At 35.6% G+C, this 72,089-nt stretch overlaps 1 protein-coding gene and 1 long non-coding RNA gene across 4 annotated transcripts; both read left to right on the top strand.

Annotated features, from left to right (window-relative positions):
- The first annotated feature begins 884 nt into the window (after nucleotides 1-884).
- On the top strand, nucleotides 885-12,652 carry LOC129928315 (uncharacterized). The gene is made up of 3 exons (XR_008779908.1): nucleotides 885-1,023; nucleotides 8,285-8,378; nucleotides 12,054-12,652. It is a non-coding gene; the product is annotated as an uncharacterized LOC129928315 (long non-coding RNA).
- A 15,404-nt stretch (nucleotides 12,653-28,056) lies between these two features.
- Nucleotides 28,057-68,115, top strand: LOC129928426 (uncharacterized). 3 transcript variants are annotated; one of them, XM_056042770.1, is made up of 8 exons: nucleotides 28,060-28,230; nucleotides 44,658-44,773; nucleotides 50,942-51,103; nucleotides 54,292-54,581; nucleotides 56,676-56,780; nucleotides 58,105-58,263; nucleotides 64,534-64,748; nucleotides 65,850-68,115. In XM_056042770.1, coding segments are annotated over exons 1-8 (1,194 nt in total). In that variant the 5' UTR covers nucleotides 28,060-28,228; the 3' UTR covers nucleotides 65,995-68,115. The 3 variants fall into 3 exon arrangements, with proteins under 3 accessions (XP_055898747.1, XP_055898746.1, XP_055898745.1); XM_056042772.1 differs by lacking the exon at nucleotides 64,534-64,748 and having other exon boundaries at nucleotides 28,057-28,230; nucleotides 65,850-65,990; XM_056042771.1 differs by lacking the exon at nucleotides 44,658-44,773 and having other exon boundaries at nucleotides 28,059-28,230.
- The last annotated feature ends 3,974 nt before the right edge of the window (nucleotides 68,116-72,089 follow it).

Here is a 72,089-nt window from a genome sequence, read left to right as displayed (position 1 = left end):
CCACAGGAGAAGAACCACCAGCTCGCTTGTGTGGGCTCCTTCGAGGCGGAGAGTCCGGCCCCCTACCTGCGCGGCGGGATTCTACAGGCAGGCGCCACATCTATTAGAATCGTTTCTGAACTCCAACATAGATGAGGTTGCGTGTCAATGTGTTATGCGCCAGGAGGCCCATTGACTCCGACATCAGCCTGCTTTTCTTTCTGGGTGTGCTCCCATAGCCTTTGATCATCCAAGTTCATCTGCAAGGCAGCAGGTGTTTATTTTCGGAGTTTTCTCTCCTAGATGAACTGCTATCCCTAGCTAACGAGCTTCATCTACCCGGGCTTAGAGTTAGAGCGCCCTATACTCGCTTTTTGCAATCTTTTCCCTGGATTTCTGAGATGTTTTTAGTAAATATTTTAACCACTGAAATACTTCACCTCATCCTCCATGACTGCAAACCAGTTGGTCCGCGGCTGTTTATTTGCTATTCACAGCTAACCCTTATATCTAAGGGTCTTTCCCCTATCCGCCACCTGGGGACGCGCTTGGTTGAAGGTGGCAGCTCCCCCAAGGGAGTCAAGTCTGATTTGTAGACTTTGTTATGGTATTTGACTATCGTCCATGGCGTTGGGGTGAGGGCTTTGCGAGCCCTGATTGACTTTGGCACTGAGATTAAGGTGTGCTATAGTTCTTTTGAATAGAATGTATAGCTTGTAGTTGCCTTATGTAAATGCAATTGATTTGTATTTATCATTCATGTCATAGTATTGTTATAACTCTGCCATGCGCACTGCCATTCAAGATAGTGCAGAAGGTGCGCACTGCCAGAAACTAGACCTAAAAGGATGTTTACATGAGGAAGAAGAACGATTTCCGCCCAAATCTAGAGCCGATATGAAGATGCTGTGCTCAAGGCTGATGTCCTATGTGTTGGTCATGTCCTCTTGTAAATAAACACATAAATCTCGTTGGGTTGCCTCCCTTATGTTATTACAATACATGCATTAAATTGTTGAACGTACACTCTAGTTGTTAGCTCATGTAAGTTAACTTATCGTTAACAGTAATATTGTTCGTCTTGAACCAAGTGTTGTTCAGTTGAATTACATCTATTCCATGTTCAGTAAGCCATAGTTCCACATGCTGTTACTCTTTGCTTTGGTTTATATTGTCGAGGTGGTTGAACCTGGGAGTTCAATGAACTTATGTCTACCCCTAAATCTACGGGCTGGAAACGCACCTGACACTAACCCACTGGCGGATCCAGAACTTTGGAGTGGGGGGGGGGGGGCGATTTTTTTCCAAACCCTAACCCTAACGCCCAGTAAACCTTAACCCTATGCATAAACGTGCGTACAGCATATATATATATATATATATATATATATATATATATATATATATATATATATATATATATATATATATATATATATATATATATATATATATATATATATATATATATATATATATATATATATATATATATATATATATATATATATATATATATGTATTCGATATATGAGAATAAAAGAAGACTGTTTCTCAATCTTCGGCGAAAAAAAAACAAAAAAAAAACAGTCATGTTGAGGCCTTTCTCTTGCAAGCTTGGGGGTCTGGTAGAGCACTGTAAGCTTCTCAGTGGGGTTCGGGGCGAAGCCCCGACACCCAAAAGCGTTTTCTTGCATTTTTCACTGCAGAAACTCATTCTCCTGACATCTACAGCTCATTATTTATCAGTGGGGTTCGGGTGCGATGCCCCGACGCCAAAAGCGTTTTCTTGCACTTTTCACGGCTGAAACGCATTCTCCTGACATCTACAGCTCATTACTTATTAGTGAGGTTCGGGGCGAAGCCCCGACGCTAAAAGCGTTTTCATGCATTTTTCACTGCAGAAACGCATTCTCCTGACATCTACAGCTCATTATTTGTCAGTGGGGTTCGGAGCGACGCCCCGACGCCTAAAGCGTTTTCTTGCATTTTTCACTGCAGAAACGCATTCTCCTGACATCTACAGCTTATTATTCATCAGTGAGGTTCGGGGCGAAGCCTCGACGCTAAAAGCGTTTTCTGGCATTCTTCACTGCACTAACGCATTCTCCTGACCTACAGCTCATTATTCATTCTATTATAAAGGACCTTTTCAATAATGTGGAAAAATATTCTATTATGAATTTATAGTCCCTTAATACATTGCAAATACAACTGATTTGTTCTTTGAAAAGATAAGATACCCCACATATTTAGATTAAGGCTTTGAGGATCGCCGCCGAAAAAAATTCGATTAATAATGATCAATAGAATTCAAGCATAAATTGTGAGTTATAGTCCTAAATTTATTTAACTAGAAAAATATGAGATAGATTAAAGGTTGGAAAAGTCGACTAGGAAAAGATTATCTGGCTTTTGAACTCATCTCAACCGTGACTGTTATATTGAAAAATTTCGTTTGAATTATAACTTTTCCAAAGCAAAGTCTTTCTTAAAATAGTTATGATAAATTCATATGAAATTACACAATCTATGTCTGGAAAGGGGAAGGGCGGTAAAATAAAAACGATTAATCCTCCCTCCTTTTTATAATTTCTGCTAATGATTGCATTTTGCATTAAAGAATAGGGGTTGGGCGACTCGATATAAAAATTTACTTTATAGCATATATAAATTATATTAGTGACAGATTTTTTTAATTTTGTAATTTCTTACTATACAAAAAGAAAAAGTATTGGTTTGTCCGATGGGGGGAAGGTGATTGCATGTATCGCACTTCCACCTGTTTATATTATATAGATATTCGACTAATTTTGTTCACATACTATGATTTCTCCATAAAAGTAGGACCGCCCCCCCCCACTCAAAGGGTTTAGATGGGAAGGGCAGTGGAGGTATTTTCTCTTCCACTTCCAATTGGCCAACAGGTGAACGACATAATATAAAGACCGGTTAAAATACCAATAACAAGTTTTAATCATATAGATATTTAATTGATTCTGTTAGTAAGCTGTGATTTCCACAAATAAATAGGACCGCCCCCCCACTCGAAAGTTTATGGTGGGGGGGGGGGCGGATTGATACCATCGCCCCCCCCGACCCTACCAAATTTGGCCAAAATACTAGAAAAGGGGGGGGGCGAAATAATATAAAAATAGGTTGAAATATTATTAACATAAGTAATAAATTCGTATACAAATTGTGTGAAATCTATACTAAAATTCGTCCGCCTCCCCCTTCGGGGGGGGGGGTCGGCCGAGTGGGGGGGGGCGATCGCCTCTACCGCCCCCCCCCCTCCCTGGATCCGCCAGTGCAAAAACCTCACGAGGTCATAAAAACTGTAGGTCTACTAGGACAGAAATGAGCTGCCTTAGATGTTTACCCACCCGAAAATGTATTCTTCTTCTATCCTCTTGAAGCCTTTTTTTTTTCCCTTTTTGATACGGACCATTATTTTTTCTTTAAAAAGTGGCGCACAAGACTGTAGTATTGTTGGCGCCTTTAGGCTGAGTTTTGAGTTATCCGGGCATAGAATTTGTATTAGAAGAAAAGTTGGTTAAAAATCATAGTCAAAGCGCTCTTCGTTCGTTGAGTTCTTTGTGCTAATTGCTCTGACTACTTCGTTACGGTTTTGTGACTGCCGGGAATTTCTGTTAACATTTCAACCACAATACAGGTACGGATTTGAATTAGTCTTGAACAGTGGCGACACAAGGGTGGGTGTCATCCGTTGCGGTCAACTTAGGGTGTCACCCCCCCCCCCCAAAAAAAAAAAAAATAATTCATGTTTTTGTTTGTTTGTCTGTTAAGCCATAATACACATACTTTATAACTAACTACATAAATTGATTGTTAAACAGCTATAAAATGAGTGTTAATTAAATTTTTTAATACAGTTTGTACAATTTATCTATAGTTCAATTGTGCAACAATGTAATCTTAAGTAAATTACAATGTTTTATTTTCATTTCTGGATTTCAAACTTGAAAACGTATCAATTACCAAAAATAATTTCTTTAAATATTTCGTTTTTAATGAATCTTCCCGTTATAAAAATGTCGAACATGTTTTGGTAAGGAAAAAGTTTAATTAGCCACCACTTTGTCAATAGTTGAAAGGTAGGTCTACTCTTATGTACTCTTAAGCAAAGATAGGCAAAACAAAAGACTTCTGGCAATAGGTCTTAAGCTTAACCTCTAAGGGCAATAAATTTAGAACGAAAAAATTATTTCCATTGTACCAAAAATTTTAGGCAAGACGCTTGTCTGGAAAAGAATGTTGACCACATAGATTAAGTGAATGTTATACACATCTATTGTAGGCGCGGTGGCTGAGCGATAGAGTGCTTGACTTCCGAACCGTGGGTCCCAGGTTCGAATCCTGGTGAAGGCTGGGATTTTTAATTTCGGGATCTTTGGGAGCCTCTGAGTCCACCCAGCTCTAATGGGTACCTGACATTAGTTGGGGAAAAGTAAAGGCGGTTGGTCGTTGTGCTGGCCACATGACACCCTCGTTAACTGTAGACCACAGATATATATGATATTGTCATCGTCTGCCCTATAGACCACAAGGGTAACTTTTATATATATGTAATAAACAGCTTTTCTGTTGGTTGGTAAAATTTCCTGTACTCCTTTATGGCTCCATACATCGATGCTGCATTTTTTATATCAGTGAGCTTGACATATCAGAAATTCAAGCTCACTCCTTTCTAGACATTTTAAGATATTAAGTTGATCTCACCAGCTTTTTTTCTCACTTCAAATCTTATAAGTTATGAATCTGATCAGTGTGCACTATGTCAGACAAAATACAAAGATGCTTAGAGTAATTCTGTCTCTTATCTTTTACATGATTTTCTAAAACATTAAAAAACTTTTCAACATTATAGATACACTTTCGGTTATGGGTTTTTATCTACACAACAGTTACAACATCTTATGGAAATTCTATATTCAATAAAGACTTGCTGTTAATATGGCCACGAAATGTCAAATATTCTGATTTTATAGAAACAGTCCGTGCAATTTTTCTTTTCATTGTTTTTCATCTTTACATCAATCATAGCAACGACTTCCTTGTCTATTGTATTAGTAGCCGGATGCCCTTGTTTTCTGATTTTCCAATCCTGATGAAAACTCTTCATATGTCTTTTGATATTCCAATTTCGGACTTTATATACACCACTTATAAATTAACTAATTTGTATTTCATTTGTATAGAATTAGTTGAAAATAGTTGACAACAAAAATACACATAACTTCTTACTATTAAGTGACTAAATCATCCTCAACAGGAAGCATAAGCATCATTATTTTAACAACTGGCTTATTTTTCCCTTTTCTCGGGATACTTTTATGCGCAATTAATGGGATATTGAAGTCTTAATCATTCAACTGATTCATTGTAACATTTCCATTTTGGCTAGAGTTTCTTTTACATTCAACTTCTGAAATTTTATCGTCGTCTTCAGAAATCTCAATTCTCACTTTTTTACTTTCCTATTCTACAACATTTACATATGCCTGGAGAAGGTCGTCCTTTGTTAAACAATGACTATTTGGTTGGCAGCCTGATATTACTATGCAAGCTACTATTTCAATAGATTCGATAAAAACCTTGTTAAAAATCAAAGCAGTGTTTATTTAAACGCAGACAGATAGAGAGTAAGGTTACTCATCTGCTTTTAACATAAAGTATGATGTAACGTTTTTGGACTATTTGTAAAATTTCATTTCAAAAATTTAAATATGTTTAGTCGAACTATTTTAAAAATATATAGAGATCTATTTATCAAATGTGAATAACATGTTCCAATATTTAGTCAATAACACTAAATTTTTTAAAAATTGTCAGTTATTCCAAAAGCGCAATTTTTTTTTTCACTTGGGTGTCTCCCCCCAAGGGGTGTCATCTGGTTGGGGGTTGTATTGAAATATCTCCTCAACCAACAGCTCCCTCCATGCCGCGAAAGCCCTGCAGGTGCTCGGCGCGTTAACCGCGGGAAGATTGTGCCGTCTTACGGTTGAATTCCCCCGAACAAATACAACAGTTGACCTAAGACCTAAGAAGTACGCGATTGTCTCGCTGCTAGCTGGTTCAGTCCCCATGCTACTTATAACAACCATAGACCATAGACCCGCGTTGACAAGTTTTGAAAAGAAACTTGGAACTTGAGGGAAAAAATTTTAGTATATGGCTTAATAATACCGAATAGCCCTTTACGTTTTACCTGTCAGGTGACTTTGAATGGTGTGCTGTTAATGAGAAATCAATGTCTCCGAAGAGTTCAGTTTTATCACATGTACTCTTTTCTATATGTCATTGATCTAACGTGATTTGATTCTAACGGACGCTCTGGGCAAGCTATAAGCATGAAAGTTTCGCTTTGTAAAAGCTGTTTCAAAAATTATAAAGATGGCTGATGAGGAGCCATTAATAATGAAGCTTGAGCGACCTTATCCAGTAATCTAGGATTCACTAAACACTTCGTGTTCTTACTTAGAGAATGTTTGGTCTTTGTCACAGTTCAAGCGTGACCTTTAGGTGCCATTTTTCATGGGATGGGTTCTAGTATTTCTAGTTTACTGAGGGCGCTTGAGGGCGGCTAGAGGGCGGCTAGAGGGCGGCTAGAACGAGAGGTGAATAATATGTGTATATTCAAGTTGCATGATAATAGAGAAGGGATTGGTTATCAATCTTTGCAAGTTATATTTGATGATCAATTACAATTATATTTTGTGTCCAACTATTTACCATTTTACCTTGTATCACTCTCTTTCTGTTTGTTCCATTCGCCTGTCTCTCCCTCTCTACAAACATGCATGTATATAGTATATGTCTGTTATTTCATCCATTGTATAATTTTCGTAATTAAATTTAGACAAAAATTAGCTTTCATATAATTAAAAAACAAGGTTACCAAAGACAGTTTGTGTGGAAACACAAACTCAAAATCGGCCCCCGAAGTGGTCCACCCAGGCAGGCTTCAATATTTTCAGAAAGAACATCCGAATGAAATTATATCAAAGACAAATGAGGGATAAGAATGGAGAAAGAAGGTTGACAGATCTTGTGTAGTGCCCCAAGGGTCCAGCAGATCAAAGGATAGGTGCAAGTGAATGCAAAAAAAGATGTGAACCTGGCCTAACTAGTTCCCCTTTCAGACCTTGTGGTCTATAGGGCAGATGATGTAAAGTTCATCTGTTTTTGTGGCCTACGGTTAACGAGGGTGTCATGTAGCCAGCACAACGACCAACCGCCTTTACTTTTCCCCAACTAATGTCAGGTACCCATTAGAGCTGAGTGGACTCAGAGGCGCCCATAGATTCCAAAGTTGAAAATCCCAGTCTTCATGAGGATTCGAACCCGGGACCCCCAGTTTGGAAGCCAACTGCTTTACCGCTCAGCCAGCGCGCCTAAGGCCCTAACTGAAGTTTGATTATTGACCTAATTGTTTTGAAAATGCTCAATCTCTTATCGAAAAAAAAAAATTTAATAATGTCCGCAATAATAAAAGTTCAGGAATATGAAGTTTACAAGATTACTATTCGTTTTAAACTAGGTCTAACTTATAATGCATACGAATTAGCTTTTTCTCTTTAAAAAACTGCTTGCATAACTGATTTTAAAAATTAGATTTTTCGCTTTCGGAAAAAAAAGTAGCCGTTGCATCAGAACTTCGATTGGTCTAAAATATTGTGATGTCGGATTTTCAATATCTTTTCTAGTTTACGAGATCTAAACGGGACGGACAGACGGACAGGCATTTCACACAAAACTAATAGCGTCTTTTCCCCTTTCGGGGGCTTCTAAAATTGACTGACACTTACATAGTTTTTTAATTGATCTAATGCGACTTCTAATGAGACAAATTTGACCATTAAAAGCGCCTCTTTAGCGGTTGCTTTAAAGCAGCGGTTCTCAACCTTTTTAGCTCGGCGACCCCTTTTTACAATACCTAACTCTGCAGCGACCCCCGCCCCTCCCCCCCCCCACACAAAGCCGCAAAACAAAAGTAATTTGTCCTTATGTTATAAAATGGAAATCTCCTAAAAGTCTCTGATATGCATTAATCACAAAACTGTAGGGAATGTTTTCTTCAAATATATAATTCTCATTAGTAAATTACAAATAAATGAATTTTGATTTTTATTAATTGCATCTATTCTATTTCTTATTTGCCATATACATGTTGCATATTTATATGAAAAGTCTGACTCATCACATGCAGTGATCGGGTCTATAATTAACTATTTCACTACAATATTATTGTAACTGTGTGTATGTTTTTATTCTGTACCAGATTAGGGATTCCCGAGACAATTTTTGTAAGGTCACAACTACTGTCATCTTCTGCATCAAGTCTACTTCTTTATTTAGACTTCATGACTAAAAAGGTGAACAATCAAGTTTCGTAAAAATAATTATTTGAGAATGGAGAAAACATCGTGATACAGACAAATAGGGATTGACTGCAATCTCTTGATCCAGAGTTGTGTTAGTGACATTAACGATAAATCATTTTTAGCTACATCCCTATTAATGAGTTCAATTAACTCTTTCTCTCTACGGAACATCTTTAAGTTTGACTGTGAATGGACTTCTGGCAAGTGTAAAAGGTTTGTCAGGTAGATTTGGAAAGTAGGAAGAAATTTCTTCCCCAAGCATGCGCAAATGTTCTTTGACTGAAATTATTATTTTATCTGTTTGTCAAGTTCATTGTCAATTTTCTTATAGTGAGCAGAAAAGATTGGCAACATGTAAAAATTATTTTCGTGTATTTGTGTTTGCTAATTTAAACTTTCACTTGGAAGGATCAGAGTGTTTCAGACAAATCGAGCCATGTTACATTTGATCAATGCAGTTATGCTTTTAATTACTTGCGATTCTTGTGGTAGTGTCTTTGTTACTAATTTTTGTCGATGAATCACACAGTGAGTTCCAATAACTTTTGATGACACATTCTGTACCAAACTTTGAAATGCTGACCTACATACTTGGAAACTTGAAGCACCATCTGTGTTGACAAAGTTAACATTTTTCAAAAAGATTTATTTTTTTACAAAAATCACATGCTTTTGTAATCTTTCCCCGTGGTTTGCAAATTTTCCTTTCAGACCTTGTGATCTATGGGGGCAGATGGTGTAAAGGCCATCTGTTTCTGTGGCCAACGGTTAACGATGATGTCATGTGGCTAGCACAACGACCAACCGCCTTTACTTTTCCCAAACTAATTTTATATTAGAGCTTGGTGAACTCAGAGGCGCCCTAAAGATCCCGAAATTAAAAATATCAGTGTTCACCGATTCGAGCCCTGGACCCCTCGGTTCGGAAGTCAAGCACCTTACCACTCAGCCACCGCGCCTCCAGAATGCTATATATTTTCTTGAAATTCAAGACATTAACACAAATCAGTGGATCTAACACTTTGTATTTGTGTGTCTTCTCTCCCTTATTCTCAGAACATACACAAGCCTCATTTCCTATGCAATGCGCTCATGTAAATTTTGGTTGGCTTTCAAAGACTCATGACCCGTACAGTAAATAGTCAGCTCCACTAACTCCCTGAAAACATTTTGGTCGCTTTATTCAGCGCCAGTATTCGCGTGTTTGCTTAAGGGATTACTGAATAGACTTTCATTGAAAATTTCGATTTTTGAATTTTGTTAAAATTAAACACTTCAATTTGTATATTATACAGGGGCACACGCAAAAAAATGCATTAAAAATTCATTTTGAACTCAAAAACGTGTTTTATTATTGACATAGGGTAAACACGATTTTATATTTTTGAAAAAAAAATTCACTCTATTTGCACGGAAAAAAGACTTAGTTACTATTAACCTACATATTCATATTTGATATCTAATAAAAGCTTATTTCCTGCTGAATACATACGCGATGCGAAGTCGCTATTCTAAAAAAATCTACGTGACGTTACATTCTTGTGAAGTACGTCAGGGTTTTTTTTTTCCCCTCATACCTCCATTGTTCCTGTGCTAGTTTCTTACATCGCGCATGCGCAGAATCACGCTTCCTGTCTAAACTGGACGGCAGCCATTGTTGATTGATACTTTGATATTCTTGTTTCTCACTTACATCAGTACTCTGTTTCATTTTATCAACATTCCGAAATGATTTATTTTTGGAAAAAAGAAGAGATATGCAAAGCCAAGAGAGCTTAATGCTCACATAAACCAAAATTCAAGTTAATTTGTATTGTTTTTAACTTCTAGATCTAAAGATCGTTTCTTTACTTGTACTACTCTTACTCTAGACTCTTATCTGTGGCTTTTTACGTCTCGAGAGACGATCTTTTCCCTTTCCAACTTCTTGTGTGACTAAAGAGGCCAATCCTTGATACGCAGCTGCAATCGCAAGTTGGGCATATGTAATCACCAGGCGCCGTTGCATTTTCACCCTTCTTTCTGCTTCTGTTCTGTATGGCATCTGCGATCCGAGACCCTTCCTTTATGCTCTCTCTCCATGTGGATCTATCCAGTGCTACTTTTTCCCAGCTGCTAGTGTCGATTTTGAAGAGCTTTATTTTGCGTTTGCATACATCCGTATACCGTAAATGTGGGCGACCAGCGGCTTTCCTGCCTTCTATTAGATCGCCATACAGAATGTCTTGTGGAAGTCGACCTACTGGCATTCTATGAACGTGGCCAAGCCAGTCAAGGCATCTGCTGATGATAACAGAGCGGATGTTCTGGCACCCTGCTCTTCGTAGCATTTCCTCATAGGTTATTTTATCGTGCCACCTTATTTTAAAGATCCGAAAGACATTTAGTTTTTTTTCCTGCCATGAGTAGGTTGACCATGTTTCACTTCCGTACAGCAAGGTGCTCAACACACAGGTCCGGTAGACTAAGGCTTTAGTATTGTTAGTCAGCAAAATGTTGTCCCAAACTCTTTTTTGTAACCGAGACATGGTGCCCATTGCTTTGGCTATCCTATTGTTGATGTCTTTATCCATAAGTGTATTGTTGGATATGATGGAGCCGAGATAGCAAAAGTGATCCACAATTTCTAGTGGTTGGCCATTTATGTTTACTTGAGGTGCAGTGTTTGTGTTCTGGACTAGTATCTTAGTCTTGCTTTCACTAATTTTTAAGCCTAATTTCTGGCAAGCAGCAGATAGTTTGTCAACCAGGGACTGAAGCTGAATATCAGAATCAGCCACAATAGCTGCTTTATCAGCATACAGGAGTTCCCTGATAAGTATCTTCCTAACCTTGTTTTTTTGCCCGAAGCCTTGATACATTAAATAGTTTTCCAGAGGATCTTGTATGGAGAAACACACCTTCGTTTATGTCGCTGTACGCATAATGCAGTAGACAGGAGAAGAATATGCCAAACAGAGTAGGTGCGAGCACACATCCCTGCTTGACACCACTGCTAACCTCAAAAGATGCTGATTGGGCTCCATTCAGTTTGACATTTCGTTTCCTCATGAAATCACTCAATGAACTTCAGTAGTTTTGGAGGGAAACCTATTTTCCTTAGGAGTTTGAAAAGGCCACTTCTGCTGACCATGTGAAAGGCTTTAGTCAGATAAACAAAAACGATGTAAAGGGGTCTGTCTCTCTCTGAATTTCTCCTGCAGTAGTCGTAGAGAGGATATCATGTCTATAGTGGATCTACTACTCCTAAAATCACACTGAGACTCTACTAGTCTAGATTTAGACCACGTTGTGATTGCAGAATAATAAACGTTTTAATAAAGAAAATATATACATCTATTTTACTAATCTGGACTTAGATCTAGATCTAATCATTATAACAAATTACTAATGCGTATAGCTGTTTTGCTTTTTGTTTGAATGTTTTTTGTTATATAGAGATTCATTATCTAGCAAGTGAAGTCTAGTGAGACTCTTAGATCTAGTCTTAGAGGCTAGATGATACAATTATTTTTTATGCAACATTTTCGTTAACGTATGTAGTATTATATATAGATCTATATTATTTCCAAAGAAAGTTACTAAGAAATATAATGACTAGATCTTTTTTTTTTTCAAAAAAATTTTTGTAAAAAATTATGTTTCATATTTTTTTTTCTGTTGCAGTGTTGACATAGACTCACAACCCATAGAGACAGATGGATCATGTTGTTTACACGTTTGGAAATGATGATCAGTCTACTGGAAATTTCAATGATTCAGCCAACTGCAACTGAGAGAAAATTAGGCTACAAACAAAATGTTGCGCCACTAGCAACTGATGAACTTCTTTATCTTCTCCTAGTTCATCTTTATGCTGCATAAACTGTTTAAAAAGCACTCTATCTTTGACATCTAAGAGACAAAGAGGCTTTGCAAATCCCTTTGAAGTTTATTGTACTCAGTGCGACAAAGTTGTTTGGTAGGATTAGACGTCACAAAAAGCTGCAAATGCTTTTTTTTTTCACGTCAACCCAAAAAGAAGTGTTCTTGCATGTAAAGAGAGTGGTATTAACTTTGCTAAATCGTCCTCCTTTTGTGGAGGTATATCAATTAATCAGCATTTGTACCTGAAAACATTTTTGAATTTATCAAAAAAAAAAAAAAAAAAATAAGCACTTCTTGAAGCAGCAGCAAAAAGCATGAATAAAGCAGCTGATTTTGTCAAAACCATAGTAAGTAGACCTTTTCATGATAGGGCTAGTTTAACAGGCAGTACTTTGATAACTCTCTCTTTTGATGGCACCTGGTGTCGTTCGCGCGTAAAGTTTTCTTTGTATTTAATATTGGTGTTTTAGCGAATAGGAACTAGTTTCTTTTAGGTCGAGAATAGTGTGTGTGTGTGTGTTTACGTCATCCTTAGTTCCAGCAAGAGACAGAGAGTTTTTTTTTGCTAGCTGGGTAGCTGTTTTTTTTTGTTTCCCCGTTATAAGGGGTGTTAGGCTTTGGGCTATGGAAATGTGTGTCGCCTTTCCGCCCTTGGAGTTGTATAGTAACTATCGATGTTGAGGTGTAGGGAGTTGATGTTCTGTAGTCTTAGAGATCTGAGTGGGACAGACGGACAAACAGACATATAGCACGAACCTACTACCGGGACGGCTAATAATGAACACAAATCTTGTTGAAATTCAATGTTGCTTTCTTGTATTCTAATTTATAGTGTGAAATATTATAAAGACTGATGCGACAGAGATTGCACGTACATGGTGTGTGGTTGATAAAGATCGAAGACCTACGACTAGAGAGCACAGAGGATATGGTTACATTACCTTCTCTTCGTTGCTTAGTTCTTTGTTTGTAAAATGTTTTACATGTTTCGGATGTTCCTTCTCTCTTTTAGGCCATTCAACTGAATGCCACAACTCGTAAATCTCCACCATAAGACTAGTTTTTAGCTATTTTCTGCACTGATTTTCCATACCAACTGCTCTAGCTGCAGCATCCAGTTTTAAATTAAGATATTCTACTTGGTCTGAATTTTCTCCAATAAGGTCTATATCATATGCAAACCAGAGATTGGAAATAGACCGCCCATTTATGGTCATGCTAGGAGTAAGTCCTTTTAGAGTTTCCATCATAATATGCTCTAGAAATAGGCTAAAGGAGGCGGGGGGAGAATGCATCCTTGCCGCACTCCCAAGGATGTCCTAAAACTTAATCCTTTAATAACAATAAATAGATGTTCATATACAAAATGTACTAAGGTAAGGGGAGATAAGCCTTGTGTAGTGCATTCGTCAATATGAAATGTAACTTTTATTCATAGCTTGGTGTAAATACCTTTTAGGCTAAGTGTGTACTATAAAACTTTTTTTTTCTGGTAGAAATAGAGGTGGAGATTATTATGTTTAAAACACAAGAAGAAGCACTGGTAGCCAGGGAAGAAGTGGGACTGTAATGACTATAATGATAGGCGACTTAATATTGAACGCCAGAGAGTAAAAAGTCAAATCATGTCAAATCATAGTCTCCTCGTGGGGTGGAGAAATGATGTCACTTAACTGTTGGAGACGGTGTACTTGGTTATTGAGGTCTGTGCATATTTATGCTGTCATCTGACTTATATATGGCGTGATAAGTTTCTACTTTCAACAAGAAAGACTTGGGTAGCCAAAGTCACTCGGGTTGTCTAGTGAGAGAAAGAAAAGTCTGAAGTGAAATAGATACACTGACACAAGTGTAAGCTGGTGTTCAGCCTCGGTACGTGACGTTCTGATGCAGCGATTTTGGCGCGACCGTTTTGGCGCATCTATTTTGTCGCAAGGGACTTTGGCGCGAGATATTCTGGTTCTATTTTAATTTAAAAACACGTAACTTTCAAATAAAGTTTGTTTTTTTCACAGTACAATATTATTGTATGTATAGTATGAGCTCTATGATCTATCCCCATCCACCGAATTGTATTTTGACAAAGGTTTTGATTATTTCATAAATATATAATAAGTTTGATTCCTAACTGAGACAATAGTAGTGACATGCTTCCCTCTCAAGATTTGAATAGGCTCTGCTAGACTACAAAATTTGAATAGACTCTGCTAGACCACAAAATTTGAATAGGCTCTGCTAGACCACAAAATTTGAATAGACTCTGCTGGACTACAAAATTTTAATAGACTCTGCTAGACCACAAAATTTGAATAGACTCTGCTAGACCACAAAATTTGAATAGACTCTGCTAGACTACAAGATTTGAATAGGTTCTACTAGACTACAAAATTTGAATAGACTCTGCTAGACCACAAATTTTGAATAGACTCTGCTAGACCACAAAATTTGAATAGACTCTGCTAGACCACAAAATTTGAATAGGTTCTACTAGACCACAAAATTTGAATAGGCTCTGCTAGACCACAAAATTTGAATAGGTTCTACTAGACCACAAAATTTGAATAAGCTCTGCTAGACTACAAAATTTGAATAGGTTCTATTAGACCACAAAATTTGAATAAGCTCTGCTAGACTACAAGATTTGAATAGGTTCTACTAGACTACAAAATTTGAATAGACTCTGCTAGACCACAAATTTTGAATAGACTCTGCTAGACCACAAAATTTGAATAGACTCTGCTAGACCACAAAATTTGAATAGGTTCTACTAGACCACAAAATTTGAATAGACTCTGCTAGACCACAAAATTTGAATAGGTTCTACTAGACCACAAAATTTGAATAGGCTCTGCTAGACTACAAGATTTGAATAGACACTTTGAGTTTAAAATGTTTGAGAATGATAAGCTGGAATGATGAAATTATCGGCATTTGTTTTGTTTTTTCCAGATCATCATTCTAATGTTTAATGTCAGCGGCTTCATCGTTATCTTCACCATTATCTTCGTCAAGTAATATCATCAGCCATATTCACTTAATAGAAACAACTTTCAAGCAAGAGCAGTAGCCCTGATGTAAGGGCAGTAGACCTAAAATAAGAGCAGTAAACCTGAACTAAAAGCAGTAGACCTAAAATAAGAGCAGTAGCCCTGATGTAAGGGCAGTAGACCTAAAATAAGAGCAGTAGTCTGATCTAAGAGCAGTAGACCTAAAATAAGAGCAGTAGACCTAAAATAAGAGCAGTAAACCTGAACTAAAAGCAGTAGACCTAAAATAAGAGCAGTTTACCTGATCTAAGAGCAGTAGACCTAAAATAAGAGCAGTAGACCTGATCTAAGAGCAGTAGACCTAAAATAAGAGCAGTAGACCTGATCTAAGAGCAGTAGACCTAAAATAAGAGCAGTAGCCTGATCTTAGAGCATACACACATACTAAAATATAGTCCATTCATTTCATATTTTAATCAAATTAACCTTCAAATATGTTTTTTTTTCTTAAGCCTTTTACTTACTCTCGTTCGCTATAGCTGCGACTTAGCAGCCTACAATAGCTCGATATCGCGCGTTTATTACATTAGACACTACCGATATGTTACGCATGCGGCGAACAGAAAACTTACAGGTCTTAATTTGGGCGATGATCTACAAATTAGCTCCATTCATAATATTTTTATATTCACGCATTCGCTTTACTAATAACATTATTTTGTTTAATTGTTTGAAATACACAATATCATTGATACGCAGATTAAGACCCGCGGGCCTATTTGGCTAGTCTAATATAAAATACTGAGATAAGGGGTCTACCCGATTGGTTAAAATGCTTCCTTCTTTATTAGAGATATAACTAGGTAATTTTTGTCTAGTTTTAGGGCCCATTGGTTGAGGGAGGGACATTAAGCATACACTACGGTCTTGGCCATGATCTAAGGAACATTTATGCCAAGTTTTATCAAGATTGGTCAAATAGTTTTGATTTTTATTCCGGACATGCCACTAGCGGATCCAGAACTTTGGAGTGGGGGGGGGGATTTTTTTCAAAACCCTAACCCCTAACCCCAGTAAACCCTAACCCAGCAGGGACGGTCTTGGGTCACTGCCACCTATGCGGTCACAGTGGGCCCCGCGCTTTCATAGGACCCGCGCTAATTCTAGGTGTAATTGTTTAATTGCAAAATGTATACGAAAAATTCATGGAAATCTGAATTTATTAAAATCACACGAAAACTCATAAAAATCTCCTGAAAATTAGACAAAATTGGCGGAAAACGCCAATCTTATGCGCGATATAAGGAAAAAAAAAAGGCATTGTCAGCTTTCATGTAATAAAATGTAATAATCGGGCTAATTTTCACCTGAATCGGAAGTTCCAATACTTTATTTAGTTTTATAGTCACTGACATATAAATATGCCATAGGTTGCAAGGTTTGTAAAGTTAAGTTAATTTGATCGCAATTTTTTACTTAGTAAAGAATGAATAAAATTCAAAGTCGATTTTTTTTTCTAATACAAAATCTTAATTTTCACTTACTATCCTTACTCCCACTCAGACTAGGCACCGCGCAATCAGTTTCGCATAGGGCCCCGCAATTATATATATATTGTTGTAGCCCTGTTTCTCCCAGACTAATCATTGTTTTTCCACGTGCAAAGTAAGGTGATTTTTGTTTGTGCTGTTGGGCGTAAATGACCTTGACTAGTGTGTAAATGTGTTAAGAACTTTTAGTTATGATTTTTAGATTTCTTGTGTGAAGATTGTTTTCTATTGTGTTAGTAAATCGGGATATGTAAATTTGATTTGGAGATTGTGACATTATTTCGTTTTACTGGGGATATTGATTGATCATAGTTGGATTGTGCTTCTGCAATCGAAGAGATACCAGCGATCTGTGAATCGATACGTTATTTCTTTTGTTCAACCCCACGTCTTAACAATATATATAAAAATAATTTACTTATAAAGCGCTGTTAACAAACAAAATGTAGGCTCAAGGCGCTGTAACAACATTACAAACAAAAACACGAGAGCTAAAATGACAGTTAATCTAAAAAAGTTTTAAACAGACAGGTCTTCATGTTCTTCTTAAAAGTGGTGTAGCATGTTGTCTGTCTGAGATCAATGGGGAGTGAGTTCCAAACCTTTGGTCCGTGAACTGAAAAAGCCCGCAGACCGTAGCTTTTGAGGGAGAAACGTGGCACAACTAAAAGCGTTGAGTCCATTGAGCGCAGGGCTCTCTGGGGGACATATGGAGTAATCAGTTCGCTAAGGTACAAGGGCATCTCGTTGTTATCTATACACTGATGACAAAGTGTGGCGACCTTGTAATCTATTCTCGCTTTCACGGGAAGCCAATGGAGCGTGCGCAAGAGCGTAGTAGCAGATTCTTGTCTAGTTTTTTTAAGGACTATTCGAGCGGCGTTGTTCTGTATATGTTGCAGCTTGGCTATTTTGTCATCAGGTATACCTGCTAGCACGGCGTTGCAGTAGTCAAGGCGGGAGAGTATGAATGCCACAGCTAGCGTTTTTGTTGACTTTGTGGTTAAATATGGTCGGATCTGGCCTAATCTGCGCAGCTGCAGATAAAGACCCTTGCAGAGCTGACTTATGTGTGGGTCAAAAGATAGTGTTGAGTCGAAGAAAACTCCAAGATTCAGCACTACATGGACAAAAGGAACATATATATAGTGCTACATACAGAGTACTGGGAAATCTTCTCTGCTAGTTTATCAATTCTGGGCATAGGGTAAACGTCTAGTTGAGTGAACCGGTTTAAGGTTTGACTTTATTCTATAACCATTCTTTTCTTATGTCTGTCATTTGTTCCTTCTCTATAAACTTTCAATCTGGAATCGAGTATCTGCGAGACTTTGTAGCCACTGGGGTACAGTTTGGTGACAGATTACTAAATAGGCTAGGAGTCTCTACCCTCGCTGGCTGGAGAGTACTCAGGCACAACGATGAATTCTGACCATCGAAAGGAATAAACAGATTTTGGTGCAAACTTATAAAGTCAAGTCCAAGAATGACGTCGGAGCACAAGTTTTCTAGTAGAGAAAGTTTAGCTCCTTCGTATCGTTCATTTTTGAGTCGTATGTTAGCGTAGACATGTCATTGAGTGATTCCAGATAGATGGGTGGAAGCCATAAAGATTCTGTGGCCTGAGGAACATGTCGGGCATTTGTTCATTTTACTATTATCGTTTTACTTTGTTACCTGACTTTAATATGATATTTGATTTATCATGTTATATTTTAATAAGCTATTTGATCTATCATGTGATATTTGTTACAGCATGTCATGCTTTTCTAAATTGTTTGTTGACTTGAACCTCCATTATTATGCAGCGTTTACTTCATTCTTTCATTGTCAATAATACTAGTAAGCACAATTTGAACTGGGGGTGAATGTTATGAATATTATATGCTGTATCGGTTGTCGTTCTTATGTTTACCTGTGCTTGTAATACTCATATATTAAATTGTTATGAACATAATGATAACAGAGTCAAAAAACCATGTCCGCTTAGTATGGCTTTAATACACTGAATGACTACACAACACACATTTCGTAAACACATTCTTACAGACGAGTTACAAGCACATGTACACATAAGAACGACAACCGATACAGCATATAACATTCATAACAATAATAATATTAATAATAAATAGAATAATAATAATGAGTTTTGTTTCTCTTTAACTCTTTCTCTCCGTAATTATTTACCACATTCTGATGGAATCAACGTTTGTATCGTCGGCTAGGAGAAAAAGAGTTAATGAATAAAGCCTGTATGTTTTTTGTGTTTATGTGTTTTATTTTTGTCTGTTTTGAGTATAGGCAAAATTTTAAACGTAAAGCTACAAAGGTTTTTGAAAAAGAATGCCAAGATTCGGAAGAAAGTAATTTTTTAATTAAGTTCTATTACGCTATTAAATATAAGAATATAATTATTTAAATTATCGAATATTGGGTTGTTTACTTCCTTAGACATGTAGCACATCCATGGGCGTAGCCAGGGGGGGGTTCTTGGGGTTCAAACCCCCCCCCGAAATGAAATCCCCCCCCCCTTGGAGGGGGGGGGGGAGTCGGAATTTAGTGACTGATTTTTTGCTTTGATTTTGTTTATTTTAGGTGAGATTTTAATACTAAACCATCACTTGCCCTAGCACAACCAAAGGGGTTTTTAGTTTAAAACCCCCTACCAGGGGTGTTCGAGTTTAAAAACCCCTATCAGGGGGGTTCGAGTTTAAAAACCCCTACCAGGGGGTTCGAGTTTAAAACCCCTACCAGAGCTGTTCGAGTTTAAAAACCCCTACTAGGGGTTTTGAGTTTAATACCCCCCACCAGGGGTTTTGAGTTTTAAACCCCCTACCTGGGGTTTTTGCAGTTAACTCCCCCTCTTCTATAAAACAAAACAAAAAAAAATGCAAACGAAAATCCCCTAATTCCAAGAGCACAGTTAAGGAAGATTTTGATTTTAAAACCCCGTCTAAAATTTACGATAAACCCCCTCTTTAATATAAAAAAAAAGCTAATTACGCACTCAAAATGTTATGAGCGTAGCTAAATGGGTTTTGACTCAGTTTTGAGTTTAAACCTCACTTCAGTGGGGTTTGAAGGTAAAAAATACCTCTTTTTTTTAATAATAAAAAAAAAGCAAATTATACACTAAAAATGTTATGAGTGTAGTCTATGGGGTTTTGAGTTTAAACTCCCCTCCAGTGGAGTTTGAAGCTAAAAAGTACCTCTTCAATATAAATAAAAGAAAATTACTCACTCTTAAATCTATGAGCGTAGTCAAAGGGGTTTTGAGTTTAACCCCCCCCCCCGCCATCTTCAGTGTAAGAAAAAAAAGCAAATTACGCACTCAAAATGCTATGAGCGTTGCCGAAAGGGGTTTTGAGTTTAACCCCCCCCCCCGCCATCTTCAGTGTAAGAAAAAAAAGCAAATTACGCACTCAAAATGCTATGAGCGTTGCCGAAAGGGGTTTTGAGTTTAAACCCCCATTCAGAGGAGTTTGGTACTAAAAATACATCTTCAATATAAAAAAAAGCAAATTACACACTAAAATTATTTGATCGTAGCCAAGCCAATCGGGGATTTTGAGTTTCTTCTACAGATGGCTTTTTTTTTAAAGTTTAAAACCCCTCCAGATGGTTTTGAGTCTAAGATCCCCCTACAGAGCATTTTGAGGTGGAAAACCCCCAACAGAAGATTTTGACGATAAAACTTCTCTTTTCGATATAAAATCTAAAGCAAACTACAGTCACTTAATTCCAAGAGCGTATTCAAGAGAGGTTACACATTTTTACCAGTGGCAGGGCTCCATTAAAAACTGCAGTGAATAGTCATGTACCGAAATCGAAAAACACTAAATATAGCTCAACAAAGATGGCTAAGACAGATTTCAGGAGTCAGTTATAGAGATCGGATCTAAATCAAGGAAATCCTATGCCGAAAGGGAGTCGACTCCTTAGTAAGATTGTGAGAGAACGACGCATGAGGTTTGCGGGACATGTTCTCCGACAAAATCAGTTACGCATAAGAAGAGTTGCAATGATATCCTAGTACAACTTGACGCCACTCATTCATGGAGGTCCTCATGGTAGGTGGGAAGAGGCTTCAGACATTACCAGTGACAGATTTTTATTGAAACTGCTTGACGTCAAATGCTCCGAACGGCGTGGGAGGGTCTAAGTCAGTAAGAATAGCACATTAGGTTTTTGAAATAAAACTTTTTAATAGCATTAAAATGGACTGTAGATACCCCAGAATATGCATTTTGTTGGCTTTCAATACCAGAAATAGTGCTTAGCGGCGGGGCGGAGCTACTGGCGCTTCCCCAGAACCCCTTGCTAGTAATGGCGGGGAGTCCACAATTTTATGGAAACAGCTTGACGTCAAAAGCGCCGAACGACGAGGGAGGGTCTAAGTCAGTAAGAATAGCACATTAGGTTTTTTAAATAGAACTTTTTAATATCAGGAAAATGCACTGTAGATAGGCTACCTCAGAATATGCATTTTGTTGGTTTTCAATATCAGAAATAGTGCTTGGCGGCGGGGCTTTGCCCCGCGCTGGGGGAGCTCCTAGCGCTCCCCCAGACCCCTTTGCTAGTAATGTCGGGGAATCTACAATTTTTTCACTAACTCATGGAAGAACCTATTCTAGGGCACAATAAACGTCTTCCGAAAGAATGAAGGGTCAGAATGTAATAAAGATTATGCACACACACACACACACACACACACATAAATACATATAATTTTTTTTTCGCTGGGGGGGGGTCGGGGGGGGGGGGGAGAAAAAATTCACCCCCCCAAACCCCCCCCCCGAAAAAAGATCCTGGCTACGCCCATGAGCACATCTATATATATAGTTTACACAAGTTAGTTTAAAAATTAGTATTTGAACAGTTCTATGGATGTTTAGTTTGTGGACCTTCTCAGAATGTAAATCCTAAACTTTGAAATAAAGGGCGATTTTTATATTTGTTTGTCTAATTGTTAGAAGTTTTCAAAAGGTACACTGGTTATTAACTCTTTATCTCCGTAATTATTTTCCACGTACCTCCTGACGGAATTATTAATTTAATCCGATTGCAGTGCACTAACATGTTCTAATTATAATGGCATAACTTTTTTATTTACAATCATAGAATAATGTTTTTGATATTGAATAAAAGGAAAATGAATGTTCTTTTTAGATATTACAAAATCAAATGTATAAATTGAAGTGTTATATTTTTTTTTTGTTTTACGAAAAGTAAAAATGAAAATCTGAAAACTCACCAATGGACGACCAATAATTTAATCCAAGTCACATAAGAAGATCATTTCTATTCCAAACTGAATTAAATGCTATTGTTTTATAATCAAATTACTGAAGCTGGCCGTGACCAACCAGTGGAGAATCAAGGGGAAAAAAATTCTTTTGAAGTCGCCTTGGAGGCTTGGACACTAGTCATTGAAACTCCCACCTGAGGAAAGGAAAAGGTATTACGTAACGGGAGACAGGGCGGAAACTAATTGGGAGAAAGATGAAATATAGGTCATTACTACGTACGATATTCCAGGGGAGTGTATCAATGAGAGAATAATAATTATACCAGACTCGAATGACTCGAATACAGTTTTATACGCACTTTTTTAATTTCTCGGACATTTTTCACTACAATGTATTGTTTTGTTGAAAGATTTAAATCATCATCTTCTGGTTAGTTAATAATTTGAAAAATCTTTTGATAGTTTGTTAAATATACTCTAATTTTTTTACCATCAAAGCAAATAACTAGTCATTTTCGTAAGAATGCTTTGGCGTGAATCATTATACAAACAGTGAAATTGCGACATTATAATTATATATTTCTATTAAAAAAGAGATATTTTAGCTGAAAGTTTATAGTTTTTTTTTTGTTTTTTTTTTTTGTTTTTGTTTGTTTTCCAAAACTGGTTCAACTTTTTCACATGTCGAACAAGGTTTATATTGTAAATTTTGTGCGTTGAAGACCGACTGTGGAGGCATTAACCATAAAACGCCACTATAAAAACTTGTGAAAAAAACTCCTATAAATTTGGCTAAACTTTTAGGCAAAGACGGTGACCTCGCTGCTCACGAGCAACACAATTATCAGAAAGAAGCTGTGCAAATGGGACCTGATTTTATGAGAGCATATCTCAATCCCTCTGTTGGTGTTGCAAATTCAAATTAACTCAGCACGTCTTGCACAAATGAAAGAAAATAGAGAAAGGTTAAAGCCTTATCATCAAAATCCATCATTCTGTTAGGAAGACAAAATATTCCGATACGTGGACACAGGGATGATGGGAAACTTTTGTGTGATTCTGACGACGAATAGAGCTTAGAAAGTGAGGATGAAAAACCTGCGAGATCGTCAAACAAATTCGAATAAAACTGAAGGCGACTTAAGAGAGTTGCTGAAATTCCGAGTTGATGCAGGTGATCATCTCCTTGAGAAAAATTTGAAATCATCAGCGTCAAACGCCACATACATTAGCAAGACCACTCAAAATGAACTACAATCACTTATGGGAATAAACACCATCCTGCAAAGAGTTCAAGAAAACATTTTGTTTTCCATGTTGCTGGATAAAACCACGGATGTTTCAGGCATTGAGCAATTGTCAATGAGTCTTCGATTTATTTTAAACGGAGAAACTCGCCGCGAATATTTCGTTGCGTTTGTAGATGCCTTGGAATATGCCTACAGTCAATCAACAGTTGATACAGAACCAAAATTAACTGCAAAAGTTTTGGCAGAAAGGGTATTACAATTAATGAAGGATTTATCTTTGGATATAAGATTCTGCATTGGTTGTGGAACTGTTGGGTGTTCTGTCAAGTCATCCCAATCATGTGGCGCTGCTGCAGAGATATCAAAGCAAGCTACATCATGTACCCATTGCATCTGTGCCAATCATTGCTTAAACCTGAGTTTGTCAAAAACGTCTAATGCTCAGGCAGTGTGTAATGCAATGGGTACAATTAAACAAGTCGCTTCTTTTTTTTTGTTTTTCGAGCTTCGGCAAAAAAAGAAGTTTTTTACAAAGACAACTCTTTCAAGTCGACAATGAAAGTTCAAGAAACACATTAATGCCACTTTGTGAGACACGTTGGGTTGAACGCCATGATTCTGTTATTAGCTTTAGACAGTCGTTAGGTAATATTGTTGCTGCTTTAGAAAATGTTGCCAAATGGCATGAGCGAGACTAAGCATCAAAGGCAAAGAATTTAGCAACAGCCTTATTAAGAGTCAGAATTTATAATAACATTATACTCCATTTCAGATATCTTAGTTTTAACCAGGGCCGGTCTTAGCCCACTGCAACCTATGCGGTCGCAGTGGGCCCCGCTCTTTCATAGGCCCCGCGCTAATTGTAAGTGTACATTATTATAACATATATAATAACAGGGTTTCCACGGCTTCCTGATTTTTAGGAAATCTCCTGAAAAGACAAAATATACGAAAAAACTCCTTGAAATCTCCTGAAATTATTAAAATCTCCTGAAAATGGACGATATTGTCATTTTTGGGGTGCCAACAAATAAAAGCAGCAGTGCGGGCTTTCATTTATTAAAAATTTATTTCAAAGACGAAAGTATTTTCTAACTAAAATAATCTTAATTTTGACATTATGCTTATCCCTACCCAGACTAGGCCCCGCGCAATCCGTTTTGCATAGGGCCCCGCAATTGCTAGGACCGGCCCTGGTTTTAACGCAGCCACTTAGTTAAACATTTGCAGGCAGAAAATGTTGATTTTCTGCAAGCTGCCGAACATATCAAAAGAATTGTATAAATTCTACAATTTAAAAGAACGAATGCAGAATTTCATGCACTGTTTGCTAAAGCTACGGTAGCCGCGATGAAATTAGAAGTGGAATTTAAAATTCCAAGACAGGCCAGCAGAGAAATAAACCGTGTTAACATTGACACCATTTTGGTAGAAGAATACTACAGAATAGCAATTTATATTCCCATGATTGAAAGCATGATTTCTGACTTGCTCTCAAGGTTCGTCAAACCGCAAGTTTCAGCCAATATGCCATAGTTGCTTAATACCAAAGGTACTTATAAAAACAGATGTCAGTGAAACACATCATTCTCATTCATAAATGATTCTGTCAATCGGTATTTTGGTTTAATCCCAGAACTGAAATCACATGATCTTAAAGCGGCAACAGATCTTGGTAACACAGAAATACAACTATGGAAACAGTATTGGGTAACGAGCTCACATACCAAAAACAGCTATAGAAGCCCCTCAATTCGTGTAGCCGTCATCTGTATCCATGTGCTTATAACTTCTTAGTTATTTTTTTTTTGCACTTTGCCTGTTTCAGTGGCGACGGCGGAAAGATCATTTTCAACTTTAAGACATTTCAAAACATGGATGCCTGGGGACATGCTAACCGGTCTGATACTAATGCATACACATCGTGACATTGTTACAGATATTGATTCTATCATCACTATTTTCGTGGAAAAAAATCCAGGAAAAGAACTTATGTCTTGTAGATTAAATGTATGCATACATGTGAAGTCAAAGAATTTATTCAGACATAATTTTTGCATTGAACAATTTTTATTTTGTAGTTATGTATATATTATATAATACTCTTTACATTATTTTTCCCCCTACCAAAAAAAAAAAGAAATATTTATTTAGTTTATAGCAAGTTGTATTATTTCAATGTTCGATTTTACTTTAACTCTTTCTCTCCTAACTGACGATACCAACGTAGATTCCACCAGAATGTGATAAATAATTAAGGAGAGAAAGAGTTAATGAGAAAAAGAAACATCGAGTTGTTTTGAAAGGACATAAAATCTTATGAATACAGTTTTTAAAACGCAAACTCACTCGTCTGTGCCGTTCTATTATTTAACGCACTGTGGAATATAAACTATGGATATTATGAGCACATCATAGACATGAGCTATTATAACATTTATTGTAAGGAGATACAGAGACGAGGGTTAAATATGACAGGCGATCACACCTTAACTAGTCTAGATAATACCAAAATAACTTCACGTCTGCTCTCTCGCCCTATCCATTTCTTCTTTTTTGTAGAAGAAAACAATATTTTCTGTGTTGGTAATGAACACAGGGTTTACATATATTTTTTGTATATTAAGTAGTGTTTCATTTTTAAAAGACATCTTTTATTACTCCACAGCCCTCTCTCCAAGGATTCTCCCTCATCGCTCTTAACCTTTTTCTCCAATGTAGCATGACGGAGAGATTCTCGCCTCTCCCCCCCCCCCCCCCCACCACCACTACTTTGATCTGAAGGTGGCTAATGGGCTGGTAATCTGCTACATATTCATCAGCTATACAAGATAGTTGTTAGAAAATGGAAAGTAGTGAATCATGAGAATGGACTTTTAAAATTACAATACCGTACTTCACATTTTTTTTAAAGATTTCTAACTAAATATTTCTATAAATTGCAAATTCTGCCATTTTAAGCCCGTTAACAAAAAAAAATCTCCTCTTTTAATCTTCAGTAGGTAGAAACGTACAATTGCACCTTTCCGCCCCCTCCACCAACCCGCCAGTTAGAGGAAAGGTTTGCAAGTCTACCAGCACAGTATTATTATACTAAAGTACTTTTGATTCACAATGGAGAGTAATCAGAGCGGGGCGGTGCAGGCCCTCTTTTTTTTATCTTTATCAAGGACTCCTTCATTTCTTAACACTTTGTAGTCTTGCAGATATGGTCCACACAAAGCATTCATGATCTGGAGGGGCGGGGTTGATACATACTACATAGAAAAGTTAAAATCTAGTTAAGTAGTGTATTATATTGTCGACCATATTTACTTACATTTATACATAGAGTAAAAATTTTCCAAAAAAAAAAAAAAGAAGTTTCAGCGATCGTCCCCCCCACACACCCGAAATTTCAGCGATCGTCCCCACCCCAACAGTGTGACAGACACGGCCAACATACCAGAACGGAAGGGACAACATAAGAATAAGTAAATAGATAAACAATTTGCAATATTATATAGATAATGGAGTCATTTCGTTATCAAACAAGGATTTCTGCACAAAATTAAACCGCCCCCTCCACCCGAATGTTATGGTTGGGGTCCTCCTAGAAATTGCCTGCTTACCATAAAGGGGGAATTGGCGACATAATATAAAATTGGTTACAATTTTAATAATTAATATGCATAATTAAGAAAAGAAAATACATTTTCAAACAAATTGTATTATTTTTCTATCAAATCCGCAGGGTCCTCCAAAGGGGGGGGGGGATACATTTGGTATACATAAAGAGTTAAAAAAACCAAGACAAATATAGAAATATTTTTTAAAAAAAAGCTTTTATTAAGGAAAAGAACTCAGCATTTACAGCAATATTTCTCTTTCATGGTCTTACACCTTGTTCCTAGCTTCATGTTTTTACACAATCCATTTATCTATATTTATCGCAACTAAGATATAGCCACCATACAACCGACATGTAAAATTAATAAGCTTCAGTTGGCATTTAAAAAGAAATATATATATATATATATACAAAGTATCATTAGTACGACTATAATAGACCCCTGTTACTAAAAGTCAGTCACAGAGAAATTGTCGGCAACAGAGACTCCCCGAATTCTGACTCTATCAGACATGATTGCCACCTTGACGAGGAGGAAGTAATGTTCCAGGTCTCAAGGGAGGCAATCAAAAATGGTCAAATAAAGGGAATGGAAAAAAAATTATGACATTAACCTTGACCTTTCTTTAGGAACGCTTGCTGCAGTCTAACCCACAAACATACCGGAAGTGCTGGAATAAAGGTCTTTGATATGTTTCTTGTCGTTCATAAGAAAATGTTGTGTTTTTTTTAAAGATATATTCATCTGTATTATCCTTAGTATCAAATAATATGTAAATTTAAAGAAATAAAATATTAAAAAAAGAAAAAGATAATATGTTAATTTAAAGAAATAAAATATATAACATAACAAAAAAAATAGTATGTTAATTTAAAGAAATAAAATAAAAAAAAAAAGAGAAAATTTAGCCCAATAAAGAGGCCAATAGTCTAGGGTGGCATATAAGAGCACAAAAAAAGAGGCAAAGAAAAGAGGCAAAAGCCCAAGGATTCCTAGGATGTAAACAACTCCACAGCTGACGTCAAAATCTAAAAAGCTGAGGTATCCTAAAAAAAAGAAAACTTGTATTGCCCCTTGCGATATTAGACAGCTAAGGCTTGGATTGGTTGTTGATAGGGGAGGTAACCATGGAGCAGAACTTGCGATACCTTCACCATTTTGTCTCTATGTTCCAGGGCACAAGATATTTCTGTTCACGGCGTACTACGTCACAGCCTCTCCACCATTTCGCTCTACGTTATCGTAGCATTCGTTTAACCCTAAGCCTGGATGGACAGTTTGAGTCTCAATAATTAACACATTGGAATTTAAAATCGTATTTCATAATGTAAGAAAAAGACTTCATATAATACCACTTTTTTTTGTCTTCATTGTGCCGTTCATTAGATTAGCTTCCGTGTAAAATAATTTTTCTCATTTTAGCTCATCTATTAAAACATAATTATAAATGCGGCAATACATAATATGTCATTAAACAGTTTATCGTTATAAACAAATATTGAAAGCTATGTTATTATTGTTTTCTAGTTAAACTTAGTAGGTCTGTTCAATTATATTATACAAAAGAAAGTGAGTTTTTTTTAAATACTTTTATATATGTAAAGACCCAAACCCGAAATCGGCCTATTCTGGACCTGACCATTATTGTTTCACTTGACCGGACAATAGTGATGAGAACTAAACTAAATTTTAAAAGTTAAACTAAACATAAGTTTCAACTACAATAAAGTAGTTTAACCAAAAGTTTATCACCAATTTAAAAAAATCAGTTAAACTAAACTAAATAAACAACCTTTCCTAACTTTTTTTTTTCTTTTCTGGGGGATGCGGGGGGGGGGGGGAGAGGGATGTAGGATCTAGACTTTGCTAATCATTCGACATTATTATTAAATCTTTCTCCATAATAAAGTCAGTTAAGTAGGATTATCTTCATAAACGCACCATAAAATTTGGAAAAAAATATATATATCCGAATAAATATGTGTCATGTGTTTGTATTTTGCCTTGAATTAAATTCTTTTATTTTATTATTATATTATTATATAACACAAAATCTTGCGGTACTGTTAAAGATAAAAAAAAACTCATAAAAGAAATAAATCTAGAACTCCACATTTAGATCTGAGCTAAAGATATGAAAACGAAATTCCTTGACTTTAGACAAGACATTAGACAAGACATTAGACAAGACATTAAACCAGACATTAGACTAGACATTAGACAAGACATTAGACAAGACATTAGACAAGTGTAAATAGGCTATCTTAGTATAAAGATAGATCTACATATATATGCTTGACAATAGCAGAGTTTAAGTCATTGATTAACATGTATGACTAGATTGACACATGAAATGCGTTGGACGTAATCATCTTCATTTTTGAAGTAACGTTTGCAATAATGAAGAAGATATACTTGATAACCATGCCAATGTGTGTATTTTCTTGTCTGACCACTCAACATACACTACTGCATAGCGCGAAAGAAAAAAACACAGGGTGGTCTTGTCATCATGGACTATACACTACATTACGGTGGCCCGACAAAATAGCTCCGGCAAAATAGCGCCGACTAAATAGCGCCGATAAAATAGCGCGAAATGTTCCATCAAATAGCGCCAAGACAAAATATCACGGACATGTGTGTATGATGTGTATAAAAGTACTGGATTATAGTTAAGTGAAGGTCCTGAGCAGCAATTTTCGTTCAGGCCTCTAAAGTCTTCAATATGAATAGATCTAACAGTATGCCATATTTGTAGAGAAAGTGATTATTTTATCTCATTTTACTTTTTCATCATTTTTTAAATTGCATAACAATTATTTTGAAATATTGTGACCCCGTTCAAGGTTTAAACATATGATGTTATATGTTATAGTATAATCAGAAATTTTGATTATCTGCGGCATCTCTCTTTGATCAAACCAGGGAGTCTCTTTCCGCAACATTGGCAAACTTAGGTGTGTCAGGATTAGTTAAGCTGGCAATCTTTATTCTTATCTGTAAATACTGCCTTCGAAGAACTTAATGATACTCCCACAGATGTTGTAGAGAATTTGTATGACTTTTGGGAGAACAAATATATCGGTCGTCAGAGAGTGACTCTAAGATTTCTGATAGCATAATGGAATGTCAGAGAACGAGTATAGAACAATCAACCAAGAACAAACAATTCAGTGGAGGTATGAAACCAGCTGTCTATTGACGGTCATCACCCTAATGTGTACAAGTTCATCTCTCACTTCCTCAGAGAACAGGAGAACACTGAGAACAAGATTCTGAGGCTGGAGAACGAAGTAAAGCCGCAAGCAAGACAAAGTACCTCCAACTTGACAGATGTCTTGCATTTATAGTGCAAATGTAGGGAAATAAGCCACTGATGGAGTTCCTGACATTGCATACAATTTAACTTTGTGAAAGTATGCATGTGTATGAGTGTGTAAATCTGACAAGTATGGAAGTATATCAGCGTGTTTTTGAGGTGCATTTATGGAATATAAATAAATGATATATTTAGAAATTATTTCTTTTAGCTTTTAATTTTTGCATAATGTTTGCATATTTATGTTTTAAGATATCTAAAGTGTTTCCTACTGAAAAATAGCGAGAACATAAAAACAAAGTATTGTCTCTATTCATATTTTACGATGTCTAAAGTAGTTTTTGCAAAGGAATGATAAAATATTTTTCCGCGCTATTTTGTCTGCGCTATTTTGTCCGCGCTATTTTGTCGGGGAACACTATAGTACACTAGGTCTACATGCGCACTCCAATCTGATTAGGTTGTTGAAACAGTCGGACACACAGCCTATTTACTTATCGGCAGGGAGGGTCTATAACTATTTTAGTGTAAAGGTAGACTTAGGTACATACTTGACTAACTAGACCAAAGCGTATTTTCTTGTCTGACCACTTTGATCGATTGCCTAACTTTTAACTAGTAATAAATTAATAATAAACGTTAAAATACAAAAGAAAAGTAATAATTTTTTCCCACATGGAAAAAGGTGCCTGTACGCCGTACCGGTGCGTACAGATAATTGTATGACCATAGACCAGGGGTGGACAAATTACGGACGCGGGCCACATGCGGCCCGCCGGACTATTTTATGCGGCCCGCGAACACCTACAGAAATCATGTGTGCCCACAGATAATACATATAAAAATACAAATATTTTCAAAATAGCTAATTTTAAATATCTATATATATATTATTGCAATTTCTGAGGCGAAAGAAACACTGTATTTACATGTCATTATAAAAACGTTTTAAGTAAACGAAGATTATTTTTATTTGCAATATTTCGAAAAATTCAGTCAGGGATTGAAACTCAGGCCACTATTTTATTCAGTGCTTTGAAGAACTGAGTTGAAAGTCTTGGGCTAGCTTTGTAAAAGATGGCAAGTGTAACAACTGATGGAGCCCGTGTTTTGACAGAGAAAAGCATGTTTTTGATAAATTAAAGAAGATATCTCAACCATAAACTTTAAACGAGAAAGTTTGCTCTAAGCTGAATTGAATATCATTTATGTTAACGTGGTACCCACTCTCAGAAATATAACTTATCACTGCCAAGGGTCTTAACCACAGACAGTTTCGATAAGTACTTGAAGATTAGGAAACAAAATATTCCGAAGTTCGTTATAACAATAGTATCCGCTAGCTTAGCATGGGGCAAGGTAGTGAGAAGAAATGGAATTTCAAGGAAGAAATTGTTATGTTCCTTGAAGGGCATTGACTGTGACTCTCTTACCAATATTTCTAATGAAGAGTTGAAGACAGACTTCATGTTTTCATCGGAAGTATTGCACATAAAATGTATGTGCATGTTAAATCATTTCAAACAAATCTTTCCCATTTCTACAGGCAAGCAAGTGAAAACAGGTTTTGTCATTTTAGTTTGTTGAAAGGTGAAACTATTTCTAATGAAATGGTTGAAAAGTAAAAGACTCATTTGAATTCTTTGATTGTGGAATTTGAAAGCCAATGTTAAGACGTCAAGAACCTTGAATCAGTTTTCTATACACTCAGCTCACCATTTAGTGCAGAAGCTGAATCAGCTCTAGAGGACATACCTCCAAGCAAATTATGAACTGAAAGAGAAGTTCAATTCAATTATTCCGCGGGAGTTTTATGAGTCCCAGAAGCTGTATTTCAACACCTTAAAAAATTTGTGCTGCTAAACTTTCACATTACTTTTGTGCACATGCATGTGTAAACAAATATTTTTTCTCTGTTTGAAATTAAACAAGTGTAAGAACAGGTCGATGCTGACTGACTGTAATTTGATAGCAGTCACACGGATAACTAGTAATCAAGTTCCACAATTCTGGATCATTATGCACGAGTGTAAACAGTTAAACACTTCAACTTAAGTACAACTGTTCATTTGTGGTGAAATTGTGAAATATAAACAGACGATAACAAAATAAATAAAAAATTATCATAACATTATTTTCAGAAATTGCTAATTCCCTCAACTGAGATTGTAAAAAATTAAACGTAAATGTATAACACAATATAAATAAGAATTAAAAGACATTATACACAGCTAGCTAGCGTATTTTTCTAAGTTGTAAGTACATTATATATATATGTATGCGGCCCCCCATTCCTAAAAGTTTTGTAATGCGGCCCTCGATGGGAAAAGGTTGCCCACCCCTGCCATAGACTTATATATTATATCTAGACTGGAAACCGGAAAAAAATTCTTATCCGCGACTGATTGTTTCACAGACCTATACATATATAGATTTTAATATTTGTTAACTCTTTTTTCAGGCTCTAAGGGGAGTAGCCCCAATCAATCTTTTCTGTCTTAGAAAAGTAATGATCTTTAGTTTACAAAATTTAGAAATAATGCAAAATCATTTCTCGGATATTCACGCAAATATATGAAACAAAGCAAGAAAGCCATTTCCTGTTTGTTTCCATTGAGATAATGTTTCAAAAATCCTACATCGAAATAATTCATGTTGATTTAAATCATCTTATGTACATTTAAATAGATCGATTACATAGATCTTTACTAGATTATGTATCTAAACATTGCAAAATAATAATTATGAGACGAGAGTACTCTTATTTTTGATGTTCAATTACTAGATCTAGATCTAAAAATTAAATTACATATTACATAGGTTAGGGTTGAAAAAAAGACAACTTTACATCTTTGAACTACTTTACAAAACAACGCCTTGAACCAACTTTCTAAAAAATTTTCACATTTTTTGTAGTGCTAAAATATCTCCATGTCCAGTCTAGAGTAGTATATATAAGTCTATGGGTATTATAGACTAGCGAATCTTTCAACTTTAGTGTTTTTCTGAATGCCATTTGAAAATAATTTCAAGCGTTTCCTAAATCAGCCAAGAAAACAATCATGAATGCGAATAGTACTCGATAGTATACTGTTATGGAATGGCTATTGTAAAACAAAATTAAAATATTTAAAAGAAAAAATATTTTAGTTTTTAGAACTACAAAGGAATTTTTCAATATTGCTAATTTCACTATGAAACTAATTTATTAGAGGCCCCGCAATGAGAAAAGTCTTTATTAACGTTGTGTAAATTCCTGTGCTATTTCCATATGCCTTACTGTGCCGATAATTTTTAGTTAGTTGGCAGCTTATTTCAACTCACTCTATCTGTCTGTCTGTCTGTCAGGCCAAACATTTGTGCACCTTATTTCTCCGACACCCAAACTCGGATTAAGCTAACATTAAAAAAAATAAATATTTCTTTTACCTGACAACACAAGAATCAATAAATTTTTTAAAAACCATATTAGTTAATTAATTATTAGTAGAAAATAACTTTGTTTGGTATCCCAAACAAGAGAAAGAAATAGTATTTGACTGAAATGCTGATATAAAGTCCCCTTTATATTTGGCTGCCGTCTAAGGCTTAGTGAACACAAAACATAAAATAGAAAAAAATAGATAATTATACCATCTTTCATGTTCATAGACTCTTCGCTAGTAGAGTGGTTACCTCGTTGGCTGAATGCTTTAAGCCCAAACGTTAGAGTCCAGGTATTTCTCTTTTTGAAAAAAAAAATCATTTTAAAAGAGATCACCCAAATACGTTTTATTTTCCTCTTTCCCAACCGGCCCAGACAAGTGATAGGATCATAGCGTATTGAGAACGCTAAAATCATGAAATTGCGCTAAACAAAAACAATAGGAAAAAAAATTCTAATCGAGAAGATTTATTATTGTTAGTCTATTTTAATTACATGACTGATCCAAACCTATATATAATGTAGAAATGTAATCTTTGTTGTTTTTAAACGTATTTTTAGCGGCCCCCGGAAGGGGAAAATCCACTATTAGGTTTGTGCAAAATGTCTGTCTGTCCGTCTGTACGTCTGTCACACTCAGATCTCAAAAACTAGAAGAAACGTGAAAAATATTATTTCACCATGCGATACGGCTTGAAATGTTTATATGCAACGACTACTTTTGGTTTTTTAAAAGCAATCTGTTTAGTTTATAAAATTAATTATGCAAGCGAATTTTTCGCAAAAATACACCAATTCTAAAACTATTGCGTAAATGTAAGGGAGGCAATATTACACTATGTTAACAAAAAAAAAAAAAAGACAATATGTTGTGTATTTTCAGTATCATTAAGTCAAATATATTTATAAATGTAAAAAAAATGTTCACAACAAAATATAAATATTAGTTAAACGTGTTTTTTCTGATCAACTAACTGCTAAAATTAAAAGAAAACATTTATGTTTGTTTATAAAGGCAAAGAATGTACTTTGTATGTAAATATCACGCACATTTTTTAAAATAGACTTTTTATACAGCGACTTTCGTGCAGTAGCGTGACAAGTATCTTCAAGACATGGTGCTATCAGTTCCCTCAAAATAAAAAAAAATATCAGATTTTGTTTATTTTTGTTTAGTGCCCCCATCAGGAAAAAAGAGGTTTATGTGCGTTTTGTCTGTCGGCCTGTCTGTCCGTCACGTTTAGATAAAAAACAATTCTAAAACCTATTGAAAATCTGATTTACCCTTTAATATTCATCCCGTAACATCTCAATAGTTTTAATTAAGTATCTATAATTGATTGTTCCGGATGCTTTTGTGCAAAACTAATCAATGCCAACGAATGTTTGTTTGCTCTTCTAACCTATATTACATTTAATTTCCATGCTTAAACGTTGCAAAAACACATTATCAATAATATGTTGTCCCGTTATTTTATGTAAATAGCATATAAATGCTAAATCAAAAACTCTATACTGACAGTTATATTTCATTAACTGTAAAAAAAATCTTGCGGATATTGTTTTATAAAAAATGAATTATGACAAAAGATTGTTTGAAATCGTATAATTGACTAATATTACACTTATATTCTTTGACAATACATCACTATAGTTTGATTATCGATATCCAAATGTTCCGTATTTTTATCTTTAAACAAATTTCAAAAATATCGACAATAAGTTGTTCGAGGCTTTAAAAAAAAAGAAAGTAATTTACTAGAAACGATTATTGAAAATCACTCTTTAGACTTAATTTACATTTAATTTTCTTGCTGAAACATTACACAAGTTTTTTAATCGAAAAAGAATGTTCAGGATTTTGAAAGTCTCTCCACAAGGATGTGGTACTAATGTTTATACGAGACGATCCCAAAAAATTAATTAACGGTATTACATTGATCAGGAATTCTCTTTTTCTCTTACTATTTATACAAACATCTGGAACAATCTATTATATATACTTAAATCTATTGCGTTCATACCTAAAACTATTGCGATGTTTCGAATGTGAAAGTTAAGCAGCAAAGTTTTTTTTAAAGTGTGGAAATACAGTTTCTGGCACCCATAAAACTCCCGCGGAAGAACTGACTGGAACTTCTCTTTTGGGTCGTAATTGGCTTGGAGGTATGTCCTCTGGAGCTGAATGAGCTTCTGCACCAAATGGTGAGCTGAGGGTAATGAGAACTGGTTCCAAGCTCTTTACGTCTTAAAATTTGCTTTTCGAATTCACAATCTAGGTATCCAAATAAGTTTTGTACTTTTCAACATTTCACTTGAAATGCTTTCATCTTTTAACAAAAGGAAAATGACAAAATATGTTTTCACTTGCCTGGAGAAATGGGAAAGCTTTGTTTGAAAAGATTTAACATGCACATACATTGCATTACTCCCGATGTAAAGTGGGAATTCCGTCTTCCACTCTTCATTAGAATTATTTGTCATAAGACTAAGACTAAGACTAAGACTGAGACTGCTTTATTGATCCTTACGGAAATTTGTTGTGATTACAAGGACTCGTTTCTCATATAAAGACAACACAACACATAATATCTTTCAATTAACATAATTTCTTCCTTTAGATACCAAAATACCATTTTCTGCTCGATACCATCTTGCCCATGTTAGGCCAGCGGATATGCATTCTACTGTGGTTTCGGATGTTCCTACAGAGTTGAAGTCTAAACCTCCCGCAGGACGTCGTAATGTTTTGCTTCCGAATCTTAAGTACTCCTACAAACTACCTGTGATGAAATCCCTTAGCTCTGATTAGTTGGGTCAATAATACATTTGATATCCAATGCAGCTTTGCGCAAACTTTCCCGTTTAAGTTTATGGAAGGTTTTGTTCTATTTTTCTCAGTCAAAGCACGGGCGCCACCAGATGTTACACATGCCATCTTGTTCCAAGCCAACAAGGATGGCTGCCTGGTCGTGCGGTTAGCGCGCTGGACTGTCGTTCGGATTTATCGACGGTCGAGGGTTCAAACCCTGCCCGCTGCCATCCCCCGTCGTCCTGCGGGAGGTTTGGACTAGGAAGTAAACTATCTTCAACTCTGAAGGAACATCCGAAACATGTAAAACATTTTACAAAAACATTTTTACAAAAACAGTACACTTTCAACTCATTTCTTCAGAACATTGAATAAATGCTAGCTTGAGATGTATCTTTTCACTGGGTGCTTTGATAGCAAATAAGAATAATCTTTATTTACTTAAATATTTTAGAATGACATGTAGCGACAATGTTTCTTTGACTCTTCATCATAAGTGATATGAATCAGAAGTTTCAATAATTCATTTAGATTTTAGAATTATTAATTCTTAAATATATTTGCATTTTTATATGTATTACCTGTGAGCACACCTGATGTCTTTAGGTGTCCGAGTGCCGTATAAAAGTCTCCGGTAGGCCGCATGTGACCCGCGGGTCGTAATTTGTCCACCCCTGCACAAGAGCTCTATTTTTAAAACTAGATTTAGATTTAGATTTAGATTCTAATTAAAATCATTGTAGATTCTAGATTCTAAATCCAAACGACAGTTCAGCGCGTGAAACGCACGAACAGGCAGCCATGATTAGATTAGATTAGACTAGATAAAAATCTATAAATTCAATTTCTAGAATTAAAGTGTAGATTTTTATTTCCAAATGTCTAGATCAATATTGCAATGTAATAAAGTACTAAAACTAATCTACTATTTTTAAATTCAATATTGCATTCAGTCTAAAATAGATCATCTAGACTCTTTTTCCTACATAAATCTTATCTTAATTACATCTACATTATTCAAAATTATTATTTTAGATCTAGATCTAGTAGATATGGATTTTAAGAGTGCTAAATCAGAAGTTTAATTTAGGTTTATCTAGATCCTCATTCTAGTTCTATTTAAATGAAAATGTCTTTCCACCCAGAAAAATGTCAGTTGTTAAGAGTAACAAAAAAAACTAAAACAAATTAATTCCACTTATCTTATTCATGGCAAACCAGTAACACAGACTAAAAACGCAAAATACCTAGGTGTTATAATAAATGAAAAACTGTCATGGAATCCACATATTGATGAAACTACAAAAAAATCAAACAAAGCATTAGGATTCATTAAAAGAAATTTCTATAAATCAAATAAGAACATAAAACTAAAATGTTATTTAGCCTTGGTTAGACCAATAATAGAATATGCATCCTCCGTTTGGGACCCCTCAACTCAAGAAAACATTAAGAAACTGGAACAGACACAAAATAGAGCAGTGAGATTCATAACAAACGAATATTCACATTTGACTAGAGTAACACCTTTAGTAAAATCACTAAATTTAGAAAGCCTTTAGGACAGAAGGCTCAAAAGTAAAGTAGCAATCATACATAAAACACTGAACCATAATCTTCAAATACATAAACAATAATAAAATACTCTGAAAGACACAAAGATAAAGGCACATTCCTCGTCCCATATGCTAGGACAAATTTGTACAAATACTCCTTCTTCCCTAGTGCTATTAGAGCATGGAATGGGTTGCCTGAGCTAGCCAGGAAAATCAGTGACTTGGCAGAATTTAAGTCATTGGTTAATATGCATGACTAAATGTATGACGCGTAGGACGTAATCATCTTCTTTTTTGAAGTAACGTCTGTATTATATAAGATAAGATAAATGTCAATAGCTCTGTTGGTAACTGTGTTGTGACATCGAGCAGACGTTGCCGATGTACAAGCTCGATGCCTTGTTCTTTTCTTTCTTTTTTTTTTTTTTTCAATTACAAATCAATACCAAAAGATTATCCAAAATCGCTCGTCTGACATATTGTACATATCCAGTAGGTGTCATGCCGTAATGTGTAATATATCTTTTTAACAATAATAGGCTATTAGTTTGTTATTAAGTTAACGGCAATGCCTGGTCGTGCGGTTGGCGCGCAGGACTGATTATCTCGACGGTCCAGGTTTCATACCCTGCTAGATGCGCTCTCCAGAGTTCCTTCTTTTCATTCACTCACAGTCGTATACTAAAACCCAACCCATTTGGACAACAGTGTCTTTCAGGAAGTGTTCACACGTCACTAAATAGCGGCGTGTGCTACGCCTTGGGTCGACTAGTACGTTTATGATAGGCTTGATACTCCCCCCCCCCCACCTTATGATTAGCAAGACTTGATTATGAAGATAGAAATTTAACTGTTCCGACTTATGGAATCGCATTGTCGTAGACGTGTTGAAGAATGAATGAAAGTTTTTGAATTTATGAATTACAGAGAATTCTTGCGAATGTAATAACTTCTAAACCTTAGAGGATGATACTATGTCATTTTATTGAATAGTTAAGTTTAAACATTGTTCATTATGTAGTCATTGTCTGATTTATATTCTAATATGGCTTTATACATTGAATTGAATTGTAAAAAAAATAGTAAGGAGTGCCTGCTCTGACAGTGCATCTCCTACTGTCAGTTTTTTTTTTTTTTTTTTTTTTTATACATCGCTAATCAGTTTGAGAAACGGTAAACTAAAATTAATTAAAACAAAATAGATATGAGACTATTTATGTGTGTGTACATTTACAACATACATTGATTATGCAGAAAGACCAATTTACAAGCAAACTATTTTAAACATTCTATTAGAATAAAGAAAGCCTAGCCAAGGAGGAGGCTATCCCACGTATACTTAAATCTTAAAAAAGATGAAGTTATTTCCCCTATTCGATATCAAACAAATATCGAAAAAAATAATTAATTGCTAATAATCAACTTAATAATTAATTAATTTTCAATTGATTCTTGTTTGTTAAATACATTTAAATTTTGTTAAAGTCTCAAATTAGTTGGATAAAGATTACAATCAACTAAGGCAGGGGTTCTCAACCTGTGGTCGCGACCCCCTTGGGGGTCGATTGACGTTTTGCCAGGGGTCGCCTAAGACCATCGAAAATGTGGATTTTATTATCTATTCTTCTATTGCTGTATGTGTGTGGGGAGGGGGTCGCGGCATAGTGGGGGGTTGTAAAAAGGAGTCGCCGAGCATAAAAGATTGAGAACAGCTGATCTAAGGGGACCAAACCCAACATATTTAGCTATATCTGTGAATAGTAAAGGATTAATTCCCATGTTGGTATCAAACAAAATAATAAAATAATTAATTACCAGTACTTTATTGACGAATTAGTTGTGTTTTTTAAATTGATTAATGACTTCATGACCAATGAATAATTGTGCAAAGTTTCAACTTGATCCGAGAATGGATGTGAGAGAAATAACGTCTACAAACATTTAACCAGACAGACTGACAAAGTTGATATAAGCTTTGTACAAATCTAACGTAAGTGCCTACAGTACAAAATCAATGAACATATATCAAAACAAGTGATTCCTTCAAAATAAAGCACTTTGTCGCATCTCAAAGTGTTTCAAAACTCAGTACTGAAAAATTGAATATGCACCTATTGCTTTGCCAGCAAGTCATATAGTTTTATGCGTGGTCGAGAGGCCAAGTGCCCTTGAACTTGGCTTGGCTTGGCTACTTAGAAGGGGGCTCGAGGTTCGACACCCGACTCGGGCAGAGTTGTGTTTACTGAGCGCCTAAAGGCAGCACGGAAAACCAACTCCTAGATACCCCCTCACCCCAATGGTCCACAAATGAGATTGGACCAAAAGCGCTCTGAGCATGCTATAAGCATGAAAGTAGCGCTATATAAAAGCTATTATAAAAATAAAAATTTCATCAAAGTAGACCTGATCATCACATCGCTCTCTTTGGTCAGCACAGTCACACATTTTTAACAACGGTAGTATTCTTTTTTCATGGACTCATTAAATTTCTAAACCAAACTTTCAAACATTGAGTCTGAAGTTTGCTGAAAGCTAAATCGATAACGACAAGTGAAGACAGGAAAAAGATTTGCGCTGATCCGATCGATGAGCGAAAATCGATGAATATTAGCAATAGACACCATATACATTATTGATTCGTTTCAATATTATCTCATCTTATCTTATCTATTATATTGAGATCTAGTTTCTAGCTAAACCGTATTGTCGAATTTTCAATTGGGCTTTTTGTATTTAATAGTTCAATGTGACAGAAAGACAGATTTACATTAGGCCTAGAGCCTCCCGCGCCGTTCGGCGCAATGGGTGGCAAGCTGTCTCCGCAAAGATCTGTCACTAGCAATGTTTGAAGCCTCTTTCCACCTGCTGTTCATTGCTTTTAGATTAACATATGCACCACACTAAAACACCTTGTCCTAATGTCCTAGTGACCTAAACATTTTTTTAAAAAGTCCACTATTTCCTTTTGAGACGCTGAAACAGCTGTGATGTCCTATCTGACGTAGACAAAGTTATAGTCTGTTGGTGGTTTATGTATGGTTTTATTTCTTTATGGACTTATTGCTAATGTTACGATTAGTGTTCAGTTTAACAGCTTAGAAATATCAGTTTAAGAGCTTAGAAATATCAGTTTAAAAGCTTAGAAATATCAGTTTAACAGCTTAGAAATATCAGTTTAACAGCTTAGAAATATCAGTTTAAAAGCTTAGAAATATCAGTTTAACAGCTTAGAAATATCAGTTTAACAGCTTAGAAATATCAGTTTAAAAGCTTAGAAATATCAGTTTAACAGCTTAGAAATATCAGTTTAACAGCTTAGACATATCAAAGAAAACGGGATACCAACTCAGGAGGAAACGAAAGACTTGTGGGTATATGTTAGAAATCTAAGGGACAAACTCTTTAGAATTAATGACTTTGTTTATGGCAATCTTAGAGAAACCCAAAATAAATCCAAATCTATCTATGACAAGAAGTCCAAACAAAGACAGTTTAAAATAGGTGACAAAGTATTAGTGGAAACGGCAACGGAAGGTGATGCCCTTCAGAAAAGGTATGATGGCCCATACGAGGTAGTGGGCAAGGAAAGTGATGTCAACTACACCGTACATGTCCCTGGTAAGAGAAAAGGAAAAACTCGTTGTCACATAAACAGGTTAAAGAAATTTCACTAAAGATCCTTAGACTAGGCAACTGTACTAGCTATTGTAAAGAGTTCAGTCCCCATGGGAAAAGAGAACCAGGTATATGCTGACACCGTTCTTGACAAAGAAATCCCTACAGTTAAGATAAAAAAGCCCTGAAGCCCTGTGTAAGTCGTTATAAAAGTTAGAACATCTTAGTCAGCAAGAAAGGGAGGCAACCGGTGATTTAATCCAAGCGTACCCACAGTTGTTGTCTGATGTGCCTAAGCAGACAAACTTAGTGGTACATGAAGTTGACGTAGGGGATGCAACTCCTGTGAAGCAACACCCTTACAGACTACCTCTCGCCCAATCTCAATTCTTAACTTCTGAGATAAACTATATGCTGGAAAATAACATTATAGAAAGAAGTGAAAGCCCATGGAGCTCAACATGCGTGTGGTATCTAAACCTGATGGTACATATAGATTCTGTACCGACTATAGAAAAGTGAATCTAGTGACCGAAGCAGATGCATTTCAAATTTCACGCATTGATGACTTAATCGATCGAGTTGGTCAGGCCACCTATGTAACAAAAATCGATCACTTGTCAGGGTATTGGGAAGTTTCTTTATCGGAGGAGGCGAAACAAGTTTCTGCCTTTTGCACTTCAGTTGGCCTATATCAGTACAAAGTTATGCCTTTTGGTATGGAAAACGCTCCAGCTACTTTCCAGAGGTTGATGAACAAATTTATTGCCGACACTCCAAACTGTTCAGCCTATCTTGATGATTTAGTTATATACCATGATGACTTTGATGCTCATCTGGCTTGTCTAAGGACTTTATTTCAAAAGCTGAAGAGCTCCAATCTCACTATTAATCTTAACAAATGTGATTTCTGTAGAGCAGAAATACAATATTTAGGTTACATTGTGGGTAACGGGAATGTTAAACCTATTCAGGCTAAAGTGGAAGCCATTCAAGAGAACCCTGTAACTAAGTCTTTAAAGGAAGTTAGAAGGTTTTTGGGTATGACGGGATATTATCGTAAGCTTTGCAGTAATTATTCAGCTATAGCTGTCCCTTTAACTGACCAACTAATTGGGGAAAAAAATTAAATGGAACACTTCAGCTCAAAGAGTTTTTGAAGAACTGAAATGTGTTCATAGTACAGCCCCAGTTTTAAAAGCAATTGACCATTCTAAACCTCTCTTTTTGCATGTTGATGTATGTGACTCTGGGGTGGGTGCGGTCTTGACCCACACCGATGAAACTGGTAATAAACACCCAATATCATTCTTTTCCCAAAAATGTAAGTCGCATCAGATGCATTATAGCGTGGTAGAAAAAGAAGCATTGGGTCTTGTTTTAACAGTTCTTTATTTCATCGACTATATAAATAGTAATTTGTATCCTGTAACAGTATACACAGATCATAACCTTCTAACTGTCATAAACCAGATGAGGGGGAAGAATCAAAGGATCCTGAGATGTAGCTCAACTCTCCAACCTTTTGATCTAAATAGTGTACATGTTAAAGGGAAAGAGAATGTAGTTGCTGACGCTCTGTCAAGAGCGTGAATGTAATAGTTCAAAAGAAAACAACCAATCCATTGATACTTTTGTATTGTAAAGAATGTTAGACTTTTTTCTCTCTCTTTCGTGTTTGAGTTGCTTTATAGACAAAGGGAGATAATATAAAGCTGATGTAAAATTTTCTTATTGAAAAAAACGCTTTTCTTTGTAATCAAGTTGAATGCCTTGTGTATACAATTGCCACTTCCTCTTGAGCCTTTGAGCTGACCAGTGTACATTATTTGTAACTAAATCTCCATAATGTTTATATAATACTTGTGTTGTTGTGCTCTAATGAAACCCCGATATGACAATTTTGTCTGTTTTTTAAAGGAGATTTTAATAATTTTAGGAGATTTTCATGATTTTTTCGTATATTTTACAATTTCATGAGAATTTCAGAAACCCTATAATTATAAGTTAAAATGGTTTATTTTAATAATTTACACCTAGAATTCGCGAGGGGCTTATGAAAGTGCGGGGCCCGCTGCGGCCGCATAGGTTGCAGGGGCCTTTGACCGGCCATTGTATGTGTTTCGTGTGTGAATTTTGGTCGTATTTGCATCTTTAATGTTATTGTTACAGTAATTACGCTGAGGTAGTCAATTGTAGTCAAACTGAATTTCCATTTGATTGGATCAATAAAAATTATCTTATCTTATCTTATCTTAAAAGGGGCTGTAGCAATGTTTCTTGAAATACAATAGTATATGTATATGTTTGAAACAACAATTACTAGCTAATTTTTCACACCTTGAAAACCTTGGTTTGATTATTATAATTTTACTAAGTTGCATTTATCTAACGTTAGAGTTGCCGTTTCGGTATTACGTGTAGTCCCTCTCATGACTTATATGTTTGTATTCAATCGTCTTCAATGAGGTGTAGGGCTGAATAAATAAATACGTTTTCGTGTACGTTTTGCGCGCCGTCTTATGTAGCAATTAGCTGGATAGTAATTCATTGAAGAAATTCCTTGAGCTGACTGGAAAGACTCCTTGCTATATTTTAAGCATGACAAGAAATACAAGATTGAGAAATTGTTAAATCTACGTTTAGTTTCACAAAGGAAGTATCAATTTTAAACATCAGATTTTCTAACATCAGATTTTCTAACATCAGATTTTCTAACATCAGATTTTCTATGCCACTTTGTTTTTATTGAAGACATATGCAAATCTGAAGAAAAATGAGAAAAGGACTCAGGGTGTGTGTGTGTGTGTGTTGGGGGAGAGGAGAAGAACAAAGAAAAAGTTGAACTCTAAAAAAAAACCATTCAAACAGCCTAAGCCGTGTATACAGTGTCAAGACCTAGGCCTGACAGACTGATTTAAATAAGATCTTTATATTAATGAATTCTTTTACATATTTTGCGGTTTTTTTTTTCAATGTAGCGAGCTAAAAATTTCTTTGGTCTTTTTTTTTTTTATTTGTTTAGGTCTTTTCTTCAGTCACGCAGTCGACTGGTGAAGTTGTGTGTGGTTTCAGGGGCAGTAACTCTGGTGACATTCATGGTCTACTACTACACGCCTGTACATAAGTTTAAATCGTACTGTGAGTTGTGTCCCTTTTTTTTTACTTCTTAACTTTCGTCGTCTCTGTAATTTAGCAGGGGTAGAAAACTCTAGTTACTTATACACTTAGAGCCATAAATATATATAAAAAAAATCTAGTTTACACCTGAGATGAGCTATGGAATTCGAGCAGTCAAATAACAAAAAAAAAATCTATATCTGTGTTCACATTATAATTTAGAGGAGTCCTTTTACATCAATCTTTAGTACCAATACTTTATAAACTTTAATATTGTTAACTAGCCCCACGACCGTGGGCGCCGTGGTTAGGTGGTTAAGCGCTTGGTCTCCGAACCTGGGGTCGAATTTCGGTAAAGACTTGGATTTTGAATTTCGTGATTTTTAGGGCACCCCTGAGCTCACCCAACTGTAATGGGTACTTGACTTAAGTTGGGGAAAGTAAAGGTGGTCGTTTTGCTGACCATATTACACCTAACTTGTTGACTAGACCAAAGAAACATATAATCTTAAGGTCACAAGGTCCAAAATAGGAATTATTTAGCCCTTTATCTGGATAAACTGTTCATTAGCTTACAAATTGTTGAGACGCACTTTAGGTGACTGCTAGTGAACGCGCAATTGTGACGACATTAATTCAAAGCGAGGCTGCAGCTTAAATCTAGATAAACAGACAGACGAGGCTAGGCTTTCATAGGAGCAACATCCTTGTTATAGTGGCCTAGACTAGACCGTTCCCGTTCAGTATTAAATATTCATATTTGATCTACACCTGTTGATTTACTTTATTGTATATGTCTTAATCTGTAAGTCCAAAAACTATCCAATCTTCTGATTAGCACAAACTCAACAGACCAAGATTAGGCATATAAAAAAATACATTTTTAGAGCAGTGAAGATCTAAGATATCTTACGACTAGTGCCTCACGATACAGGCTGCGAATATTATATTTAAAAATGTATTTAGATCTATATACTTGCCATATACATTATGGAGGCGCGGTGGCTGAACGGTAAAGCGCTTTGCTACCGAACCGAGGTGCCAGGTTCGGATCCTGGTGATGACTGGGGCATTAATTACGGGAGCGTCAGAGTTCACCAGCTCTAATGGGTACCTGGCATTAAAACTCAAACTAAGGAGGTTGGTCGTTGTGCTGGTTACATGACAGTGGGCCTTAGAAGCAGATGAACTTTACATAATCAGCCCTAATAGATCGCAAAGTCTTAAAGAGGAACGTATTTGTACTTCTTATATACATTATAGTATGTGAAATAAAAATATATAGAAATATATAGAAATGGCATTTAGGTTAGGGTTAGGTATGGAATTGTGCTACTCCTGCAGATAATCAGCTTGATGTAAAATGTCGCGTTTCGGATGTCATCCCTGCATATCAAAGTGGTCTGAGAGGTAGAGTGCTAGACTTCTGAACCGAAAGGTTCCAGTTTCGAATCTCGTTGAAGACTGGGATTTTTAATTTGGGATCCTAGTCCACCCAGCTCTAAAAGGTAATGTCTCAAGTGGAGACTGTGACCTATTTCGACCAGTTTCTAGAAGCTCAGGTCAAGGCAGTGCTGACCAGAGTAAACAAGTTAATTTTAGCCATCCAGTCAGAGAAAGAGATTAAGGGGAAAAAATAGGATACGTCAGCTTCTAGAAGGTCACAGTTAATAAAATAATTAGGGAAGACGTTTTTATGATTCTGGAAAGCACGATTGAGAAAATTAGGAGAAATTTAGTTAGTCGGGGTCCTCGCATTGTAACGGTCTTTGCTCAGTAACGGTCTTGTGTTAGTATGAGTTTAAACATTTGCGGTTCCATTAGTTGTAGTTGGGGCAATGATAATCGGTTGGTTGTTGTGCTGGCCACATCACACCAATGTTAACCGTGGTTTATTGAAACAGAAGACCTTTACGTCATCTGCCATATAGATCTCAAGGTCTGAATGCACTATTATGAAACAATAACCGTATTGAGGAAATGGGTCTTGTCACACTCAGATCTCGAAAATTTTAAGAGAAATCAAAAATATTATTTCACCATGCGATGCGGCTTGAAAAGTTTAGGTAAAACGACTACTTTTGGTTTTCTAAAAGCAAACCGTTTAATTTATAAAATTAATTATGTAAGAGATTTTTTCATAAAAATACACCAATTCTAAAACAATTACATGAATGTAAGGGAGGTAATGTTAACAAAGAAAGACGTTTTTTTCTTGTGTATTTTCAGTATCACTAAGTCAAATATATTTATAAAATGTTCAAGAAATGTTCATAACAAATTGAAATATTAGTTAAAGGTGTTTTTTTCTGGTCAACTGTCTGCTAAAATTAAAAGAAAACATTTATGTTTGTTTATAAAGGCTAAGAATATCTTTGTATGTAAATATTACGCACATTAGTTAAAATGGACTATTGATGCAGCGATTTTCGTGCAGTAGCGTGACAAGCAGCGGCAAGACATAGTACTAATCAGTTCCCTCAATTTTTTTTAAATAATCAGATTTTATTTATTTTTATTTAATCCCCCATCAGAATAAAAAGACGCTTATTTTTGTGCATTTTGTCTGTTGGTCCGCCTGTCCGTCACGTTTAGATTAGAAAAAAACAACACTAAAGGCTATTGAAAATCTGATTTAACTTTTAATGTTCCTTTAGAAATATTGCAATAGTTTTAAGTATCTGTAATATATTGTTCCGAATGTTTTGTAAAAAAACAAATCAATGCCAATGAATGTTTGTTTGCTCTTCTAACTTATATTAAATTTAATTTCCATGCATAAACGTTGAAAAAACACATGATCAATAATAAGTTGTTCCGGTTTTGTAATGTAAATAGCATATAAATGCTAAATGAAAATCTTTATACTGATTTATATTACATTAACAATATATTATTTTAGGATATTGTTTTATAAAAAATAAATTATGTCAAATGATAGTTTGAAATCGCATACTTGACAAATATTACATTTATATTCTTTGACAATACGTCACTATAATTTATTTATCGATGTCAAATTGTTCAGTATTTTCAACTTTAAAAAAATTTATGTCAAATGACTTTATTTTTTTTTAAATAGCGACAATAAGTTGTTCAGGATTTTTAAATAAGAAAGTAATTTACTAGAAACGATTATTGAAAATCACATTTTAGACTTATTTTACAGTTAATTTTTTTCATTTGACGTAATAAGTAGTTAATTCTTTAAATGAAATGCTAAGATAACTCGGTGCACCAATGTCTATGAACCCTTTGAGAGCCTGCCTGTATAGATAAAGACATTTTTAGTCTCACTATGCAGTGTGACGTCATATGGAGTTTAAATGAAATGGTAAAAGAACTCTTTCGACACACTAATGTTTATGAACCCTCGACAAGCTGCTCGTATTGATGACATTTTTTAGTCTAACTAGGCTGTGTGACGTAGTAGATTTTTTTCCTTTGACGTCATATGGAATAAATTCTTCAAACGAAATGTTAAACAAATCGGTATAGTAATGTTTATTAAACCTCCTATTCTGACTCGTATTTTAAAAAGATATAATAGCTAGATTTAGATCTAATCTAGATTTTTTACACTAGATCTCGATTTTTTTTACACCAGAGCAAGATTTTGTTTACACCAGAGCTAGATTTTGTACACTAGATCTAGATTTTTTTTACACTAGAGCTAGATTTTGTACACTAGATCTAAATATTTTTTAAACTAGATTTAGATTTACATTCTAATTAAAATCATTGTAGATTCTAGATCTAGAATTTCTTGGTCTAAGTTATAATTTTTGTTGTTTTACATGTTTCGGATGTTCCTTTAGAGTTGAAGTCCAAACCTATCACAGGACGACGGGGGTGGGAGCGGGTAGGGTTTGAACCTGGGAACATCGATAAATCCAAACAACAGTTTAGTGCGCAAACCGCACGAACAGGCAGCCATGATTTAGACTAGATCAAGATCTATAACTTGCATTTCGAGACTTAAATAGTAGCTTTTTATTTCCAAATGTCTAGATCAATATTGCAATGTTATAAAATACTAAAACTAATCTACTATTTTTAAATTTAAAATTGCATTCAGTCTATTAATAGATTATCTAGGCTTTTTTACATAAATTATATCTAAACTACATTATTCCAAATTTATAATCTAAATTTAGATTTAGTACAAATAGATCTTAAGAGTGCTAAATCAGAATTTTAATTTTGGTAGATCTACGTACCCATTTTAGTTCCATTTAAATGAAAATGCCAATTGCTCTGTTGTTAACTGTGCTTCGACATCGAATATTTGTTGCCACAATACAAGCTCAATGCATTGTTCTTTTCTTTTTTTTTTCAAATACAAATCAATACCAAAAGATTATCTAAAATTGCAAGTCTGACATATTGTACATATCATGTAGTTGTCATGCCATAATGTGTAAAATATATCTCTTTACCAATAATAGGCTATTGGTTTGTGATTAAGTTAACAGCAATGCCTGGTCGTGCGGTTAGCGCGCTGGACTGATTATCTCGACGGTCCAGGTTTAATACCCTGCTCGATGCCCTCCCATGTCGTCCGGCGGGAGACTTGGATAAAGAAGTAAATTATCTTTAACATTTGAAGGAAAATCCAAAACATGTAAAACATTTTACAGAATAAAAAATCATTTTTAACAACGCCAGATAAATCTTTGAAACATTATTACTTCTGACAATCAAAACAAAATCACGTCTTGAATATTCCTTGTGAATAGGCGGATCCGACATGGATTCGACTCCAACGGGTGCCGCCTTTTTGTAATCTTGTTTTTTGTTAGCCTTGCAAGCACTCAAAAAAACAAACAACTATCTGGACACTGTCGGGAAGCAAAATAAGGGAATACGAAAGCTCTCGACATTGTTTTAATTTGAAAGTCTTACTTACTACCACCAGGAGGCGCGGTTGCTGAGCGTTATGCTTCCAAACCTGGGTCCTGGGTTCGAATCCTGGTGAAGACTTGGATTTATAATTTCGGTATCTTTGGGCGCCTCTGAGTCTAACCAGCTCTAATGGGTACCTGATATTAGTTGGGGAAAGTAAAGGCGGTTGATCGTTGTTCTGGCTACATGACACCCTCGTAAACAATTGGCCAAAGAAACAGATGACCTATAGACCACAAGATCTGAAAGGAAAACTTTACTTTTTTTTACTTACTGCTCGTGCAAGTGAATAAAAAGTTTGGTCTAAAAATCATTTCCGGTTGTATTCTTACTACCATAATAACAGGGGCGGACTGGCTATATGAGCTACCTGGCAAATGCACGGTGAGCTGGAGCCTAAACGGACCGATGAGACTTCTGAATGGGCCACATTGAATGTCAGCAAGTTCCGTAAGCGTGATTGGCCTCGCCTGACCGTTTATAAAAGATCTTGACATACTTTATAGAGTAGACTAGCCACATATTCTAAAATAATGGAGTCTCTTAGTCCCATAAAACGCGCTTCTGTGGGTTTCAATTCTCTTTACACACTAACAGATTAACAAACAACATAAGACCTATATTTTAGTCTAGTCCTCTTTAAGTGGAAGCTTTTTAACATACCCATGTGAATCTAAAACGAGGCCATAAACTTTAAATTTAATATTTCCGTAAGTTATGATGCAGAACTGTTTACAGCAATCATCATCATTGGCATAGACAAGACATTAATCAATAAAAAAAAAATTAACAGTCAATAATTTACTGGTTTATTAATTGTCTAATTTCATATCAGCAATGAAATGTTATCCTTCTGTATTCACGGATACGGCTAAATATGTAGGGTTTCGTTTCCTTAGGTAATTGAGTATGCCCTTTTTCCCACACCCATTCTCGGATCAAGATACTTTAAAGAATAATTTTATTTGACCTAACATAAAATAAATTAATTAAAAAAAATTAACCGATCTGTGAATTAATAATTGGTAATTAAGAATTTTGTTTAATATCGAATAAGGAAATAACTTCTACATTATTGATACAATATTTGTAAGGGCGTAGTTCTTCCCCTTACATAGTATTCACATTTAGTAAAAGGATTATTCATGTTTTTGATTATTTTTAAACATGCATATCATATTTTAAATTTAGTCTGATATACTGTGAATAAAGCATTTGATAATTAACTTAGAATATTATTAGATTAATATTGCAGAATGTAACTAAGATTTCATTTCCCTACAGCCAGCACAATATGGTTACAAAATTTTACAAAAGGTTCACAAAATGTCGACGAGCCACAAGACCTCGTAACAACAATGACCGCCACATTAATCAAAATGTTACAAGGATCTACAGACATGAAGCCACACAATGTTACAGCAGATTGTAACAATATATGGAATTGTATGTAAATATTAGCATTAATATAAGTTAATCTTTTGTGTGTTTTATTATTCATAATAATCATAATAATAATAATATTTATTGTCGTAAGGAAATTTGTCCTACAGCAGTGATGCTTAATCTAATTCGACCTAGGGGCCATTTTAACTTCCGACACGCGTGTTGTGGGCCATATCAACAAAAAGGTACAAAATATGAAATCAAAATTCACCTGAAACTATTTAAAACTATTAGATCTAGTACATTCGTTAATTAATAGGATATTTAAAGTCTAGCATTTTTTACGCGTCTAAAAATGGCTTAATTTCTCTTCTTAAAATGTTAGCAACAATGTAGCTTCCATTGTCTCTTTTTGTTAAATATTCCCATCGATCCTCCAACCTCTACGCGTAGTTTAAATAATCTTGTATACGCGGCTCAAACCAAGAAGGCCTTCATATTTGTTTTATAAAACCCTGTATATTTTGTTGTTTTTAAAACAGTCAGACTTTCTTTACATAAAAAATATGATTTCCACAAAAAAAGATCCATTCACTTTTCATGATAGTTTCGATATTCAGAGTTCCATTCATAAACTCTTGAACGTGCAATCGTTAAAGGTCATAGTACCAATAATAATCCATCAGAGAAAAATTAGGTATCCTAAAGAAAGTTAAGATATATTGTCAACTTTTGAAAAGGGGGGGGGGTGTTCTACTTTTTGTGTGGACGTTTCGGCGGGCCGGATGTTGCCACGTCTCGGGCCGGTTCTGGCCTGCGGGCCGTACTTTGGGCATCACTGTCTTACACCAAACATGTCCAGAGCAAATAATTCATCCGTAATTACTTTCCTTAATTGATTATAAATATATATATATATATATATATATATATATATATATATATATAGAGAGAGAGAGAGAGAGAGAGAGAGAGAGAAAGAGAGAGAGAGAGAGAGAGAGAGAGTTGTCCATTTTTTGTTATCCAGTGAGAGTTTTGTGCCTCATCTTTATCTGAAATGGCTATTATAACAAAAAAAAAAAAGATTTAATAGTAACAATGCTTCCTTTGCAGCTACTAGTAGCCAATAATTTTTTCTTCTTAATTAAATAGATCTTTTTAAGAACTGAACTTATTAGCTATTATTCAATTAGATATAACTTAGTTGAAAATAAATGTTTTAGTAACTACTTTCCGTAATATGGATCTTCATAGCAAAAATATACAACACTAATTACTTCCCTTTACAAAGCCTTATAAAAGAAATTGATTTATTATTAATTACTTCCCTTAAAAAGATCATAAAAGCAAATATGTTAATGTTTCTCCATGCGTGTAGCTCTCAATCTAATATATAAAGCAGAATGTAAGGCGTATGTATGTATGTATTTCTCTTGAAAAGATTTTGCTAGAGTGGCACTATCCAGACTCTAAGTGATAGCTTCTAGAGTCTACCCAGAATGTGGATTCAGAAGTAGTAGATCCACTATACACATGATATCCTATCTACGAATACTGCAGGAGAAATTCAGAGAGACAGACAGACCCCTTTACATCGTTTTTGTTGATCTGACTAAAGCCTTTGACATGGTCAGCAGAAGTGGCCTTTTCAAACTCCTAAGGAAAATAGGTTGCCCTCCCAAACTACTGAAGTTTATTGAGTGCTTTCATGAGGAAACGAAATGTACCGTCAAATTCAATGGAGCCCAATCAGCACCTTTTGAGGTTAGCAGTGGTGTCAAGCAGGGATGTGTGCTCGCACCTACTCTTTTTTTGGCATATTCTTCTCCTGTCTATTCCATTGTGCGTACAACATCTGCGAGGGAGTATTTCTCCATACAAGATCCTCTGGAAAACTATTTAATGTATCAAGGCTGCGGGCAAAAACCAATGTTAGGAAGATACTTATCAGGGAACTCCTGTATGCTGATGATGCAGCTAATGTGTCTGATTCTGATATTCAGCTTCAGTCCCTGATCGACCAACTATCTGCTGCTTGCCAGAACAGAAACACTGCACCTCAAGTAAACATTAATGACCAACCACTAGAAGTTGTGAATCACTTTTGTTACCTTGGCTCCATCATATCCAACAATACTCCACTGGATAAAGACATAAACAACAGGATGGCCATAGCAATGGCCACCACGTCAAGGTTGCAGAAAAGAGTGTGGGACAACATATTGCTGACTAGCAGTACTAAAGCCTTAGTCTACCGGACCTGTGTGTTGAGCACCTTGCTATACGGAAGTGAAACATGGTCAACCTACTCATGGCAGGAAAAAAAAGCTGAATGTCTTCCACCTCCAATGCCTAAGGCGGATCTTTAAAACAAGGTGGCAAGATAAGATAACCAATGAGCAAGTGCTACGAAGAGCAGGATGCAAGGGCATCCACTCTGTTATCAGTAGTAGACGTTTTGGCTGGCTTGGTCACGTTTGTAGAATGCCATTAGGTAGACTTCCTCTGGACATACTGTATCGCGATCTAATAGGAGGCAGGAGAGCCGCTGGTCGCCCACTTTTACGTTATACGGATGTATGCCAACGCGACATGAATCTCTTCGAAATCGACACTAGCAACTGGGAAAAAGTAGCACTGGATAGATCCACATGTTACTTGACTAAAGGAAAGGTCTCTGATTGCAGATGCCATACACAACAAAAGCAGAAAGAAGGGTGAAAATGCAAAGGCGACTAGTGATTACATATGCCCAACGTGCGATTGCAGCTGTGTATCAAGGATTGGCCTCTTTAGTCACACAAGAAGTTGCAAAGGGAAAAGATCGTTTCTCGAGACGTAAAATGCCACAGATTTATGTATGTATGTATGTATGTATGTATGTATGTATGTATGTATGTATGCGTGTATGTATGTCCCACATAGAAATCAAAACCGTTTGACCGATCTTGATAAAACTTGGCATAAATGTGCCTTAGATCATGGCGGAGACCGTAGTGTAGGCCTATGTTTAATGTTCCCCTACAACCGGGGATGGAGGGGGGTTAAACATAAAGAAAATACCTACAATTATCTCTATTCAAGAGCGAAACTCTTGTACAAATTGGGTAATCCCCACAGGCAGCTGGTCATATTCGACTAGTATTCAATGAAATGTAACCTTTCCAGTTTTGTAGATGTAACACTCTTGTATCAAACCTGATTATTGTCTCAGTATTTCTCTACTAAAAAAAGCTCTTATGTTACAGCCTGCCGTCCAAAAAACTGTTCAAAGTATATAAGTCAAAGTCCTGAAAAAAGAATACGAGATTTACTGTCGCCTAAACTGACCCTAAATGACCAAGATCGCCAACTTATATCTTACTTATCATACTTGATACCGGAAAATGACGTCATATTCGCAACCGCAACGTCCAGTAATCACTATGATGAGACGCAGGCAATGGTTCACAGTCTTCACACAGTTGTCTACCCTAGAGTTCAGAACATGAGTATTGTTTTGTTGGATCTAGGACTGACACAGGAACAGAGGCAAAAAGTAAATTTTAATTCAACGATCTAATTAAAAAGATAAATAGGAAAACAATCTAATATATATAATTGAATGTAAGGTGCGTGTATGTATGTATGTATGTATGTATGTATGTATGTATTTAGCGGTATGTATGTCCCGCATAGAAATTAAATCCGTTTGACATATCTTAATAAAACTTGGCATAAAAGTTTCTTAAATCATGGGGAAGACCATAGTGTATGTTTAATGCACCTCCCACATACGGAGTGCTCTACAATTTAAAACAAATACCTAAATTAATCTATATTAAAAGATGAAAGTTTACACAACTCGCTAAAACCCATTATCAAAATAGTTAATATTTGGTATGAATCGTAGGCTAATCGGGTAAACCCATTTTTATCCTCTACTTTTATTTTCGTTATAGGAAACAGTGCTATGTTTCATATAGATCTAAATCCAATGCACTTAATAAGTAATATCCAAACTAAGGCCCGCGGGTCAAATCCGGCCGGTAATTTGATGTAAATCTTAAATCTTACTGTAAAGAGTGCTGATGTATATCTGAATTGTTGTTATAGAAATGGTTCTCGGAAAATGTTTTGTCACTTTTTTTCTCGGTATTTGCTTCTTTTTTTCTTTGCATAATTTTTAAAACGATGTCTGATGTTTTTGTTTTTAATTAATTTTATTTTCATCTGTAATCTGTATGATTATTTTTATGTTTATACATTTCATGTATTTTTATGTTCCACTGTTCTCATTGCTCTGTTCCACTGTTCTGTTCCACTATTCTGTTCCATTGTTCTGTTCCACAGTTCTGTTCCATTGTTCTGTTCCATTGCTCTGTTCCACTGTTCTGTTCCATTGTTCTGTTCCATTGTTCTGTTCCACTGTTCTGTTCCATTGTTCTGTTCAGATTGTTTGCTAAATTTTCTATGTATGTTACGACATTTTAGACATTTCTGTTCCACTGTTCTGTTCCACTATTCTGTTCCATTGTTCTGTTCCATTGCTCTGTTCCATTGCTCTGTTCCATTGTTCTGTTCCATTGTTCTGTTCCACTGTTCTTTTAGACATTTCTGTTCCACTGTTCTGTTCCACTATTCTGTTCCATTGTTCTGTTCCACTGTTCTGTTCCATTGCTCTGTTCCATTGTTCTGTTCCATTGTTCTGTTCCACTGTTCTGTTCCACTATTCTGTTCCATTGTTCTGTTCCACTGTTCTGTTCCATTGTTCTGTTCCATTGCTCTGTTCCATTGCTCTGTTCCATTGTTCTGTTCCATTGCTCTGTTCCATTGTTCTGTTCCACTGTTCTGTTCCATTGTTCTGTTCAGATTGTTTGCTAAATTTTCTATGTATGTTACGACATTTTAGAAACATTTTTTTTGATAATCCTGAAGGTGCGGTCCTACAATTTTTGGATGGCGACAAATGGCAAAATGAATTTTAATTACATTTAATAAATGTAAACTAATGTTTAAAATAGATTTGGTTATAAATTTAAGAACCTGATTCAACTTATGATAAAAATCTTGCCATGTTATGGGACATCTTAGGACACCGAAAATAATTTAAGCGATGATCTTCTAAATTTACAGATATTCAACTATAAATGAGGTTCACTCTTTAAATCTTCTCAAACATGTTGAATACTATGATCTTCGTTAATAGATGAAGGTCAATATTAATAGTACAAGATAACAAATAATAGAAACATATCAATAGAAAACAAAAGTACATAAAATATACGCAAACATAAAAACAAAGAAACACACACATATGCACACATGAAAAAAAAACTACATAGGGAAGAACTACATAAACATAACTTAATATGTGTATTTATGTTTTCGTTGTGTGTTATGAACTGATATGTTCATGTGTGTCAAAATGTCTCGGTGTCCAGGACAGCTTGTGTGTGTGTGTGTGTGTGTACTGTGTTATCATGAACTGCTTTGGCATTCATGTTCAATAAAGCCTAGGATCAAGACATGTCTTTTTGTAGTGTTTCATTAGGTTACTACAATATGCATATACCATTTTTAAACACCTTTTTAAAATTATATTAAACATCCCAAAACAGTATTATTATTGTGACATTTTCATAATTTACAGACTGAAAAGTCGTGTCGATGTCAAGTGATCTCATTCCCTTCCGACAAAGTGCCCAGCTACTTCAAAGAGTTAGGCTTTTGTGCTTGGAAGCCAGTACTGATTATGGTATATCACTTTAACTAACATTTATTGAACTAATTGTTTACATTGAAATTACCTTTTCATAGGTCATACAAACTAATTACTGTAGTGACAATTGACGCCCAGAGGTGTTTCTATGAACGCAGCATTAGCTTGAAATATAAGAAATTTAAATGTACACTACAAAGTAACAATATGAATTAGTTAAAATAAATACAGGACAGAATGATATATATATATATATATATATATATATATATATATATATATATATGTATATACTGCCATATATCAATTTAAATATTATGTCAAGTATCAAGTTAAAATAAACTCAAGTCTAGGTTAAGGTCATCCTCAGAATTTCCTATGACGTGATATGGCACCTGCCATTCATTTTATGACACTTGATAGAAAATTATTTGATTGGTTTTAGGAAATAATTTCATTGGTTAAGCCAAGAGTCAGGAATCAAAATTTAGAAAAAGACGAGAAAGGGAAGTCAGTCTGGATGAAAATTTTGTAGAGAATTGACGTCTTTAGTTTGGAGTTAGAGTTAGTAGAGACAAATCTTGTATTTTATTAGATCTAGTAGTAAACTTGAATATTTCTATTATTGTATTATGAAAGAAAGTTATTCTTCATATACAGTTTTATGTCTGTACATTCTGTATTTACAGTGATTCCAAGTTATTGAATTTCTGTATTTAATTTAAAAGGATTTTCATTCATTGAATCTCTAAGATAGTATTTAGATCTAGAGATATACATCTATAGAATCTTCGGCATCACAGTCTGAAGATACCACCCCCGCCCTGGCGAATTCGGCCAAGAACAACAACTAGTTGAACTAACAAGAGAAAAACTTACAAACAGTGACATTCAAAGTCTTTAACTGTGTTGTCTATTGACCGTGAAATATACTGAGCAAACAGTGAGCATTACTTCCAAAATTGTTCACCTTAACTCATATCAACTCTCTCTATCTTCTTGACAATACAGCCATAGTCAATATACAGAGCTTTAAGCCACACTAAAAGTGGATAGACGACCAGAGTTTCCAACACCCAACATCTGATATAGGACCAAACAGTACTTAAGACAATAACATGGCCTCATCTTACACGTTAGATGGCTACTTGCCTTCTATATACACATTACAGACTGGTCATTCTTGCAAATCAAAACATTGAGAAGTCATTCCCAACAGAGGTCAAATGGAGTCATCCAGAAAAAAAAGGTCGCAATAACGAGACTAAAGACAAATAAGTATGAAGATACTGATACATTTTAACTGTTAATGCAGATGTAGATATTTTGTTTACACATCACTGTCTGTATTTATCTCAAGGCTTGCATGATGAAAGCGAGGAAATCAGTCGTGTACCAAGACGCTTCAATCTACTGGAAAGACACGATTGTTGACTTTCTAGACAGGGGAGATAAACTTGGTCTACAAATATGGGGAGGTGTAGGCATGCACAACATCCCTGTGACCACATTGAAAGGAGTAAGTAATCAAAATGTATTGAAGTAGATTTTTTATTATAGTCACCCATTGGTTTCCTGATATATAAATAAATCTAAACCTTTTAATTATTATTTGTGTTTGTTTTTCGCGAAACATTTCTTTGAACAACTTATTACAAACACCAATTTTTAGCGGCCCCCGTAAGGGGAAAAAGCCGCTATTAGGTTTGTGCAAAATGTCCGTCTGTCCGTCTGTCCGTCTGTCCGTCTGTCACACTCAGATCTCGAAAACTAGAAGAGATATGAAAAATATTATTTCATCATTAAATCCGGCTTGAAAAGTTTAGGTGCAACGGCTACTTTTGGTTTTCTAAAAGCAAACCGTTTAATTTATAAAATTAATTATGCAAGCGATTTTTTCATAAAAATACACCAATTCTAAAACAATTACGTAAATGTAAGGGAGGCAATGTTACAATATGCTAACAAAGATGGACAATTTTTGTGTATTTTCAGTATCACTAAGTCAAATATATTTTTAAAATGTACAGGAAATGTTTACAACAAATACAAATAATAGTTAAAGACGTTTTTTCTGGTCAACTAGCTGCTAAAATTAAAAGAAAACATTTCTGTTTGTTTATAAAGGCTAATAATGCACTTTGTATGTAAATATCACGCACATTTTTTTAAATGGACTTTTTATGCAGCGATTTTCGTGCAGTAGCGTAACGTCGCAACATGATCAGGTGCTAAACCAATTCCTTAAACTTTTTTTAAAAATCAGATTTTATTTATTTTTTTTTTAGTGCCCCCATCCGAATAAAAGAAGCTTATTTTTGTGCGTTTTGTCTGTTGGTCGGTCTGTCCGTCACGATTAGATTTAAAAAACTAGAACTCTAAAAGCTATTGAAAATCTGATTTACCCTTTAATGTTCCTCCCATAACATCTCAATAGTTTTAAGTATCTAAAATTGATTGTTCCGGATTTTTTTGTGCAAAACTAATCAACGCCAACAAATGTTTGTTTGCTCTTCTAACTTATATTACAATCAATTTCCATGCTTAAACGTTGCAAAAACACATTATCAATAATATGTTGTTCCGTTTTTTATGTAAATAGCATATTAATGCTAAATCATAATCTCTATACTGACTTATATTTCATTAAGTGTAAAAATGTTCCGGATATTGTTTTATAAAACATGAAGTATGCCTAATGATTGTTTGAAATCGCATAAGGCTTTTAAAAAAAGTAATTTACTAGAATTGATTACTGAAAATTACTTTTTAGACATTTAATTTTCTTGTAAAACATAACATAGAAGTTTTGTAATCGATAAAGAAAGTTCCGGATTTTGTTTCTTACAAATCGTCGCCAGAAATTTCCGAATTTATTTAAAAATCTACCAACGCCAAATAATTGTTTGAACTCCCTCTTCTAATTAATAAACAAATAATCTTCTCATTTACGAAATAATGTTTTTACGGATTTTTATGAAAAATATTTTAACTCACTACTCTCTTACAGTACATTTAACTTTCTACCTAAAACATTAAAAAATCTAATTATCGTTAATATTATGAAAATCTCTCCACGTGGCTGTAGTACATCTAATTTTTATACGAGACCATCCAAAAAATTTAATTAACGGTATTACATCTATCTGAAATTCTCTTTTTCTTTTACTATTTATACAAACATCCGGAACAATCTATTATATAAACTTTTCAATTGTGTTCATACCTAAAAATTATTGCGATGTTTTGAAACGTAAAATAAAGGTTAATCAATTTTTAATAACTTTTAGTTGTTTTTTTTTTATATCAAGATAACGGACAGACCGACTGACAGACAAAACGCAAAAACAATGTGGCTTTGATCCTTTTAAAATAATATCTATTAGAACTCAGTGCACCAATGTCTATGAACCCTCGTTAAATATCTCGTGTAAATAAAGACATTTTTTTTGGTACCGGTACTAGTCTATTGTGAGGTAATGGAATTTTTTTTCTTTGACGTCATATGAATGGACTCTTTAAATGTAATGTTAAAAGAACGCACTCGGTGCACCAATGTCTATTAACCCTCGAAAAAATTGCTTGTATTAATGAAAACATATTTTAGTCTAACTAAGCCGTGTGACGTAGTGTTTTTTTTTCCTTTGACGTCACATGGAATGAATTCTTTAAATGAAATGCTAAAAGAACGCACTCGGTGCACCAATGTCTATGAACACTCGAGAAATGGCTCGTGTTGATAAAGGTGATTTTTAGTCTAGCTAGGCCTTGTGACGTAATGTTTTTTTTTCCTTTGACGTCATATGGAATGAATTCTTTAAATGAAATGCTAAAAGAACGCACTCGGTGCACCAATGTCTATTAACCCTCGAAAAAATTGCTTGTATTAATGAAAACATATTTTAGTCTAACTAAGCCGTGTGACGTAGTGTTTTTTTTTTCCTTTGACGTCACATGGAATGAATTCTTTAAATGAAATGCTAAAAGAACGCACTCGGTGCACCAATGTCTATGAACACTCGAGAAATGGCTCGTGTTGATAAAGGTGATTTTTAGTCTAGCTAGGCCTTGTGACGTAATGTTTTTTTTTCCTTTGACGTCATATGGAATGAATTCTTTAAATGAAATGCTAAAAGAACGCACTCGGTGCACCAATGTCTATGAACACTCGATAAAAGGCTCGTAATGATGAAGGCGATTTTTATTCTAGCTAGGCCGTGTGACGTAGTGTTTTTTTTCCTTTGACGTCATATGGAATGAATTCTTTAAATGAAATGCTTAAAGAACGCACTCGGTGCACCAAAGTCTATAAACACTCGATAAATGGCTCTTATAGATGAAGGCGATTTTTAGTCTAGCTAGGCCGTGTGACGTAGTGTTTTTTTTTCCCTCTGACGTTATATGGAATTAATTCTTCAAATGAAATGAAAAAAGAACTCGGTATAGTAATGTTTATTAAGCCTCGTTATGTGACTCGCGTTTAAAAAAGGAATGATATCTTGATTTAGATCTAATCTAGATTTTTTAAACTAGATGTAGATTTTTATTACAGTATATCTAGATCTGGATTTATATTATAATTAAAATTATTTTAGAGTCTAGATCTAGAATTTCTAGATCTAGTTTCGACTAAAATAGACTAGATTAAGATGTAGAATTTCAATTTCTAAACTTAAAGTGTAAAAAAAAGTGTAGATTTTCATTTCCAAACGTTTTGATCAATATTGTAATGTTTTAATATACTAAAACTAATCTACTATTTTTTTTATTAAATTTAAATTTAAATTTACGGCAAATGAATCTTTGAAACATTATTACTTTTGACCATCGGATGGCTGCCTGGTCGTGCGGTTTGCGCGCTGGACTGTCGTTCAGATTTATGGATGGCCCAGGGTTCAAACCCTGCCCGCTCCCATCCCCCGTCGTTCTGCGGGAGGTTTGGACTAGGAAGTAATTATCTTCAACTCTGAAGGAACATCCGAAACGTGTAAAACATTTTACATCAAAATTAAATCACCTCTTGAATATTATTTGCGAATATGCAGATCCGACCGGGATCCGACTTCGACGGGGGCCGCCTCTGAGTTTGTGTAACACAAACTCTCTTTGTAATCTTGTTTATATTTATTTACATAATACAAACTCAAAACAGTTACACATGGTATGTTTCACGTGGTTTATAAACCCCCAAAAAATCATATAGGACTATGACGTTCGAATCTTTAAATTACCATACATGGGGACTCGAGTTCCTCCCCACTGGTCACTCTACGTAATGGACTTCATTCACCAAAACGAATGTTCACGTGATAATATTGATAAAACAATGAAAAAAAAACTGTCACATGATAACCATTGTTGATTAAAATTAGATCGTAATTTGATTTGATTTGATTTTGATTTTAGGCACATCGGCACAATTTAGGCCTTGTCGTGCCTGCATTTCCTTAAGGACTACTCTCTCTCTACATAACAAGGGCTAAGTTCTATACAGTTAAATCATTAAAATCCAGGTCTATTCACAGTTAAAATAGTAAAGGTAGTAAATAATTTGGTAAAAATCTAATGTAAATAGTACATGTTCATTCATAAATCAGATCTTCGTAGACTTCCCGGATAAAGCCCAGTACCTTCCCAGGGTCGACATTGTCGAATAGTGTTTTTAAGTTAGTGGCTCTAAAATATTTCTCCCTGACATCCTGGTATCTGGGGCAATCAACGAGGATATGTTCCACGGTGAGGCGAGAGTCACAGTACTCGCAAAGTGGGGGCTCCTCTCTCTTCAGCACAAAAGAGTGCATGATGGATCGTAATTTGTACAGAAGAGATAGAGAAACACGTGACCCAATGTTGTTTGTTTACGATTGGTGAATGAGGTCCATCGTCTTGAGTCTTAGACTATTGGAACTCTAAGCCTATTAATGAAGCTTGCCACCATCTGCCTGTCTGTACAAACTTCTGTCTGGGAAAGATCCAAGCAGATGTAAATTATGACATCCCCATTACCGTTGGCTTGTTTCGCGGGACACTCGGATAAAAAGAGAGGCAAAGGCTCAGCACGCCAGGGAGACGCCCCCATATACCCTCTCGTTACCATATCAGCAGTGCAGATGTCCGCCATAAAACAAAACAGCCAAATAAGCAACGGTGTGTGAATAGTCACTGGATAGTGACATGTTTGTTGGGGCTTTCTTCCATCCCCGCCAGTGCAATAAACTTGGTCCTTAGACACACCAACGTAGGTTCTGTTTTTCTTCCCTTTCAGATGTAATCGTCTCCTCTAATGACCGTTTCCGCCCGAGCGCCATGGCGAGGCTGCACAAAAGAGATTAGATCGAAAGGCTCTAAACATGCTGTAAGCAGGAAAGTTGCGTTTTATAAAACATATTAAAAAAAAAACCCTACTTTTCAAACCTAATTACCAACTATGAAATAACACATTCAATCTCACCATACTTTTAAAAACATACCATTTTTACGAGAGGCGTGCACCAAAAGATCGAGTCGAAAATAGTTTTTCTTTTATTTCCATGAGTCTCCGCTAACGTGATTCTTCTCGATTTTCTCTTCTCAGAATAGTTGATTTAGTACCGATTATCTGTTGATGACTTTTGTTTAACAAAAACAAGCTCTCTAGACGAAGTTGTTGATTAAAACAAGACGATGATTGTATGTAGTCTATGCCCTAATACAAAGTTTTTACACTACATATACATCGAGTGTCTTTTCGCTTTTTGTATCTGTGAGTTTCGATTCTTTCCTTGTCTAAATCGACTATACAATTCTAAGATACCACTGAGCCATTGATCAAGAGATCTCTTAAACAGTCGTACAGATCCGCATGGAATGTTCCTTTTAGCTCTCAGACGCTCCTAAGGACCGGTTTTGACTGATTTGCAATTTTTCGATTGCTATTCACGAAAAAAAACGTAACCTTTCTATCTAGCCTTTGTATTTTATTTTCGGTATTTTCCAGTAAGCTTCGAATAGGTGGGGCTCGTTAACCATAATTGGCTACGCACCTAGTAGAAGGAAAACTCTGAATTTAAACCTCTGTTGCCTTGCAGCTATACCAGAATCACTGGAAAGGCTTCGGTAGTCAGTCCTGAGGAAAAATCAGGAGCTGGCGACCCTAAGGTAGTTTGCTACACCCAGTGCTACACCCTGGCAGAACCTACGACAGCGCTGACCCCAAACTGTATCGGCACAGCCACTCCTTTGTATATATAAGCTGCTAGGAGAATGGGGAACTAATGTGTGGGCGACATCGTTCCGACCGCAGCTAATGCCCAGGCATTTATCTCATTTCCAAGAGATAATTCATAGTCGCTTCGCGACTGAAGGAGGCCATATTAATAAAATATCATACAAATTAATTTTCTTTAAAGCAAGGGCTACAAATGTATGTAAGGTTGGTCGTTAAAATATGGCCGTTTATTAAGTAAAATATGGAGGTGGTTCCGGCCATAATAAACAAAATAAAGCGTTGAGACAAATCAATAGGCATAGCCCGTGTGTACTGCTAGTTGAATATGTATCGTTTACTCACATGAATACTGCAAAAATAGACGCTAGGGGAATGCATTTTAGCAATTCAGAATACAGGAAAAGGCATGAACTTGTGGTCCTGTAACAGACCCCGTGGCGCGAAAGTATTTTTATTTTAACTAAGGGGAGTCATGGTAAAACTGTGAGAACTACTGACATAAGTAGTTTCTCTTGTATTAACAGATTTAATTTCAGTAATTAACTCTAGTCATTTTAATACATTGCAATTATCTCTATCTAGACGTTTGACTACTTTGGGGAAGAGCCTTGTGCCTACCTGAACTATACGTCCCTCCAGGCTGGAATCAATGTATTTAAACAAACACCTTTTGTAGTTAGAACTATACTGGAACCTTGGGCTAAATGTGCCCTAGAACCTGATTGTATATGCCCAGGATGTACAAAAAACCACCTCAATTGTTTCAAACCTAAAAAAGAAATACACATGTGTCATAGGTAAGTATAAAATACAAGTATGTAGTTTCCCTTTCAGAAAATAAAATAAACATACAACGTTTCAGGCCTTGTGATATATAGGGCAGATGATGTATAATAGATACAATAAATACATTATTAAATTGTCCAGTAATCAACAGTAACACAAACTAAAAACTTCAAATAACTAGGTGTTATAATGAATGAAAAACTATTATGGAATCTCCATACTGATAAAACTATTAACAAATCAAAGCATTAGGATTTATTAAATGAAATGTCTTCATATCAAATAAGAACATAAAACTAAAATGTTATTTAACCTTGGTTAGGCCAATAATAGAATATGCATCCTCTTATTGGGACCCATCAACTCAAGAAAACATTAAGAAACTGGAACAGACGCGAAATAGAGCAGTGACATTAATAACAAATAAATATTGACATTTGACTAAGAGTAATACCTTTAGTAAAATCACTAAATTTAATAACCCATCAGGAGATAAGACTTGAAAATAAAGTAAGATCGTATCATAAAACACTGAACCATAATCTTCACATACAAAAACAAAACCTAATAAAATACTCAGAAAGACTTAAATATAAAAGCACATTATTTGTTCCATATGTACAAACGCTTCTTTTCTTTTTATAGCATGTATTGGTTTGCCCGAGTCGGCCAGGAAAACTAATGACTTGGGCAGAATTTAAGTCATTAAAAAACATGCTTAACTAGATTGACCAAAGAAAATCGTAGACGTAAACAACTTTTTTTGATGTAAAGTCGGTGTACAATAAAATAAGATATGATCATGCAGTCAAGTATCACAGAACTATATATACTATATAAAGGTCTGTGAAAAATGTTTAAAAAATTGAAAGCAAATATATGTTTTTATTGTAACCCATTCTGTTTCTGCAGGCTTGCAATATTATCAGATACTTTTGTTAACACTTTTTGTTTCAAACTCATGGACTGCAACCATTCACCCAACACATACACCTCAGTTTTTATATCACCTCATAGCATACACACACTCACACACACACACTTTTACAAAATAATTACTTAACTAAGAGGTTAATATGCAAATGTTTTTTTTTGTTTTTTTTGTTCGCCAGATTTGACCAATCAGTGTTGTCCGTCATAACGACCAAATTGTTTTCATACGAACGTTACAGATTTCACATGCCCGGCAGTGACGCGGATGATGGCCGATATGTGACCATTAACAGGGGACAGAAAAAACCAAACTACTTTAACTAACCTCATTAGATTTACATTTATTATGTTTAAATGTTGTATGAAAGTGTGTGTATGTACTTTATATAATATAAAACACATATTTGCACATAATGTTGTGTACAAAAATTATATATTTTCATTGATCTAAAACTCTGGCAACTTTTCTGGCCAAGGCGTTTGAAATATTTAGACAGAGCACCTGTGTTACTTCACCGTTCTGTTTATGTTTACAAAGTTTTTATAAACTAGCTCCGTCTGTCTGTCTGTCTGGTACAAATTTTGTACACGTTATTTCTCCCTATTCCCATTCTCGGATCAGTTTGAATGTTTGCACAATTATTCCTTGTTCCTAAAGAAAATATAATTCGCTATCAAACAATTATTTAATTTTGATCGATATAAAAGGGATATAAATCTTCAAGTATTGAGACATATAGCTGTAAATGTGCCTTTTTTTCCCTTACAAAAAACACTTTGTTTAACGTGGTTTTAGTACCAGTAGTGTAGCTTGATTCTATACAACCAGCCCCTTCCCTCAGATACCGTTTTATTTAACTGCATTGTACTTTGTTCCCAAGTTCCTGTTTCTGTGATTCTCAATTTCATTTTTCATGCTAAGCAAATTTATTGTTTTTTTTATTTCATTTAACGCTTTTATGTTTGACGTTAATAAATATTTCATAAAATTCAAAAGTTCTTCTTTATTATTACTATTTAAAAAAAAAACAATTAAAGAATCCCTTTTAGACCTTGGGATATATGGGGAGATAGTGTAAAGGGCACATGTTACTACTGTACCTATGTCAGGTACCTATTTACAGTTGCGCCCTAAAAATCTTTATAATCAAAATTCCAGTAATCACGGAGATTGGAACCCAGGACCCTCGGTTCTGAAGCCAAGTGCTTTACCACTCAGCCACCACACTCCTAAAGAGAAGTAAATTAATGCAGCTCCGGGTTTTAGGGACGGCAGGTGGGGCTAGAGCCCCTGGGTATCTGTCAAGATTTAATAATTTAATTACTGAATTATTAATTATTAATGTGTTTAGGTATTAAAAGAATATTAATTTAAATTGCAATATGTGTATGTGCAGTGGCGTGGCATCCATGGCGCGAAGGGGTTCAATGAACCCGGGCCCACGACAATTTGGGGCCCATAGCCTGTTGCATATTAACAAAGGCGCAAAGGGATTCATTAGCTTGGGCCGATGACTAACGATCAATCGGGGCCCACATGAAGCATAGGCGTCCCTAGTGGATGACAACAATGGAGAGAAAAAAAAAAGAACTTTTGTAAAAGCTGATTTAGAAAACAATTCCTTCAAATATTCTAAATGTTACACCCAACTTTATATTCATTTCAAAACGTTAACCCGTGTTTTCAGCTCGAGTCTGTGTACCAACGGCTTGGACAGTCTGTAATGAAAGGAACTGCTTTTATACATAACTGAATCAAACCTAATGACTTTATTACCTAGGAAATGTAGCCTACTGGTACATACAAACTACTCCACATTTTATGTCACACAATACATTCGGCTTATCGGTAAAAAAAAAGGAGGGGGGGTGGAGGCAACCAACATATTCTTGAACCTGGGCCCTCGGGTACCTTGTTACGTCACTGACCAAGGCTAAATTACATTTTAGTTTTATGTTCTTATTTGACGTATATAAATTTCTTTTAATAAATCCTAATGCTTTGTTTGATTATTTGATAGTTTTATCAATATGGGGATTCCATGACAGTTTTTCATTTATTATAACACCTAGGTATTTTGCGTTTTTAGTCTGTGTTACTGGTTTGCCATGAATAAGATAAGTGGAATTAATTTGTTTTAGTTTTTTTTTTTGTTACTCTTAAGAACTGACATTTTTCTGGGTGGAAAGACATGCTCCAATTTGATTCACATTTCTGTAATTCATCTAATTCTCTTTGTAAAATTTCTGTATCTTTAGTTGTTTTTATTGTTCTATATATTATGCAATCGTCTGCGAATAATCTGACTTTTGTTCCTGAAGTAATGCAATTTGGTAAATCGTTTATGTAAATTAAAAATAGTAGTGGACACGTGAAGCGATATGAATTGAGATTTGTCACTTGTGCATTGTTTAACTAATAAACAACGGTATTATTCATTAAAAGAGTCTTAATGATTATTTTTTGTTAAGTTTACTGATATACTTAACCAATTTGATTTTGGGCTTATATATTTTTTACGTACATTATCTCATGTCATTTGTCGAATGTCAAAATGCAAGGGGCCCCCAAAGAGGTCAATCCCCCCCGGGGCCCCCAAATCCCTAGTTACGCCCCTGGGTTACTGTGACTGGTAGCATCTTGATGTTTTTGTGAATCACGTTCAGTGTGTGTCAGCGTGGTTGGATGTAGCTCTGTCCAATGGTAGCACAAGGGATAACAGAATGCTAGAACAAGTTACAAAAAGGAAATACTGCGTAGGCGCGTAGTCTGAACAACACACATTTCGCGGGAGAACAGATCAAATTTATGCACCAAACAACGGTCAGTTTTAGGCTTGGTTGAGATGCTGGCCAAATTGGACTCAACCATCTTCGACTAATTAAGAACTCCGTAACTCACTACCATATATTAGGGCAAATAATTGAAAACGAGCTTATGGACCTGATGGGATCAGCAGTAAAAGGGAAAGTTATTCATAAAATCAATCAAGGAGCAGATGTCCCTTCCATTGCGTTTTGTGGGCGTATCAGATACAGACGTTAAAGTGGAGAACACTTCATTGAATTTGTAGATGTTGAAAACGCAACAGGAGATGGTTTGTCAGGGGCTCTTCTCACCGTGCTGGAGAACCTTGGTCTGGACATCACCGACTGTCGTATTGACAATGGTGCAAACTGAAGGGAAAGCACCAAGGCGTGTCATGTCAAATCATAGTCTCCTCGTGGGGTGGAGAAATGATGTGGCCTAATTGCGAGTGACGGCCTAGCCAAGTCTACTGGGTCATTAAAGTATGTGCATATTAGTACCTTCAGCTGATTAAAATAGTGCTGTGATACGTTTCCACTGTCAACTTGAAGACTTCGGTAGCCAAAGTCACTCGGGTTGTCTACTGAGAGAAAGCAAAGTCTGAAGTGCAATAGATACACTGACACAAGTGTAAACTGGTGTTCATTTAGAAAATACGAAAAACATGCATATATGTACTATTTTAATCAGCTGAAGGTATTAATATGCACAACAGACTTCAATAACCCAGTACACCGTCTCTCACAGTTAAGTGACATCTTTTCTCCATCCCAGGAGGAGACCAGGGCTTTAAGTAAGATTTGACTTTTACTCTTTGGCGTTCAATATTAAGTCGCCTATCATTACAGTTCCACTTCTTCCTTGGCTACCAGTGCTTCTTCTTGTGTTTTAAACATAATAATCTCCACCTCTATTTCTACCAAAAATAATATTGTATAGTACACATTTAGCTCTACATACTAGGCACTCCCAAACGCACTTAGAGTGTATGAGTTTAAAACTCTTATCGGCAAATCCACCACACAAGGCTTATCATCTTTTTATATTGAAGTTTTTGCATTGGCAAAACTCTCCAAGCGCGTCTTTACATGTATTTTGTTATTCTTTGAAATATGAGACAGTATTGTTCGAAACCTCATATCAACTACACACCATTAATCAAAGGGATATAATCCCGTAATTCTTACCGCATTCTGAGTTTGCTTCCTTAATTATTATTGTTTTCGACAATCTGTTTTCTCTCTAAAATTGACGGATGATAATTGATATTTTAAATAATCCACTTAGAACTTATTCATTTACGGTACAAAGAAGACTGTGTCGGTGAGCGAATTAATTTGTATGCGAGATTTATTATTTCAAAATTGTTTCACATGTTATTGCAACGTCATCAATTTTTTTTTTTTTTTTTTTACTACATAAAATATTTGTTTTATGTACCAGTTTTACGGAGGCGCGGTGGCTGATAGGTAAAGCGCTTGGCTTCCGTACCGAGTTCCCGGGATCGAATCATCACCCTGGTGAAGGCTTAGATTTTTAATTCCGAGATCTTTTGGCGTCTCTGAGTCCACCCAGCTCTAATGGGTACCTGAGTTTAATTGGGGAAAGCAAAGGCGGTTGTGCTGGCCACATGACACCCTCCTTAACTGTGGGCCACAGAAACAGATGACCTTTACATCATCTGCCCTTTAGAACGTAAGGTCTAAAATGGGAACTTTTCACTTTAATTGTTTTATGCAGAAACATTTTTGTTTGACATAAAGAAATTTCCTTGCAAAAGAACAAAGGAGACGCTGACTATATTTTTTTTTTACTTTGATTTAGACCAATGTTTCTCAAACTTTTTCCTTACACTTCGCACATTCTAAGTACTTAGCGGGACAATTTACTTATCTTTTTAGAGGGACTAATTCACATGGTGGCTTACTAGTTATATATTATAGTAGCCTAGTTCGTGGAACACCTATTTAAGCCTCGAGGAACATTAGGGTTCCGCGAAACACAGCTTGGGAAACACTGCTTTACATATTCGTTTTCTTGCTGCATTTATTCCAAAGCTTGCAGGACGATGGTTAAAATAATTTTACGTGGCTGCGCAGTACCATCTAAAGTTCGCCTCTCTGACCTTGTAGTCTATTGGCCAGATTACGTGAAGGTCATCTGTTTCTGTGGCCTACGGTTAACGAGGATGTCATGCGGCCAGCACAACGACGAACTGCCTTAACTTTTCCCATCTTAAGTCAGGTATCCGTTTGAGCTTGGTGGACCAAAGGTTGGAAATTAAAAAATCCAAGTCTTCACCAGAATTCGAACCCGGAACCACCGGTTCAAGCGCTGTACCGCTCAGCCACCGCGCCTCCGCATTCCCATCTTTGACCTACATATTTTGCAACGCACAGCGAAGACATTATCATTGCCTGACGCTAGTCGATATAGATTCTTATTTTTGCCATCTATGACTGTCCTCGGCACTGGATTTACTTTTGGTCATAAATGTATATCCCGCGGCCTTTGTAAGTGACCTCCAGCTGTCTAGTTCCGAAGCCGCCTGCAACCAGGTGCTCTCTTCTATTTCAGCTAAAGTAAGTTGGTGCCAAAGCTGGCCTCTAAAGAGTTTCTTGGCACCTTTTAGCTCACCAAAAAGATTGCCTCTTGCACAAGTTCGTCCCGCATACAGGATACGTTCCCTGCCCAGCATAACTGCCGAACTATAAGCATTCCCTCTGTACTGCCCATATCAAAATTCATTAAAACATCGCTATTTTATGGTTCGGTCTTGCCACCTTATGTCTATCATGATCTTTCCATTACAGGCAGACGATAAATAACTATTAGCGGCTTCTCCCCAATCGGAGGCCACTTAAAAGTGTATTGACAATTAAAAAATTACACTGCAACGTATAAATATGTGTTGCTTTCAATTTAGGTTCTATTAAGGAATCACAACTCCTACAAACACTTATGTAGATTGATTTATTAGGGAGAAAAAAAAATGAAATAAAATTTATTTACCCAGGCCTGTTTATGGTTATTGTGTCTTGCGTGATTTATAAATTGTTTACACTTTAGTTGCGGAGAGCCGTAAAGGTGGCTTTCACTTTGTTGAAATGGCCAATAGAGCCTACAATAAGATGATGCGCAAAGGTTTAATTAGGCCAATGGATTCATTAAAACATGTTCATGTCTGCAAAGAAATGTTTTAGTGTACTGTTGTAAACTAGTGACGTAAGTGGTGTCAAGTTTTTTTTTCCTTTCTTTCTGTGTGCCCTAGTGACGTAAGCGGTGTCAAGTTTTTTTTTCCTTTCTTTCTGTGTGCCCTAGTGACGTAAGCGGTGTCAAGTTTTTTTTTTCCTTTCTTTCTGTGTGCCCTAGTGACGTAAGCGGTGTCAAGTTTTTTTTTTCCTTTCTTTCTGTGTGCCCTAGTGACGTAAGCGGTGTCAAGTTTTTTTTCCTTTCTTTCTGTGTGCCCTAGTGACGTAAGCGGTGTCAAGTTTTTTTTTTCCTTTCTTTCTGTGTGCCCTAGTGACGTAAGCGGTGTCAAGTTTTTTTTTTCCTTTCTTTCTGTGTGCCCTAGTGACGTAAGCGGTGTCAAGTTTTTTTTTTCCTTTCT

The sequence above is a fragment of the Biomphalaria glabrata genome, chromosome 9 (genome assembly GCF_947242115.1).
Source record: "Biomphalaria glabrata chromosome 9, xgBioGlab47.1, whole genome shotgun sequence".
Lineage (NCBI taxonomy): Eukaryota > Metazoa > Mollusca > Gastropoda > Planorbidae > Biomphalaria > Biomphalaria glabrata.
The sequence above is the reverse complement of the archived record's forward strand: the minus strand, read 5'-3'. Positions and strand labels throughout refer to the sequence as shown.

Bases quoted from the DNA above. Each gene is read 5' to 3' on its own strand.
- LOC129928426 (XM_056042770.1), top strand. The intron at 54,582-56,675 runs GTAAATTTTAAT...CATAATTTACAG, and splicing joins CACAGGAACAGAGGCAAAAA to ACTGAAAAGTCGTGTCGATG. The intron at 58,264-64,533 runs GTAAGTAATCAA...ATCTCTATCTAG, and splicing joins CTGTGACCACATTGAAAGGA to ACGTTTGACTACTTTGGGGA.